General features: G+C 43.3%; 3 pseudogenes across 1 annotated transcript; 2 read left to right on the forward strand and 1 right to left on the reverse strand.

Moving 5' to 3' along the window:
- Positions 1-8,135: 8,135 nt before the first annotated feature.
- Positions 8,136-14,725, reverse strand: LOC147445646 (potassium transporter 5-like; annotated as a pseudogene). Its single transcript, XR_015189793.1, has 9 exons — positions 14,236-14,725; positions 13,925-14,150; positions 13,549-13,797; positions 12,648-12,698; positions 12,282-12,542; positions 11,646-11,698; positions 11,306-11,371; positions 10,901-11,213; positions 8,136-9,233 (listed from the first exon to the last, which is right to left on the reverse strand). The product of XR_015189793.1 is annotated as a potassium transporter 5-like (transcript).
- Positions 14,726-23,344: 8,619 nt separating this feature from the next.
- LOC147445647 (uncharacterized) lies at positions 23,345-25,572 on the forward strand (annotated as a pseudogene).
- An 18,919-nt stretch (positions 25,573-44,491) lies between these two features.
- Positions 44,492-49,225, forward strand: LOC147445648 (calcium-transporting ATPase 8, plasma membrane-type pseudogene; annotated as a pseudogene).
- Positions 49,226-72,089: the final 22,864 nt, after the last annotated feature.

Here is a 72,089-nt window from a genome sequence, read left to right on the forward strand (position 1 = left end):
ACACCTTTTAGAGTCTTTTTTTGTTTTTTCGAGGTTTGGGGGCCGTTGCATATTATATTCAGTTCATTTCAAGATTCTTTTTGATCCTGCGACTTCTTAGCAATCAAGAGATTACTCTTGTATCCTTACAAAAGTGACAGCGCTGGTTCGAACCCACACCATGGGATAACATGCATTGGTTGATTCCCCGTCACCAAGTAGGCACAGACGTTCAGCTACTCCGAAGCGGTGAACGTTGAAATTAAAAAAACTTATAGTAGACCCCTCTGCACATGGCCGCCTCCTCTTCTCCTCACCACCCTCAGTCCTTGCGCGTCGCGCGCTCCTCTCCTGTGCATCTCATGCTTGCCTACCAGTTGCTTTCCCCGCACAACGGACTGCTGTCATGCCCGATACCTGGCATCGGATATCTTTTGATTCCGTGCAATTTCGGATTTTACGTGATTGGGGCCCCTACTTTACTTGGTTCCTTTTTGTAAAATGAGCTTAGAGGCTGGTCCACATAGCTTAACAGCCATCATTAGATGTTAAAAAATAGCGGACGATTAAGATCTCACATACACTCATGCTTTATTTAGCAAACTCAGGCGTCTTAACATGCTTTTCCCCTCCATTGGTTGGTATCCCTCAACCTCCTCAAATTGGTCTCCTGCCTCAGCCTCAGCCTTAGGCGTAGCCACGGCCCAGGCTTGCATCATCTACCCACCTCGAGTCCCACTCAAGGGCTTGCATCATCTACCCACCTCGAGTCCCACTCAAGGTGCTACGTCACCCCACTACCACAACTGGCCCAGGTCCTACCATCTCCACTCACTAGCCTTTAGCTCTACCTACATCTTGATTGACAGTAGCCACAGAGGTTCCCCGCTTGTCTACTTAACCCATGCTAGTCAAGGGTGGAAGCCCTAGACAAACCAGAAGTAGGAATTCATAGAGCTTGCTTCATGGGATTTCTATCCAGAATGTCATCTCTTGGAGTGCATTGATTGTAGGATATTCTCAACAAGGGCAGGGCCAAAAAGCCTTGGGCTGTTTTCAGCAGTTCAGTGAGCTTTGACAAGCGTCAACTCAAAATTTTCATTCGGGCTCATTTCGGCCTTCATTTCTGTGCGCTTTGCCACACGTGTCGAAGGCAGGGAACTTACCAAACACTGTGTGCAAGCCACGAATGGCTGCAAGCACACAACTAGACAGTCCTAGCAAGCTCAAAGGGGCAATGGTGTGTCACTCAACCGCAATGCTTCCGTTGCCGTGAAGAATCCCCTGTCGCGAAGAAGAAAGAACCGTCGTCGCGCTCAACCGCCTCGCCCGCTGCCGATGCCGCCGCAATGCTCTCTCTCTCTCTCTCTCTCTCTCTCTCTCTCTCTCTCTCTCTCTCTCTCTCTCTCTCTCTTTCTCTCTCTCTCTCTCTCTCTCTCTCTCTCTCTCTCTCTCTTGGATTGATGATACTCTACACAAATGATGCCATCTCATGCATGTAAAGTATGCAAGCAATTTGTGAGTGTTATGAGACTGGGCACCCTCATGTTACATGTGGTTAACTGCAATTGGGATAGCTAGCTTCATGGTTCATTATGTGTTGTCTACTTGATTTTACAAACAGTGAGTGCATGATGGTTTGTAGATTGGAATCCTGGGAGTTGACGAGGAGGTGCCGGAAAATAATAATTCTCTCAATCATTTTATCCTAGCACAATATTTTATATCTTTTATCAATAAGCCACTATGGCTGGTTTGTAAATAGGATAGTGAGAACTCACCCTAAGAGGGTCATGCAATAAGTATGTGTACCACTCATAACTAAAGTGGGGCTAAAGTGTGAAAGAGGGACCTCCAAATTTTGGCACCAATATCAAATACCAAACTCCACAAGAGGTGCAATGGAGGTTGGGGCTGCAATTTTTAGGCCTTTCTTGTGTAGATGCCCTAAATTTTTCCCTTTCCCCTCTCTTAAGCTATGTCTTGCGGTATGGAGCTTGAATGTGTCACCTTCCTGTGTAAGAGTTTGTCTCCTATGATTTCGTTGTGTACAATTATGTGTGTAGGCATGTCAACATCTCCACATTTTCCTTTCTCTTTCAACATCTTCCCCCACTATCTCTCTTTTTTTCCTTCTCGTCATGGGAAGGTCAATTGTTGAATTTCATGGCAAGAGGTGGAAGCCCACCCTTGCTCCCAACAGTGGTATCAGAGCTTCTGGTTTGAGGGAAATCGGTACTTGATTTTTAAATTTGAAGAGGAATTCTCAAATTGACAACATCGGGTTTGCAAAGGAAAGCTTAATCGGAAATATTATTCAACAATTTCGTCTATCAACAATCGCAACTCGGATATTCCCATTTGTGGAGACTCTTTGTGTCCCTTCTATGGTTTTGATGTAGGATTTGCTGGACATTAGAACTATTAAGATTTTCTCCATTCTCCGTTATCTTAGCTCATGCTTGAATAGTCACTATGTTTTGGGTCATGGTGTAATACCCAAGCATATTTAAAGATGATATTTAACCTTATAATGACTTTCAATAATTAATTTCTCTTCTCCCAGGCACATTCACAATGCATTCCAAATTAGTGTTTTAAGACCTTTCAGAGGACCCCTACCTTCACATCACATTTATGAGGATCCACCTTCACTTGGACCAAGAAGAACAACTCATCCCTGCACAAATAGTTGGATCATGAGACCACCACCATCACACGCATTTGCATGGTTTATAACCACTATCTTTTGACCTTCAACGGACACCCTCGAGAGGATGCCAAGTGGATGCCTAAAAAAAAAATCCACAACTTCCTAGACCTTCTCCACACTTTCCATCACTCACGGTCCAGTTGATTCTTTAGTGAGAAACTGAGGACAGTTGCTATCCCTTGTGGGGGGATGTTACGAGATTGGGCACCCTCATGTTACATCTGGTTAACTACAATTGGGATAGCTGGCTTAATGGTTAATTATGTGTTATCTACTTGATTTTATCAACAAAGAGTGCATGATGGTTTGTAGATTGGAATCCTGGGAGTTGACAAGGAGGTGCCGGAAAATAATAATTCTCTCAGTCATTTTATCCTAGCACAGTATTTTAGATCTTTTATCAATAAGCCACTATGGTTGGTTTGTAATTAGGACAGTGAGAACTCACCCTAAGAGGGTCATGCAATAAGAATTGTGTACCACTCATAACTAAGGTGGGACTAAAGTGTAAAAGAGGGACCTCCAAATTTTGGCACCAATAATAAATCAAATATAAATACCAAACTCCACAAGAGGTGCAATGGAGGTTGGGGCTGCAATCTTTAGGCCTTTGTTGTGTAGATGCCCTAAATTTTTCGTTTTTCCCTCTCTTAAGCTATGTCTTGCGCTATGGAGCTTGACTATGTCACCTTCCTGTGTCAGAGTGTGTAAGAGTTTGTATCCTATGATTTCCTTGTGTACTATTATGTGTGTAGGCATGTCAACATCTCCATCTTTTCCTTTCTCTTTCAACATCTTCCTCTACTATCTCTCTTTTTTTCCTTCTCCATCATGGCAAGGTCAATTTTTGAATTTCATGGCCGAGGGTGGAAGCTCACCCTTGCTCCCAACAGTGAGAGAAGATTGCTTTCAAGCAGGAGCTTCGTACAACACTTATTGAACCAAACAATGTTCAAGATCTTCACAGCCCAATTACACCTCCACAGAAAGCTGATTGCTGAAGAAGGCAAAGACAAAGTTGGGAAAGAAGAAGCTCATTTACCAAAACCAATTGAATCCACCTACAGTGAGGACAAAACTGAATATTAAGCGATGCAGCGGCGGATAGCTTTCAAGAGGCCATTTGTGTCATATATGCCATGGAAAAACCTGCAATACCGTAGTCATGCCATACCCGCACTTCATTAATGTTTTGGTTGCCTGTTTGATCTTCACCGATGAGAGGTCAATAGCTATATACGCTGCTGACCCATTCACCTAGAGACATTCCATCAAAGTCATCCGAGTGTGTGTAGGCAGTTGACCTGGTTTTAGCATGGAGGTTTCAGACCTTAAATTGCAATTTCCACACACCCAAAAGACTCGTGTTTCAAAGGAGAACAAGAAGCCAGTGGAGCGACGTACTAGCCCTTGGCGATGGGTGAGTCCTGTGTCTAAGCGATCCACAAGCACATGCAATGAAACTTGGGCACAGCGTCTTAGCCCATGGCTCCAAAGAGGATAAAGTGGAGGAGCGTAAGCTGATGAGGATTTTAACAAACTGAGATGCATGGAGGAAATCCGTCAAGAAAATTGAACTTTGGTGGCCTCCTCTCTGCTCTTCATGTTATGTTCCATCAGCTCACCTTGAGCTCTAATATTATGGTGCAAGGATTTTTTCAATCCATTGTGATTCATATTTGCCTATGCATGATGGTGAGCTATGTGGCAGAATTCATGGTTGTATTTTGAATGGTGTCTCTTATCAACAGTCATCATCCATTAGCTTTGCAAAACCAAGGCTCTTGCTCAAAATGCGTAAGCTATAACATCGGTTAGGGTGATGGTAAGTGGAAGATTCCTCGAAAAACAAGACCCTCCCAGCCTTGTCAAGTCCATCCTCTGTCTTAACTCAAAAGAATATTCCTTGTTGTGAGAATTTGCCCACTTTTGCTACTTTACCTACGCTTGTTGCTTGATCCCTTTGCACAGTACAAGCCTTTAGCGCTCCTTTATATCCGTAGAACTCAAGTGAACTCAAGTGTTGTCCTTATTTTCCATAAGGATCCTTGCATATGTGAGTAAAAGTTGTATTGTGTGTGGTATGTACGGCCCCTAGGGCTAGAGGAGGGATGTGGTAAGCCTAATGTGGTTTTTTGAAATACGACCAAAAGATTGAGCCAAGGAGCACTGGACTATCCTCAATAGATACAAAGCGAGGGCATATCTCCAGATACAATCGCCTACGCTTTCGTCTTAAAGGCATGTGGCACTGCCTTGGTTGACATGTATGTCTGGAATGTCGTCTCTTGAAATAAATGCATTGACTGCAGGAAATGCCCAACAAGGACTGGACCACAAAGCTCTGTCTCGTTGGTTTTATGATGCAAATCGAGGGCACTTCTCGCACTACGTAGGACTCCAATACGCCTATGATGTAGAACATAATGTTTTCTCTGCTTTTCCTTGAGTTGATCCTGCATCTTTTGTATTTGTCGTAGCACATGTTTTGTGTTTGACACAGAGGACATATATTCACAATAGTTATTGTTTCAATTTCACAAGCACGACTCTAGCTCGACAACATTGCAAGGTCCATTATCTTCATCCAATTCCCCATGCTTATACGTTTGCTTGGTGTAACACATAAATGCTATGGGGCAGAGCACATCTTTCGTTTCTTATAATTTTTGGAGAGACCGGAGTGCCAACTCTCAATCATACTTTTGTATGGCACTTCTGCATGACACGCACAAACCATTTAACATTTTCACTCCGTGACGTTTCATTGCATGACGAAATGTTTAACTATTCACATTGCATTTATGGATCTTGACTTAAACATTGTCCTCCGACTTGCACAATTGGATGACATTAGTACATGATTATTAGGTCGGTAGTGCAATTTATAGTATGTTGATGCTTTTTGTATTTTTTGAGTTTGTCAATGATTCCTTAAGTTTAATTTAGCTACATGTGTAGCATGAAAACAATTCTTTATTCCAGAGTTTTCCTCCTTAGATATGTTTTTGCATCAAATTCTATGATTGATAGCCAAGGCCTTCCAACTATGACAACATGTGACTCTCACTCTCTCTCTCTCTCTCTCTCTCTCTCTCTCTCTCAGGTTCTACAAGAAATAAGGGAAAATTGACTACGCTTGATTCACAGCAGTAAGATGGTGCCTCAAAGATGGGTACCCTATCTAGAGACTAAATGGCCGGTGATATTACCAGGCTGAATGCAACCCTCTATTGTATAGTGAGCCCTATGGGACACAACTTTCAAGTCCCAATATAAGCCATTCACGTTGCCTACGAATTGGTTCTACTCATCTGCTCATGTTCCACAACAAAAGCCGAGGCAACAACAATCACAACCAACCAAGTAACCAACTACGCACCAAAATCTATCAAAACATGTACGACAAATAGCAGTGCCTTGGTCTCATTGATCAAACAATTGTAGAGAAAGCCATGAAATTGGACCATTTTAGAGACACTTATAGAGGTAATTAATCAACATATATGTTTAATAAATACACATGAAATTATTTTTAAAAAAATCGCAAATGTTGTTAACTTCAGTGTGAGATGCTTCATGTCAATATGTGTATGTCAATGCCCACCAAGCAAGACTAGTTTTGAACCCATTAGGAAAAAAGAACCAAGTAAATAGAGGGCTACCTCTTGTGGGGAATTGCTCCTGCGGGCTGGTATAAACCCTACCTCAGCCTCAGCCTCAGCCTCAGCCTCAGCCTCAACCTCAACCTCAACCTCAACCTCAACCTCAGCCTCAGCCTCAGCCTCAGCCTCAGCCTCAGCCTCAGCCCGGAGGCAAGACCTAAAATTGACAAGCATAGTAGAAATTTCTTTTGACATGCAATTTTTCAAACCCCCTTTCATATGCATGGTGTAATACAATCAACTTACATAATTTGCCATATATAACCTAAATGTAAGGGTATAAATATAAAAAATGACATGCAATTTAGAGATTCTACCATGTCAAATGGCAGGAGGTTCTTTTGAAGCACCTGTTTTGTCAAGGGTGTCAATTTTAGGCCCTTGACAGTAAAAGTCAAATCAGACCCTGTCTATTAGCACATACAGGGACCGGCTATAGGCCTAAATACATAAATTGACAGATCGCTTTGGTTTCGAAGCTTCCGCAATCGAATGGGGTGACAGGCCAACCAGGGTGATCTCTTAAGCTGCGCAAATGCGATTGCTTCACCCCATCTTCTTGCAGCTCCATGCAGGCGTCGGTCGCTATGAGAGATCTTGAGCTCATACTTTCTTGTTAATACATTGGGCAACACATTCAAAAGACAAGGTGGTCAAGCCTTTGAAGAAGATCAGTCTCATTCTCTAGCTGGCTGTCATCTCCAAAGCTGAAAATTGAGTCGCAGAACAATGCCCAACATGTGTAATCACTTTACTTCATTATGGATGTTTGTCTCCTGCGGACGACGACACGAGCTGGACAATGACATTTTTCTCTTGAGGGATGCAAAGTTGGATGCTACACCCAAAGAAGTTTTCCCTCATCTTTACTTTTTATTTTTCCAACCCTCACAGTCATTCATATGCCCTTCTGCAAAGGGATGACTAAACATTCCAATCAGCAGCCGCCATCATGAGGCAAGGGCCATGTACAATTTTCAGTTGATAGTATAGTACATAAAGACCAAGAAGCACGTCTTAACTCCCCATGCACAAGCATTCCCCTCGACCCATTTAGGAATAGCTGACCCAAGGGTGAAAATAATTCACTTGCATGCCTTGAGAAGTCTAAGCCTGTCATATTGACTCGGCAAGTACGCATTTTGAAGCAAGAATGCATATCCTTGTGCTGAAAAAGACGTATGATTGGCCAATTATGTACACAAACTGTTGTTTCATATGTGAAAAACTGGCAGCCCTTCATAAGAGAAGAAAAATAAACAATGGAACGATGAATGCATTGCCAAACTTATCTGTACCTCATAACCATTACTGTGGGTTCAAGTCCTCTTGGAGTCCATTTTTAACACAAACATAGGCTTGCATGCGAAGAGATCTTACTCGGGCTTACAACTAAAACAAGCTACTTTATTGGGTTTACAAAGATGATCATGAACCACTCAAAGGCATAACTATTGAAAGAGAGTTTAGCACAGGTGAAAGTAAATGCAGGGAAGAAGTGAACAAGGACAATAGAATGATGAGATACTATTAGAAGAGAGTTAATTACATGTGAAATCAAATGGTGTGATCTGAAGAAGTAAGGTAGTACAAGACAATGTTTTATCCTTGACTAGACAAATCAGGTGGGATACGTTTCAAGCGATTAAGTGGAACTTTGTAAAGGGCGCTAGGGTGAAAAATCAAGTACAGACGATGAAGGAGCTATTGGAGAAACAATCATTCAGTCTCTCTGAAACAACCACCATTTGAGAATGAAGTACGGTCTACGTTACTCATAATAGGCAAATGGCATCTCCATGTTTAGATGCCTTGAATTGAATACGATTTCAAGCATTCTTTTGTAATGCTGCTGTTCAAGCCGTCAAGCCAAACTCACAGAGTGTATGTAATCCCAACCTCCATTAGTCTCTTATGTGGTATTTGAAGCGCTACTCTGCTCTTTCTAGAGATGCGCTGCAAAAGGTTGTAAACTACATTGACAACAAATCTCTTTCCTATTGAAGAAGATGGAGCAACTTCGATGACACTACTCCCAAGAAGGTATGTGATACCTTCTTCTCTGGCAGTCGATAGAAATTCTAACTCATTTCTTACCTCTTCTTTCCTCTCAGATATATTACTTTGTTGTTCTTGAATGCTTCCACTTGATCTCTTCTTGTCTTCAGTTGAGTGGGACGACCTCCTTACATTGCTGCTATGTTCCTTATTTTCCTCTGCTTTCTCTATATACATCCCTCGATCCAACATCTCTAGTTCATAGGACTCTAGCCTCACAAATCGCTTCAAGCTCTCCATCAAGCATTCCTCGAATTCCCCATGTGGAATTGCGGGGTCCATATATCCATACCTTACCACACTTCGATACATCCGGTAGTCTCTGTTGCCTACTCTTCTCACTAAGAACCTCTCATCCTTTGGCACAGTTGAAACCGGCAAATGTTTCACCGAGACAAAGACTATCACTGAGTGTAAGGCTCTCAAATTCTCTATAAAGAGATCAACGATGGGAGGCACTCCTTGCACTAGTTGGGTGTACATTAATCCGATTCCAGGTACCCTGTTTAGCATCAAGTCACTCTCCAACCTTCTCTCTAATGATGAGATTGAAATCTTGTTGTCGGATTCGAACATGTATTTCTTGCTGGTTACATAATGCCACGCCGCCATCATAATGACCAGTACAGATGAGAATGCAACAGGGAGCCAGCCTCCTTCTGGAAACTTATATAGATTTGCTGAAAAATATATCACCTCGATAGCGCCAAAGATAGTAAAGAAGGCAATTGCAAGGTACAACTTTGTTCTCCAGATCATGACCATGATAAGTGTCACAAGAGTGGTAGTCACAAGCATTACAGCAAGAACAGCCATACCTGCGAGCATAGAAAAACACTTAGGGAATTTTTTTCTCGTATTATATCATCATGTGCCATCCCATCTCTCTCTCTCTCTCTCTCTCTCTCTCTCTCTCTCTCTCTCTCTCTCACACACACACACACACACACGCGCGCGCGCGCGCGCGTGCGCGTGCACATACACACTTACTGTTTTGCATGCACATGGGTGCTCATCCTTGCCTGTTAAAAAACATAAAACCTTCTTATGAAAATTTGGTAGCAGTTACTTTCACCTACAAGCTTGTGTTTACCTCTTGGTTATAATCGCTAATCTTCTCTCTTCTTTTTAATAAAGACAATGAAAGATCTATGTTAGTATTGTGCTAACTTTAATTGTGTCCTTTCCCCATATTTACAAGTTTAAACTTTGTCTCCTCTTTCGCAGATGTTTGTGAGGTTTCCTCCAACTTTGTCTAGTTAGTGAGCAAGTTTTGTTTATTAGTTGTACAATTGCTCTTATAATGCCCTGGCAATTTCAAAAGCAAGTGAAAAAGCGTAAGTAGGGGACTAACTACCCTGGTTATTTGGGCCGTCAATCTTCTTTTGCATCTGCAAGAAAGCAGAAGAAGCGTGTACGATTTGAAGGACTACCTAGTTCTTCTTCTTCTTCCTCTTCTTCTGATAGTTCTTCTAGCTCTTCCGACTCGAGCGAGGAGGACAGAAAAGGCAAAAAGCGAAGCAAAAAGCAAAGCTTCGGAAAGGGTAAGAAAAACGCAAAGAAACTCAGATTTCGCCCAGTTTCTGACAGTTCTACAAAGGAGTCATCCTATGACAATCGGACTCCGATGACCATATGTTTTATGCAAAGAAGAAGCATTTTTACAGAGCCAACCAATATGACTTCCTCGAAGATAAAAGCAAGAAAATAGAAGAATTCAAAGAAGGTGAACAATCGATTAAATTTAAATCCTTTTTCTGGGTTTCGAGATGCTCCGAGGGCTTTGGCCTTCATTCAGTAGTTTGACATAGCCTTCTCTGGAGGGCACTACTCAGAGCACTCCAAGATTAGGAGGGCTACATCTTTCTTCAAATTAAGGAAATGCTCAAACATGGTGGTCCACTCTTCTTTTGGGGAAGGAAGCTCGAACATGGTGGTCCATTCTTCTTTTGAGGAAGGAAGCTCCAGTCAAGTGGTTGAAATTCAAAAGGCTCTTTATTTCTTCTTGGGGCTGACTCGAGATTACGAACGAGATATACGAAGCGCTTGGAATCATCTTCGGATGACCAAGGGAGAATCTTTGGGACGCTTATTGCGAGAGATTTTGGAACTCTTTTCTACCAAAATCTTCATTTAAGGTCTCTTTTCTGGGACAGATTGAGCAGTTTTGTTGCGGACTCCCTACAGAGATCCGAGACTACTGCCTGGAACGTAAGTCAAATTCTATTCGCTACATTCCCTGCGGGCGGACAAAGATTTTGGGCAGATTTGTGTAGGCTTATCATAGCCAGATAGCTTCATTTTCACTTCATGATTAGAGTATCTTTATCCCTCAATGTATCCTATGGTTTGTCTTGGGATTTTCCCCTTGATTTCATTGTATGTCTCTCAGGATTTTCCCAATATCTGTTGTATATGGACCTACAGTGGATTATATGTTATGAGAGAGAGAGAGAGAGAGAGAGAGAGAGAGAGAGAGAGATACCATAGGCATTTCCAATGTATGTTGTTGACCGAAAGATGCCAATGACAGCTACACATAATACCATCAAGATCCAGTTGACCTCAGGAATGTACACCTGCCCGATGAGTTTTGAGGATGTGTGAACGACTTTCACCAAGGGGAAACATCCCAGAGCTAGAGACTGCTCAACAATAGAGAATACTGCTGATATCATGGCTTGGCTTGCAATGATTGCAGCCCCAACAGCTACAACAAACATAGGCCAGAACATAGGTTCTGTAAACAAAGAAAATATATTAGCTTTGGCTAATGTGTTTTAATGGAGAATCAGATACTCTCTTATGCATTGAGCAGAATTCTCAATAAATTCACAAGAAATTTTGAACAAATTCTCACAATATTTCCCACATTCTGACTTACCTCAACATCATGAGCTTCTTGGCCAATGTATGCAGCCAACAAGGAAGGGTATGCAAGAGAGGCAAAAGCAATCTGCAATAATATTAACTCATTTGGGTAAGTTATCTATCATTCACAACATACAGAGATGTTGACAAAATAATCGCACATATGGAGTGTGGCGGATGTGTGAACCCTAGAAAGAATGTAAACTAGCATGCAAAGTAGCAGCACCTCATGTCAAAAGAAAGCTTATGGGACAAGGGTTGTGCTATTTGTGCTCAAATGCTACACTCTACTCACACCAGACAAAACTTGTTTTAAATTCATGAGACTCATTCACATGTCAGAATCAAAGCGACAATACCTGAACAGAAGGCACAGAAAAATGTCCGAGATCGGCAAACATGGCTTCTGTGCCTGCATGTTTCATCATGATCAAGATTATAAGTATTGAAAAGGAGGAACTATTTGCAAGTTGAGACATATTCTTATCCTTTCCTTCTTCTAACCGTTGGTCAACGACTCAAGATTATCTTTCTTGGATGTGTGTGTGCGCGCGCGCACGCGCGTGATGTTTTGAGGGGGCAATTTTTCCTAGTGATTCACTTGCTGTGGCTTAACCTTCTGGTCTTCACCCTATTTGGGTGTGTGCGTGTGTGTGTGTGTGTGTGTGTGTGTGTGTGAAATGTCACATACTTTTAAGTAATTCACAAGAAGTTTTGGACAAATTCTCACAATAATTCCCACATTGTGACTTACCTCAACATCATGAGCTTCTGTGAGGGAGGCACCGCATACCTAGCTAGGTACGATTGGGGGCAGGGGACCGCCGGCCCGGTGGGGGGGCCGGTGGTCCCTTGCCCCCAATCGTACCTAGCTAGGTATGCGGTGCCTCTCTACCAGAAGCTCATGATGTTGTTCATTGTATGAAAAACACTGGAAAAGATTCCGTTTTCCTATATGAGAAAATTTCTAAATCTTCTTGTGTAAGAGAATAAACCTGTAATAGCCAGGACAATGCCTCCCAATGAGATCCACCCTTGCCTTCCATTCCTTTGGAAATAGTTGATGATATAATAGGGGTTGAAAGCTCGGAAAATGGATGCATCATACTTGAAAATGTTGAAGATACCAATACCACCAATGAAAGCAAACCAAATGATAACACAAGGGGCAAATAAGAATGCCACCTTCTCAGTTCCAGAGCGCTGGAGGCTGAAGAGGATTACAAGAACGGCGACAGAAATAAGCACAACATGATCTGCCAGAAACATGCTCATATCAAGACTCTTTGATCTTCAGGACAATCATGTTTTTATGAAATAGCTGTCTAATTCTCAACCTTCTGAAGGTGCAAGGATCTTACCTTCAGTTAAACTGTGCACTTTGGTCTGAATACCATCTACTGCCGACAGCACTGCATAAAATTGGCTGTACTAATTAATGACATGTCTTTTGTTATCGCTCAAAGGAAAACATATCTTTGAATTTCTAACTTTTTTGTGAGATAGTTGGTACTGTATCAACAGATGCTTAGTCAATATTGAATTCTGTACCAATGTCGACTTTGCTGGTTTCCTCTTCTGGTGGTGCATTTTAGTGGCTACCCGGTGGTTCTGAGAGAGGGGCTCCTCTCTCTCGTCTTCTAGCAGTATAGTCTGAGATCTCATCAATGTTTCACCCTAACAATGGAGCAAACAGAACTGGATAAATCCTCTAATGTACGTACGCTACCCAATACTGTCTCATAAAGTGCCATGTGAGCTCCCTAGGCACATTCATGGCATGCAATCAACCCATCAACCCGGCTCTTGGAACTACATCAAAGGCTTTGCGGAAGTCCTCATATGAGCTCCCTAGGCACATCCATGGATGCAATCAATGCATCAACCTGGCTCTTGGAACTATTTCAAAGGCTTTGCAGAAGTCCACAAAGGAGGAATATATCCATCTTTTATGTGCTCTACCGGACTCTATAATCGCTCTTAATTAAGTGTGAGGATATGGTCAAGAGTCGAAAAGCCTCTCTTGAAACCTGCCTGTCCCTGTGCTTTGAGTCCCTGCTGCTCTGCCCAACGGCCTAACCATGTTCCAATATGGAGGCATATAGCTCGGCCAATGTATGATCGATCATGAGATTTGAATAATGGCACAACGGTGTATGGGGATCCTTAGTAAGGCACTGTGTAATCTCGGGCAATGGTATAGAATGATCTATAGCATTTCTCAAAGCACTTCAGCTCTTGTAACCAAACCACCAGACATACCAGATATAGCCGGTGTTAATACGCCATCCCCCATGACTGCACAAGTTCCAAGGAGTGTCAACAGCAGCAACACTTTCTTTGCAAAGGGACTGCCTTCCAATGCCTCCTTGATCTTTGCTCCCATTCTCGGCGCTCTGTCTGAGCGTTGCAATCTGTATCCACAGAGCGATTGATCCTCAACTTGTTCGTTTTGGAATCGGCTTACTTTTGCATGGCGGCAGATAAGGGAGTAGAGTGCAAAGGTTCCACCTACAGGTTTAAACCAAGATATGTTACACACACACACACACACTATCCCTGCGCCATACAGAGAGAGACTTTATTAAGGCTAGAACTATTACACTCAATTTGCTGCACAGTACATGTAAGCACTTACCATTCCCATTGTCGTTTGCTTGAAGCACGAAGACGATATACTTCAGCAGTGGGATGAGAGACAATGTGTAAATGATGAGGCAGAGAGCTCCAAGCACATCATCATTGCTAGGGGGCCCATTGGGGAAAGTACTGCTGTAGACATAGAGGGGCGATGTCCCCAAATCCCCGTAGATCACTCCTATGCTCTCAAAGGCCAACTTCAGAATCAGAGCTTTGGATAGAACCTACATAACAACAAAAAATTTGAATGAATGTGAAGAAATTCAGCACTCAAACATTGGCTTTAGCTTGCTGAGCTCAGTCTGATACCTTAGTAGAGTGTCGCATACCATCCGGTATGTGATTTGCTTCCACATCCAAAGAGTCCAGCCTGCAAAGAGGCCTCCTGTTTTCCATTTCATCATGATCATCAGCAGTCCCTTCCATGCCGAGTATGGCACTCCGAGCCTTTCACCTCTTGCTTAGAGCTTAGGGGATAGATTCAAGCTGATGTTTGCTAGCTTGATGCTGGTTGTGCCATCAAAAGGGAATGTGAGTTGTCTTTGTTCCAAAGGTAAGGCTTACTGAGGAGGTGTCCACTCCCATGCTTTATATGATTTTCCAACTGAACCTCATTAAATAAAAGATTGTATTAGAAACTGGCATTTTGTTTTTATGGTTTTTAGAAAGATTTGCATCTCTGTTGTGCATTTTAATGAAGGTCTGCTTGATATACAACACTATCTCATTATTTACGAATTTCAGTGCAAATAATTATGGCATTAGAGTTTACAAAACTAGCATCATGATCATCACCAATAAATGGAAGTGCTTGCTCTTCAAATAATAATCTATTTGCCCAATGTTGCCTACCTAGTCTTGTCGTCAGAGGAGCCAATAATTCCACAGAGAGAGAGAGAGAGAGAGAGAGAGAGAGAGAAGAGAGGTAGGTACGTGACACTCCCGGTGTGCACTCTTTTTTTTGTAAACCGTGTGCACGTGCCAGGGAGAGGGGAGAGAGGCGAGAGTCACTGATGATGAGAGGCAAACCGTGTGCATGTGAGAGAGAGAGTCGCGAACCGTGCACGCTCGGCGGGGAGAGGGAGACAACCAGACTTCAGTGCTCGAAAAAACCACAGAGCAGTGTTCGGGAAAAATCATTTTTCCAAAACATACTTTCCTTGAGTTTGCCAAGAGGAAATTTTAGAAAATTAGGGGTATTTTTTGGGTTTTTACACTAACTTTCTCTATTTTGGGAAGGAATTTTTCCTTTTCCCTTTGCCCTCAATTGGCATTTTTAAAATTGGAAACGGCATGATATTAAGCTGATACATTTTTCCCGAACACTGCAAACACAGGTAAATTGAAAAAAATTGAAGGTTTTTACACCGAATAACACTAAATTTTTCAAAGTTTTCTTGCCTTCAAATATAAAATTTAGAGGTAAATTTCAAAATTTGTAGGTGAGATTTTACACTAAACCTAAATTTTTTTCGAGCACTGAAGGGGATCGGGGAGCACCACAGACGGAGAGTGAGAGAGAGAGAAGGAGACACACACACGATGTGGGTGGGGAGACTCAAAGAGTGAGCAGCCCCCTATACACTTATGCTATGTATAAGGTATACAACTCAGTGGGCGCCCAGACTCTGGGCGGCCGGGCAAGTTACAGACGCCTATACCCCAACAACCTCCCACTTAAAGGCGACTGTGCCTTTAAACAAGGAACCTAGTCTAAAGACTACAAAAGGTGAGAGAAAACCGCTCTCAACCGATGTCCACTGGCTGGCTGTGATCGTGTGCATCCGGCTGTCCTGCTCCCGTGTAAGTCCATACACCACCAGACGTACCGCACACGTACTGCAAGTATGTACGCAATACCTGCATATCTCCCTCGTGCACTATGCCATCATCAGTCAACAAACGACTGACAACCCCAACTGCAAATGCTCCCACTGCAGCTGCGATATCCGGTCTCAAGATCAACATCTCATACATGAGTCCACCGAATGCCGATGCAATGCTAGCGGGCCTTGCTAGCTCTACGGAGCATGCATCAACATATATATCCCTGGCAATAGGCATCTCTGACTGACAAGGCGTGTCAGCCACATGCATCTCCTGACTGTCCGCAAAAGACGCATCAACCTGTCGTGCAACCTCAGAGCAAACCAGCTACTCTAGGTGTCTGCTGGAAGACATATCCTGCACAACTATATCCCCATGCTCACTGTAGAGCATAGAAAGGAATGACTGCATAATCGCTGACATCTCAGCCTCCTCTGCAATCATCCACTACAAACATGACCACTCAATCTGCTGTGACTCACTAGAGCTCTCATGCTCTAACTCCATATGCATAAACTCTTGCACAACGTCCTCCTGTTGTGACTCACTAGAGCAAGACCGCTCTACCTGTCTATCCTGCATAGAAGTATCTCACACAACTGACTCTCTGCTTTGCTCAGTCACTAGCAAAGCATGCATGTCTGACTCTGTCACCTCTCTGTGTGACTGCTCAAGTCGTGCCCCAACTGTGTGCACAACGAGCTCACTACTCTGCACTCCGTGCAAAGTACCCTGCAACCCATGAGCAAAAGAGACTCGCCTGCTCTCTCGCTCTCTACCTGGCTGCGTGATCACAGAGACAACACCGTCTCTCGCGTGATCCACATGCAATGGGTAACTTGTACCACTCCTGGCACCTCTCGCAATCACTAGCGAACCCAAATGCATCACAAAATCTCGCTCTCGTAGCGAAATCTGACATCCACAATCTCTAAGCTGACTAATCGAGATCAAACTCACTGTCAAATCTGGTACATAGCGCACATGTCGTAACAAGTAAGATGCACCACTCGGTAATGACAGTCTCACATCTCCTGCACCTGCTATCGCATGCACCGATCCATCGGTCAAACGTACACTGCCAAGCATCCCGCTAGAATAGCTACAAAACCATGCACGATGCGGCGTGACATGAAACATAGCATCTGCGTGTAGCAACCACTGCGAAGGGAGTGCACTATCCACATGTATAGCATCTCGTGCATAGCTCGAGGTAAAAGTGACATCCCCGTCACTAGTATACTCCGACACTACATGTGCCTCAACTGTCAAAGCAACTGAGTCCATGGCATCACTACATACATCTCTGAGACTGCCATGTCTCCTACGATGTCGCATACGACGAAAACAACGCCGTCTAACGTGTCCAGAATGACCACAATACCAACATGTCACCTGTCGGCGTGCTCGTGAATGTACTTGTCTCACACGAGTCCGTGATGACTCAGATCTATCATACATATCATGTAATCTGCGCCAAAGTGCTCTCGAAGTAGTCTCATACATAACAAGAGCATATACAGATTCCGCAAGGTGCAAAGAGAGTGTAGATAGTGCCATCTCCTCTAGCTCCTGCCATTGATCGTCAGACAAGCATGAAGGTCTACCTGCATCACCACTCAATGGTCCATGCAACCCTCGTTGTGTCAATGCATCAAGCATACACTCTCTCCATGCTGCAAAGTCTGACCCATCAAACATGCACATTTCGGAGAGATCATAATCTGAGCGATCACCTGTCTCTGCCATGAGCAGAATGTAGCAAACTAGAAAGAAAAACCACCTCACCAACAACACCTGGAAACTGTCTACCAATATGGCCAGAAACACAATGTAAAACCTATGAGACACACTCCAAAATAGAGCTCCCGCAATGTCAATACAAGCTTCACCTGCTCTAGTATCACACTGCAATCTGTGAGCTAATCACCAAACCCACACTGTGCGGTATCGATGCATACATACGCACAAATCTCCCACCTGCAGAGAACACCGCACACAAATGCTGAGTGCAACCCGCAATCTCTACCTAGATCGCATAAATGATACACATAAAACTCCTGGGAAAATTTCGCCAGAGTTTCAACGCACAATGGCTATCAACACAAAATAGCCATTGTCCTGCAAGCTCAATACAATGAGCAATCAATGCACATCAAACTACACTCAACATACATGCATAAGCTCTGCAAAATTATGGCAAACAATGCTCGAGATCACAAGACTCTCCCACCCGAGAGCAAACCACTGTCTCAAGCAAAGAAAGATACACAACTCCTCACTCTTGCGAGAGTGGATACAAAAACACAAAACTGTGTACAAATTGACAAAACCTGTCAAAGTCAGAGTAAACACTCGATCACAAACTATGGCGAGAATCTGGGAAAAATTCGATAGAATTTCCCCTCAAAACTGAGCAAAAAACTCAAGTATAATCTCTACCATAAACCATAACACTACTCAATGCCAATGAGTAGAAATGCCAAAATGGCTCCACATTTTCACATACAATGGCAATCCGCACTCAACGTACATCAATGGAGTGACCGCGCATAAGCAAGCGCCAAAAGATTTGCAATCCGGAAACTTATTCAATGCGAAAACAATGCTCTCAAGAGAGCTCACCGGCACTTGAAAGTGCTCGTCAAAATGCATGTATAATGGGCATCAATCATGCGCCATAACCAGATGCAAACCATCCGCAAAGACCATGAATCCAAGCACAAAATCACTGCGAAAGTATTCTGTGAAAACCAGTGAAAGAAGCTCCACCTGTGTGCTCCAAAAAACTGCGTCTCTCAAGAGACCGCCTCGATGGTGTGTAAACGCCTCCGTACTTCGTTGCCCAAGTCTACCAAAAACCCTCAAACCACAAGCTTAACACAAGCTGCAATTGCATCTTCAGCTCAGAATTTATGCACTCAACTTCAAGCATCTCCCGTGCTTCCAAAAGTGCATCAAACTCGCACACAATGCGACAACAGAAAATCTGGAATTTCTGTATACAGACAGTCTGAGCTGAATATCAGCAAAACGGTGAGGAATTTGCAAAAAGTTTCTTCTGCAAAGTTGTAGACCACGTCGAAACAGATGCGCGCTAGGTACAGAATTCTCAGATCTGCATTCTACAAGGAGAAAAACGAATCTGAAAACTGTGCTGCTGCACACACAGTTTTAGGGCAGCACCTTCACTTACACACAATCTTCCACACTCCTTTCTGAGCTTCCACAAGAGCATACATCACTCTCAACTGAGCTCACAAGCTCCCATTGCATTCTCACAAAGCTTCCAAGCTTTCTTAATCTCTCTACCGTCGAGAGCGAGCGAGCTATCGCCTCGAAGCTCTCAAAGCCGTCGTGCTCTCCGCGGTCACCATAGCTCTGATACCAATTGAAGGGGATCGGGGAGCACCACAGACGAAGAGTGAGAGAGAGAGAAGGAGACACACACACGATGTGGGTGGGGAGACTCAAAGAGTGAGCAACCCCCTATACACTTATGCTATGTATAAGGTATACAACTCAGTGGGCGCCCAGACTCTGGGCGGCCGGGCAAGGCACAGGCGCCTATACCCCAACAAGCACTACAACCAGTGTTTTTGCAAAAAAGTGACCAGGGTTCATGTAGCCAAAATTGCAAAAGCCTTGAAGAAAACACTCAAAATTTAGAAATACAGTTCAAATACTTATTGACCTGAATAACAAAAGATTTTTTTTTTCCAAAACTCACAATTGTGAGTGAATTATATTAATCAACCCAAAAAATTACAATGTCTTGCCATGCTCGTGAGGAGCCATGACATCATCCAGGGACCACAATTACATCGGTAGCGATCCCAACCAACTCGCCCCCTTATCCTTGATCCAAAAGGTCCATTATCATGTTCTTCTGCGATCTTTTAATTACCAATAGCCAAGATTTTCCCCAATCCTAGGCATACCTTCTGCTGACAACAAGGCACAAGTAGTCCTAGACCAATCCTCCGAGTGTTGCTTGCGCCCGAGTGTCCAAATTAGCATTTTGCTTTCTTGAATAATTTCTGCGAAGCTTGCCACCTCAAGACCTCCTTCAAACACATGGCGGTTCCTTGTCTGCCATACATTATGCAAGAAGAAGTACCTGACGATTTGAGTGTTGATGAGGATGGCAAGACCATCTGAACTCTTCCCTCCAAGAAATAGATCAGTCTTGTAAAAACCAATTTTCCATGTTCTTTGGACCCATTTACATATTTTCTCTGCGAGGCCTTTGATAGTTGGGCAATCCATGAAGAGGTGGGCCAGATCTTCACTAGCCAACCTGCACCCCAAGCATCGATCTGACCCAATCCCTCTTTCCTGAATCTTCACTCCCGTCGGTAGAGCACCCCAAATTACCTTCCATAAAAATACCTTTACGTGCTGCGGAACCTTTGGCTTCCAGATGTTCTCCATTACTTGCTCCCACCTTTCCTCCGACCATTGTTTTTTCCATATCTTGTTGAGGGGGCTAGACCAATTCTTCTTTTGCATCATTGTATGCTAAATGTCTTTCGAATGGGATTTCCCTAAGAGACTACTTCCGGGCCATTTCCAGGCGTTCCAGTCAAACTCCAAATCATAGATAGGCATCAGTATATTGTCAAGCTCTTTCCTCACTTTGTGGACCAGCAAGACCTCCAAGCTATTCAGTTGGAATTGGGTAACCAAGAGATCAATGGTTTTCCAACTCTTGTTGTCCCTGTCCCAGAAGTGCCCCAGTCGATTCATACCTTATTATTCAACTTCTTGGCTGTCTCTATCCAATAGGGAATTTGTGGTGGATCTACAAGTTTGGAAAGCCAGGGGGACCAATGCAAAATGGAGTTCTTGAAGTATCTGGTTTTTTCCCCCCCACTTTAAGACTCAGTGCTGCTTTGTTGCATTTTCTTACCAATCTCCTGAGCTGCCCCCCCAGTCTTAGAGTAGTCCACGTCGGGGCTAACAGCTTGTCATGAACCTCCACCCATCTCCACTTTCCACCTTTCGAACCAAGTTGAGGTGCTTCTATCATATCTTTGATCATGATAGCCCAAACTTGATCCTCTTTAGCCAAGGAAACAACAAATTTGGCGCAACAAGCTTCTGCATGGGCCACAGGGTTCACAATTCCCAAGCCTCCTTGATTCACTGGCCGAGCAACTGATTCCGGGGGTGGTTATGGAGCGAGCTTTAGAGCGAGCTTTTTTTTTTCCACCACCTCTACCTCCCATTGCCGCCCATTGCCGCCTCTTACCACCATGACAACCAACACCCTAGTCCACCACCGGTGGTTGGTAGTGTTAGCTCACTACCACCATCTGCCACTCCTCCTCCTACCACCACCGCCCATTGCCGCCGGTTCTCCTCCCACTTTTCCTTCTAGTGGGCTACTCAAGGACCTCCTCTCTCTCTCTCTCTCTCTCTCTCTCTCTCTCTCTCTCTCTCTCACACACACACACACACACACACACACACACTCACACACACACACACACATGTCTCTCTCTCCCCCCTCCCCCAACACACTCTCTTTCTCCCCCCCCCCCCCCCCCCCCCCCCCCCTCTCTCTCTCTCTCTCTCTCTCTCTCTCTCTCTCTCTCTCTCTCTCTCCCCCCCCCCTCCCTCCCTCCCTCTCTCTTTCTCTCTCGCTACTCAAGGACCTCCTCTCTCTCTCTCTCTCTCTCTCTCTCTCTCTCTCTCTCTCTCTCTCTCTCTCTCTCTCTCATCCTGTTTCTCTCTTTATTTTGCTGATTTTGTCTCTCTTTCTCTCTCACTTGTCTATCTCTCTCCTCTCTCTCTCTCTCTCTCTCTCTCTCTCTCTCTCTCTCTCTCTCTCTCTCATCTCCTGTTTCTCTCTTTATTTTGCTGATTTGTCTCTCTTTCTCTTCTCACTTGTCTATCTCTACCTCTACCTCTCTCTCTCTCTCTCTCTCTCTCTCTCTCTCTCTCTCTCTCTCTCTCTCTCATCACACATTTACTAATTGCATATCAAAAGACAACAATGATAGAATTCTCTCTCTCTCTCTCTCTCTCTCTCTCTCTCTCTCTCTCTCTCTCTCTCTCTCTCTCTCTCTCTCTCTCTCTCTCTCTCTCTCTCTCATCACACATTCGGGTGAAAGCATGAAATGGTGGTCAGTTTTAAGGGCTTTTCTAGGTGGTTTTTGAAGTACTTCTCAAGTTTTATTTGTTCCCTTCAAATAATTTATCGGGGTCGTGGAAAATTGCAAGAAATGGAAAATGCCGCCACTTCAAGAATGCCATCATTTTTTGAACATTGTTTACGGGTAGAAGGTGATTGTGACTTCTCTTGCATGCCATTCTACACAGCAGGAAGCTACCCACGCGCTATTGCATCTTCATGCACCCTGCGTGAACAGAGTGAGGAAGAAGTGTAGACGCCTACCCTCTCTGTGCGACCTCAATCTTCACCGGGTACTGTAATCCAATCCATCCCCCCCCCCCCCCCCCCCCCCCCCCCCCCCCCCCCCCCCCTCTCTCTCTCGTTGTAGTTGAGCAATGTGTTTGTTTGAGGACATTGTGAATCATGGATTGTGTTTTTTGTTTGTACAGTAATATGAAGACTCCACCACGAAAGTGCACCATGGCAGCAGCTGATGGTGGTTCAGCTAGCATGCTTTCATCTAGTAGCAAGCCTAGGAGATCCACAACATTGGGCATGAAGTCTGAAACTATCGGCGAAAAAAGCATTGGTACATATCAACTCTGTCTCTTCAATTGTAGCAATGTTCTTTTCAATGTTTGTTTACTATGTCAAATGTGGTTTGTAGCAAGATCTTCCTGGAGGATTCAATACCCTAAGCAAACTCGATTTTGCTACACACGAGAGGAGTTGCATGAGGAGTATGGCTTAAGCTTGGAGGGCAAGCTCTACCAGCACCTCAGTGAGGTTGATGTCACAGATCAGGATTGGTTGTCGGTCTTCATGAAGAAAAGGGAGAAGGGCTCTAAAATCTTTCTGCATATGATGCGACCTAAGTTTGTAGACGAATGCAGGTTACTGTTTCACAAAGTCTACCAAAGCATGCCAGCCAACAAAGAGATCACACACAAGTTTGCAACGTTGTTTGTGTACGAGCGATGCCCAGCTGCTCGGCAAGATCCTACAGGTCGAAAGGTTGCATGGGCTGCTTTTGGTGAATAGGTTTTGGACCATTGCAAGAAGCTTCCGGGTGGCATCGACAAGAAAGTAAAGATTTGGCTGGAGAATAATGAGGGGACATCACTTCAGCCCCTTCGTCTTGACAATGTCGGGGCAAGTCATAAAAGTGGGCAAAATGCTCTCTTATCTGGCAGCACTTCTCTAGTTAGTGCCTCCTTTATAAGCCAGCAAGTAAATGCACAGGTGGAGCAGATTCTGGATGCAAAAAGGGATGCATTAAAGGTTTTGAACACAACATTGGATAATGTGAGAGTAGAGCTACAAGACAGGAACCAAAGTATGTGGAAGATACAAGGGACATCTTCAGCCGCGGCAATGCTTCACGGGCAATTACAAGAGCTCCAGATATTGCGGTCCAGCATGAAGGGAGTTGTCGATACTGACCCTGATTTTTTGGTGATTGAAGGCAAGATGGCTGCTCTAACTAGTTCACTCACAGCTCTTGGGGCCGATGCAAGCAGCTCGAACATAAGAGATGAGGTGGATCGTCTCCATGTATGTGTTGACCAAGTCAAGGCAGGATTTTTGTTTATGTGGTAATGCCCTAGGTACTTGACATGGTACTCTCTTCTATTTAGGTGGTTTTGTTTGCCATGCCAGTTATTTCTATTTATGTGGTAATGCTGTAGGTACTTGACATGGTACTCTTTTCTATTTAGATGGTTGTTTTTGTCATGCCAGTTAATTCTGTTATGGTGCTAAGTGCCCAACATACCTGACATGGTAGTTTTTTTCTATTGTGGGATTCTATCATGGTAATAGTGCCCAAGGTACTTGGCATGGTAGTTTCTTTTTACATTCTTTTTGTTACAGTGACATTGACCAAGTACTTTTCCATGGTGGTTTTTTTTGCTATGAGTATTTTTTTTTCCATGGAAGTTTGTCTATTATTGTGGTACTTGTCATGGTAGTTTTTTCTACCATGACAGGTGCAGGGGTCATGGCTATTTTTCCAAGTATCATGTAATGGCCAAAATGCATGTCATGGTACTTCGTTTGATCATGGTGGTGTTTTTTTCATGGCAGTATTTCCTGCTATGGTACTTTTCTTTTGCTATTGTTGTAGTGCTCAAGGTACTTTTCTACTATCCATGGTATATGTCATTACCTTAGAGGTTTTTTGGAAAGCCATCTTTGTTATGGTGGCAGTGCCCAAGGTACTTTTTCATGGTTTTTTTTGCTATGGTTGATTGTTTCTTTAAGGAAGTTTGTTGCTATTGTGGTTGTGCCCAAGGTACTTGTAAAGGTAATTTTTCCTATTAAGGTGGTTGTACGGTCATTGCTTATTAGTGTGTAGTGTCCAAGAAACTTGTCATTGTAATTTGTTTTTGGTCATGGTGGCTTTTTTATCATGATAGTCTTTCCTGTTATGGTAGTAGCTTTTGCCTTGATGTTTTTAATGGAATGGCAGTTTTCTGTTATGGTGGTAGTGTCCAAGGTACTTTTCTACTTGCCATGGTATTTTTAATTGCCTTGGCGGTTTTTTGGAGTGTCCAAAGTACTTTTGTATAGTATTTTTTTCTGTCAAAGGTACTTGTCATGGTACTTTGTGTTGTAATGGTGGTTCTCATATCTAATCCCTGTGGGCCTTTTGTTCTTCATTTGTCATGCAGAAAGAATTGACTGACTTGGAAGCATCAGCGAGTACGTGTGTGCAACAGATCAACTTTTATGAGAGCATGTTGGAGCAAGTGAAGGCTGGTGACACAATGTTACTGCTTCCAATAGCTAGCCAGCACTTGAGCCACTTGCAGGCTACATTCTCTGTTCCAGGACTATGTGTTGCATGTGGTCTTGCATTCATGGCTTCCCATGTGGTTTGTGTATACACGCTAGCATGTGGTCATGCATACCATGCTCTGTGTTTTGCTGTCTAGCTTGGATTAGAGACGGTATGTGCGGACGCCTCTTGCAAGAGTAGTATTCCAGATTCACATAAATCCAAGAACAGTTCAGGTTGCCTTGAAGTATCTGCTGATTGCACAAGCCTGAACATCACTAATGTGCTTGCAGGTTCTGGCCATATTCCTTGTGTGGCGCCGAAACAGGATGACGTGCCAAAGGTTGTGCTACAAGCTACTTCTGAAGCCCATAGTGTGTACTCCAGTGAGGGCACTCCAGTTGTGAAGGTAGAACCCCCTGCAAGCACAGCAGCAGTTGAGCCACACTGTGCTTGCAGTTGAGCCACAACCAAGCGAAAGCAGTCCAAAGGAAGATGCAACGGTTGACGATGCGGAGGCAATAGCGCAAGAGGGAGTGGATGCAGTGCAGCGCATGGTAGCTGGTGATGAGAATCCAGATTCTCCCATCTTTCTAAGTGACATGGTGAAGGTGTCAAAGAAGCGCAAGAAAAACAGTGATGGTAAGTGGTAATGGTATTGGACTTGTCAACTTCTATGCAATGTCTGCATGGGGCTGATGTGTTGTTTTATGACATAGGTGGATCTTCCAAAAAGAATAGACCTTCGGAGTCCACACGTTCAAAGCACCATGCTCATCATGCAGATGGAGATATGGGAGAGAGGGAAGCACCCAGATCACCTCCTGCCGTGAAGAAGACTCCCAGAAAGAGTACTCCCCTCCGCAATCCTTCTAGTGTTTCCCACCCCCCCAAGCCTCGAGTTTGCAAGAAATTGTGACTCTTCAATTGTAATACAAGAATCTGTGATTCTTGATTTTGAATGTAAAAGAAACTTTTTTGTCGGCCTCTATGTTTTTGTCGCTTTTATGTTTCATAAGCACAATGTCTATGTTTTTGTCGGCCTCTATGTTTTTGTCGCTTTTATGTCAAATATTGCCTCGTGTTTATTTTTCAATGTTGAATGTTGTCTTTTACAGAGTGTCCAAAGGAAAAGGGGACCCTCAAGCTGTCCGTAGAGGAAATCATCATCATCAGAGATCCCCCAAAGTACATTCCCCCAATTATCTCCTCCTTGCCATATGATGATCCAACCCGATCAGCCCTCATATTAGATCTTAATGGTGTACTTTGTCTTACATGTACACCTAATAAGCATGACCCTTCGTCTGTCCCCGATATTGAAGCTACATCATGTTAGGAAATAAGACGTAGCTAAATAGATAATTGAGTAGATTACTTAATGGAGAGAGACAGATTTATATACACGAGATTATAGAGTAGAGAGAGAGAGAGTACACACGATATACGTGGTTCACCCAATGTGGGCTACGTCAAAGGGAAAGCAGCCACTCAATGGCTTTAGTACTTCAAAACAAGAAGTAGTTTACAAAGGGATTATACCCTTAATGGAGCTCCCGCCTTGCTTCACTCTCACCACCTCACACTCACCTTGTTGCATCAACTTCACACTATGAAATGTGTGTAGAAATGGCCTCCTTTTATAGGCCAAAAGGGCTGCCCTCTCTTATGAGAGACAGCCATGTGTAGCCGCCCTTGTGCGAATAAGTCCAAATCGGACCCTCCAATCCGCCCATGTGTGGCCGCCCTTGAGAAGACAAGTCCGCTTTTGAATTCGGCCACCGGCCACCGGCCATTGACTTCCGACCACCGGCCACCGGCCATTGACTTCCGACCACCGGCCATCGGCCATTGACTACCGGCCACCGGCCAACCGACCGGTTGTTTTCCGACCACTTTCCGGCTGCCGTCCGGCCATAATATTCCGGCGAAAAAAAAAGTCTCGGGGGCCTCCGCCCCCGAGGCCTTTAAAGTTGCCCCTGATTCTTGTCCGTGAAAATTTTGGTTTCCGGTGAGTGATTTTCCTTCACACACGATGGCATCTCCTCATAATGGGGGCCTTCCAAATGTGCGCTTTTACCACAGAAAATTACAAGGGTAAATCAGGCTCCATACTTAACAATCTCCCACTTGGAGACTGATCTCCAAACCAAACCTATGACTGCTTTCCATTCTGGCTTCTTATCCTTGAATGCCGATTGAAGATGAGCAGAAGCTCAACTTCTCCTTGTTGACCACCTTTGTAAACATGTCTGCAGGATTTTCACTTGTATGCACCTTTCCTAGCTTTAGTTGTCCCTCTTCCAAAAGAGTGCGTATGAAGTGATATCTCACCTCAATGTGCTTTGTCCTTGAATGAAAGGCTGAGTTCTTCGCAAGATGGATAGCGCTTTGGCTATCACTGTACAAGACACAATTGTCTTGTTTGAATCCAAGGTCTTCTAAGAATCTGTGAAGCCACAGAATTTCTTTGCTTGCCTCCGTCATTGCTACATACTCTGCTTCCGTGGTAGAAAGTGAAACCACTTTCTGCAGCTTTGAAGCCCAACTTACTGCTGTGCCTCCAACTGTGAACACATAGCCAGTAGTGCTCCTTCGAGTATCTTTGTCACCTGCCATATCTGCATCAGCATACCCTTCTAGAAAAATATCAGTTCCTCCAAAATACAAAGCATTTGTTGTTGTCCCTTTTAGATACCTAAGTATCCACTTCACAGCTTGCCAATGCTCTTTACCTGGGTTGTCCATGAACCTACTCACAACTCCCACTGCATGTGCAATGTCTGGCCTTGTCCAGACCATAGCATACATTAGAGAACCTACCGCTGCAGCATATGGAACTTTAGACATATAGGCTATCTCCTCTTGTGTCTTTGGACACATATCCTTCGTTAGTTTAAAATGACCAGCCAAAGGTGTAGAAACTGGTTTTGCATTTTGCATTGCAAACCTTTCTAGTACCTTCTTGATGTAATCTTCTTGAGATAGCTTTATTGTCTTCTTCGTCGACTTCATCTATTAAATCTAGTTTCTGTAAAATAGAAAGCTCGGATGTACATATAAGAGGTGCAAATGGTATATTTTTTATCACCAAGCAAAAGCACATGTTTACCATTGGCCATAAAGGATAAGGAGTGGTGTTCATAACTAGTGTGCAATGTGTTTCCTAAACCATGCAGCCACTCCCGTCCTAAAACTATATCAGCACGGTCCATGTTCATAACTTGGAAGTCAAGGGTCATCGTATAATCTTGAACAATAAGCTCAACCCCTTGAACTACCGTGTCCCATACTTCTTTATCATTCCCAAACATCTGCTCCACCACATACTTGTGAGAGCAGGGAGTGTAAGCTTCAATTGCTTGACTAGCTTATAGTTCAAGAAGTTATGAGTTGCACCATCATCCACTAAAATACGAACACGTTGTCCGCTAATAGTGTCATGCATGCGAATCAAATCATGGGACCCAAAGTTGGGCTGCCACATTCAAGCAGGCACACAACACTTGTGCTTTTCTTCCATATGAAGAACCTCTACAACACAATATTTAGGAGATGAATCTAATGTGAGGCGTCGCTCCGTGTGCATGGTCTTTTCTTTGCCTTGCAAAAGAGGACAATCTTTCTTGTTATGTTGGTCCGAAAAACATCTAAAACACAAATTGTGTTTCTTTGCACGCTCAAAATCAGCAGTACTGAGAGACCCACGTGGAGTATCTTGTGATTTCTTAAGCTTCTTAGCCTCTTGTGGGAGTGGAGAGGTAGATTGGCTCTTATTCCTCTTGGAATGTGTGGGAGATCTACCTCGCCATTGGCTCTTAACCACATTGCTCTTAGAAAAAGTATTCTTAGAGTAGGTAACATTTCCTTTTCTCTCTTGGTCATCATCTTATCTTTGGGCATGGTTGATGGCTTCTTCCAAAGTTTTTGGATGTTGGGTCTTGATATGAAGATGATAGTCTTTGTTAAGATCCCTATTAAAACCCTGTATCTTTTGGAATTCATCTAGACCTTGTAGTTTTAATATGATTTCCTGATACTTCGAAAGGTACTGTGTGAGAGAGAGGCCAGACATGCGGCATGCATCCCATGCTAACCAATTCTTATCTTCTTCATTGGAGTCCAAAAACTCTTTGGAGAAAGAAGCTTGAAACGCAGTCCAAGATGGAGGACGAGCATCTATTGGAAATGTCATCCACCACTTATAGGCCTTGCCTTTAAGAGTTAGACTTGTTTCCACAGCCGTCTTTATATCCGGGGTGTGTCTCAATCTATGAATATCACTCCATTTGTGTAAGAACGTATTGACCGCATCCTTGTTGCGATCACGCTCTTCCCCGTGAAACTCAGGAATGGTGATATTCTTAAATAATGCATTGCTACCTTCTGCATCTTCTGTAGTATTTGTCTCTTGGACTCCTTGAGTCGTGCGAGCTTGGTTCCCTTAAACCGTGCCACTTGTGGCTCCTTGAGTCGTATGTGAATTCATAAATTTCACAAGTAACTCCGTAAGATTGGTAACATTTGCATTGAGTACAGAGAGGTTGCTTTTAAGTACGCTTTGGCGATGTTCCAAAGTCTTGAAAGAAGCCATATCTACAAGCCCATGATCTCCTAGATCATCATCATCATCATGCATATTAATGTCAGCAGCACCCAAGGTGCCCTGATTTTGATCTACGTGCTCAAATTCAAACATGTGTGTAGATGGGATATCCTCACTGGCCATGATAAACACACACTAATGCAAAGAGAGAGAAAAAATGACAACTTGTACCTTGAGAAATTGAAATCTTTGTATTTTGTATGCTCCGCACCTCGCCTTGCGGGAATTTGAGCGCTTCACTTCATACAAGGGTTAAGCGGGCCTTCATATGTGCCTAGCCAACGGAGCTTCGGTGCCGTCGAGTTTGCCTTGGTCGCCCATCGTGGAGGGCGTAGATGGGGTGTTCGCGATCGGTTGTTGTTGTCTGTCCATGCGTTGCACACAAGAAAGTGTGCCTATCTTCTTTTGTTGCACAGTGGAGTAGTCGTTGTCTGCGGAACGTGGGAGCGAAGCAGAGCGTGGCACGCACATGCAACCCGCTTTTCATCTCCTCCCAAAAATAGCTAGGATACCAGTGAAAGGACGGTGGTAATGCGTGTGCTAGTCTCCACCCAACCGTGCTATCTTATAGCCTCCCCCTAGCATACACGGTCCGGTCGTGTCAGTGGCCTTGCCCATAGGACCCATGTCCTTACACTTGCCAATGAAGGGTGAACCTGAAGACCAAAAAACCTAGGAACTGCTATGCATTTGTTGGCCACATGTATGCAAAGTGAGAGATATGAAAGATGAGGGCCACCCTTCAAAAATGAGCAAAAGTCTCGGATTTGAGAACCTGAGGACCAAGAAACTTGCAAAATGTGAGAGTCCCGACTCCTGACCCCCCACAGTACCTAACGTTGTTGGTCATGGGTATCATGAATGTTGAATTGTGTACAGATTTCTTGTAATTGGACTCCAAATGCTCCTACGCGCTTTACTCTCCGAATGCACCGTCTACATGCAAGTTGGAAGAAGTGTTGTGCCAAATAGGATGCCAGATTTGAATCTCTCTCATGAGTAGGAGACGCATAAAGAGCTCTCTCTTGCTCCGCTGCTGCAGTGTCCGAGAGCTCCAACGTGGAAGACGGGCAAGGGTCGTAATGGGGGAGAGAGAGAGAGAGAGAGAGAGAGAGAGAGAGAGAGAGAGAGAGAGAGAGAGAGAGAGAGAAACACATGCACTGAGAATCCGACCAGCATAGAAGAAGAGAATGTGAAGTTGACTAAGTTCCAACACATCTGGGTGCACAGGTGATAGGACTTAGGAGAGAGAGAGAGAGAGAGAGAGAGAGAGAGAGAGAGAGAGAGACCGCTCAGCTGCACAATGGGCGCTTAGGGACTTGTACGCTGGCATAGATAGAGGCTGCTTCGGCATAGCAGTGGGCTCAACAGGTGTAGAGAACACCATCATATGGAGTCACGTTCGTGGGGGGAAGCATGCCAACATAATTATTTCATAGCTGATTGGTCTCTAGCAACGGACACAATTGGTGCAAAGAACATCGTCATATGGAGTCACGTACGTGGGGGCAATCATGTCAACACAATTAGTTCATAACTGACCAATCTCTCTGTCTCTCTCCCCATGTGCAATCGTTTGATCGCAAGGGAGCTTGTCAGAATAAGGAGCATGCGATACGTGGCCAGAAAGGGAGCCGGAATCCTTCCCCCATTATATATAGTATAGATAAAGATTCGTTAGCTTTGTATAGATATAGATTCGTTAGCTTTGTCTAGGTTGATAAGCTAATGCACTTTGTAACGATTCGTAACTCAGCTATATATCTATTTTCATGTGTTGTTTTGTTGCACGATAAGCTCATTAAAAAAGTTAAATCTTCATAAAAATAAGTTGTGCTTCAAAATTTGCTCTAGAGAGAGTATGCATATTTGTCTTCTATACTATATATGAAGCAGCTTAAAATTTTCAACAAAGGAGACACCCTCCATGTGTCACATTCTTTCTGCTTCATTTCAAAGACAACTTTTAAAAAACATCTAATTGAAAATGCAAAAGTGAAGGGTGAGTATTAGGATGGTAGAAAACGAAAAGACTTATGAGTCTTGGCAGTGGAAAGTCAAAAAGACCTTAGTACTTTATCTAAATTTATAATACTTAAGCCTATAGTTTTTTGGAGGCCTTTTCACTCCAGCCCTCACTAACTACTTTATTTTTCAAAAACATTTGAAGAGTGGCTTTCCTTTACATTTTGAAGGCCATAAAGAGCTTTTCTCCATGTGTTGTCCAATGAACCTCTCTTCGAAGTTCCCATGGACCTTCTATGTCGTAAATGATCTTTGATCTCGATGCTCGAAGTTCAAAAGCTGGATTCATGTGTGTCATAATAATCAATATCTAATTCTCCTAAATGATTTTCTCATATTAAACTGATCATTTAATGTGGGGAAGTGCCAAGGGAGAAAAAGCTAGAATATTGGCAGACCGGCCACAGTAGGGATCCAAAGGAGGGAAAATAGGGATCCAAAGGGGGGGCCATCTGCAAAAGAGCCATGTGAAACAACGGGCTAAAAAGACCCTAAGGTTCAGCCCATTAAGACTTCCAAAATGCTAAGGTTCCAAAATTCAAAGGTTGTGTCCAAAGGTCAACCTTAGGGAAAATTGGATGCTTAGTGTGTGCCCAAAAAGTCTTTCTACATCCCTACATGGGAGGGGGCGAGCCCCAAAGCTAGGGGATGAGAGAGAAAGCCACACACACACACACACAGGCTCCCTTTACACAAAGGGAATGAGGGACACATGTCAGCTCCCTAGGCCAGATGCCCACAAGGTATGCCCAATTCCTATTGGAAGACCCTTGAAGTGGACCAATGAGAATTAGGCTAGAGTAAATCTAGTTTAATTAATTTAAAAACATTTAATAAAAGAAACCAATAAGAATTAAGTGTCCTAGAAGACTATTGGGCAGTCTCCCAAGGGGTCCAATGAGCATTCAGGAGCCCCATGGCTTGCCTGATTCCTATTGGCCAGGAGGCAAAGGGGTCCAATGAGAGTTTAGTTTAATTATTTAATTATCTAAAGCTCTCACAAAAGGGGAAAGGGGGACACATGTCAGAAGGCTATCACTTATGCTGCTTAATCCCTATTGGCTTGACCTGGGGAGGTCCAATGAGGCAAAAGCCAGACTAACTTAGCAGCTAGGGCTCGCCCAAGAGAGAGAGGGGGCTGATTTTTGCTTGGCATTGACACACACACTCTCACACTTGACCATGTGTGAAGGGAAAATACTCTATCTCCTCCCAAGCTTTAATGGAGAGCTCATCACCTACTCCAAGCTTGTGAGATAGAAGCCTACATCAACACTCTCTTGGCATGTGGATGCAAATCCAACCAAGAGCCAAGCTTCAATGCATGCTCATCTTCTCTACCAAGCTAATTACTAAGCTAAGCTATGCTAATATGAGTGATTATGTGAGGAGATGTACTTCTTTCTCGTAAGATACTTCTTTTTCCTCTCAATCTACTCTCATACCCTGCTAGCTCTCACCATCTTCGAAGGTGTGTGAGGTCTTGGGTCTGAGAACGGGGATAATTCAAGTTGTGTTTGATTAAGTGTTTTGCTTGGTGTATGAAGCTTCCATCTTCATTGCACTAGCTAGTCTTGAAGGAACACAAAGAATTGTATTGTACAATGTCTCTCTTGATGGGAGAAACCATAATACAAAGCCTTTTGGAGGGGGGACCGGCTCCATGCAAATCCGGTCCTCAACTGTTGTCAATAGCTTAATTGCTCTCTCTTTTGAAAGTATTGTCGATGCTATCTAACTAGGTGTTATGCTTTTTGTTGCTCTCTCCACCCAAGCACTCTTGTAATTCTCATTAGGAATCAACTCTAATGAAATGCCCACTATGTTCATGCTAATTTCCGCTACACATAAGATTTTAGGCCATTAAATGTTACATTGGTATCAGAGCTCAAGGTTTCTCTTTTCTTGCTCAAGAAGGGAGGTCCTCAAGCTAGCTACAAATGGTTGGTATTATTAATTGCCTGTGAGTAAGTAGAATAGGGATTTTTCAGCCTTGCAGTGCGCCTGCCTTTGTGCAGTTAACGGGGCATCACCGTCGAGAGCTATGGTCTTAATAGTGGAGTCCTACGGGGCTTGCCTACGGCTTAACCACTATTGAGCTATTAGAAGCTTGACAGGAGCCGGTGCTGTTTTGGTGTCGAAAGACCCTCTCTTCTATTCCTTGCAATTAATGGTATTCGAGCCGCGGGTACAGTAGCTTGAGTGCTTTTTCTAAAGGGGTAAAGAGGAGTAGCAACTAGGGCTTGAAGTGCCAAAGTACACCTAAAAAGTTTACACCTAAAAGTTGTTAGAATGGCTGACAATATTAAAGAGAGTGAAATTAATGTTGATAACTTTGATTTTGCTCATGAGCAAGCTACTAATGATGCTTCAATGCTTGTTAATTATCTTGTTTCTAGGCTTCAACAAGCCATGGGCAATCCATCTCTCCAAAGTGAAGTGCAACGGCAGCTCCGTGCTCACGGGATTCTCCAAGCTCATCACCATGACGAGAGAACACCTAGGAAGCCTCCTTGTGAGACTACCAAAAGAGGTCTCTCTCCGATTCGGGAAGAAGAAGAGAATCCATATGAAGGGCTCAAGAACTTACTTCTTGATGATGCATCTCCTTCCCAAAGGAGAACTCAAGAGCCTCCACCGAAGGAACGAGAAAGAAGCGAGTCTCCCGCCACCTCGGCGGAGATGGCTCCACGAAGACGGCGGGCTAAACGCTCTCCATCACCACCAAAGCGGAGAAGACCATCACACTCTTCTCCACGCCATAATTCAAAGAGGGATGATAAAAAGCAAGAGAAGAAAAAGGCGAGAAAGAGGACACCCTCTTCTCCATCTTCTTTATCCTCTTCCTCTTATGAAAGCTATGGTGAAGACGACAAAGATCAAGACAAGAAAAAGGCGAGAAAGAGGTCACCCTCTTCTCCACCTTCTTCAAATTCTTCATCTTCTGAAGAAAGTGATGGTGCAACTTTTGAACCATCAAAAAGAAGAGGCCATAGGAAATCCTATGCCGCATGGAAGAGGTCGTCCAAGCTGAAGAAATTCAAAGAGGGAGGGAAGAGCATCTCTTTCCTTACCTATGATGGCACCTTCGGTGCTACAGACAAAGTTTTGGCCTTTATCCAGCAATTCGATGCGGCGTTTGGAGATGAGGGCTTCACGGAGTCCTCTAAGCTACGCCATGTAGCTATGCACTTTCAAAAGTCCGCCAGACAATGGTGGTCTAGCCTACGAGCCAACGGTGAAGCTCCACGAACATGGAAGGCTTTAAGAGCTTCCATTATGAAGCAGTTTTTGGCCACCGATGCCAAAGACAAAGTACTCACCGAATGGCGAAGCTTAAAGCTCTCTCCCAATGAATCCATCCACAAATATGTAGACAAGTTTTGGGACCTACAACTCAAAGCCACTGTCTTCAAAAAGTTGGATTTTGGAGAGCAAAAGCAACAATTTTGTGCGGGCTTAACCGAAGAAATGGCGGAGTATGTCAACTCCCAAAGGCCACGTACCATATCGGCGGTAATACACCATACTATGGTGGCCTCGCGAATCAATTTCCAAACGGGGGGTAAAAGAAATAATAAGCCCCCGGAAAACAAAGGTTCCAATGAGCCTAAGGGGAAGGACAATGTCCAAAAGTCTCCTAAGGGCAATTCCAACAAAGCTAAAGAGAAGGGAGTTTACAAAGGAAAGAATAAACTCTCTCCTGAAGAGCTTGAGCGTTATCGTAAAGATAACCGGTGTTTCAAGTGCGGCGAACAAGGGCATGCGTACCGCGCTTGTCCCCAAAAGAACAACCGCCAAGATCCTCCTAGAGCTTCTTTGGTTGAAATCCAAGAGGAGGAGATTCACCAAACTCACCACAAAGGATCTCCTCTATGCCATGCTTGGGGAAAGGTAAGAGAACATGATGCTTTTATTCTCTTTGACCCTGGTTCTACTCACAATTTCATATCTATGGAGTTAGCCACCAAGCTAGGCATACAATCCTACGAGATGGGAGATATCCTACCCGCAGACAGTGCCTTCAAGGGGCAAGAAGCTTCAGTCACTCCCTTAATCGGGAAATTGAGGCTTCATGTCCAAGGCTATGTGGACAAAGAGGATTTCTTTATCTCTCCTCTCAAGCATGAGGATGTAATCCTAGGGGCACCATGGTTTGACCGTCTGGCTGCCCATGTTAAATTTCCTGAAAGGAGAATCTCCTTTAAGTTCAGGGAAAAGGACATGTATATAGATGCTAGGGAGATGGGTAACACCATCCCCATTGTACATACACCAGCTTTCAACAAGTCAATAAAGAGCTCTATTTCCGTGTACATGATTTTTGTTAAAGATTCTCAAAATGAACCTAATGCTTTAGCAAAAGAAAATAAAAGCAACCAAAAGGAATTAGAGTTATCCAATTTTCTCAAGGGGTTTCAAGATGTCTTTATTGACGACATCCCTTGTGAGCTACCTCCTAAACGAGGTAATGACGACCATGCAATTGAACTTCTTCCAGGAAGTTCACCGCCTAACAAACCTCCTTATAGAGTTTCTCAAGCTCAACAAGAGGAGATTATGCGGCAAGTGCATGAGTTAATTGAGAAGGGCATGGTTAGGCCTAGCTCATCTCCATTTTGCTCACCTGTGCTATTAGTGCAAAAGAAAGACGGCACATATCGTATGTGTGTCGACTATAGAGCACTAAATAGGATCACTATCAAGAATAGGTTTCCCGTTCCACGGGTAGAAGACCTATTTGATAAGCTACAAGGATCGACCTACTTCAGTAGGATTGACCTAAAAAGTGGCTATCATCAAATAAGGATAGTTGATCAAGACATTGTAAAGACCGCATTTCGTACTACATTTGGTCTTTACGAATACATTGTCATGCCTTTTGGCTTGACTAATGCACCAGCCACATTTAACCGCTTGATGGAGAAGCTGTTCAGACCTCATCGAACCTTCACTGGAGTGTTCTTTGATGATATTATCATCTACTCTAATTCATTAGAGGAACATAAGCAACACCTCCAGGTAATATTTCAAGTTTTAAGAGAGAATAAACTTTATGTTAATCGAAAGAAAAGTGAATTTTTCTTGCAAGAGATTCAATATTTAGGTCACATTATCTCTCAAGATGGAATCCAAATGGATCCATCCAAGTTAGAGGTAATAAAAGGATGGCCTAAACCAAGGAATCTTCATGAACTAAGAAGCTTTATAGGTATGTGTGCATACTATAGACGCTTCATAGAAAAGTTCTCACAAATTGCGGGACCATTACATGACCTAACAAAGAAAAATGTTAGGTATACGTGGTCTGCTAAGGAGAACAATGCTTTCGAAAAACTTAAAGAAAAGCTTATCTCTCAACCTGTGCTTACACTACCGGATCTCTCAAAACCATTTGAGGTCCAATGTGATGCTTGTGGTGATTGCCTTGGGGCTGTTTTGCTCCAAGAAGGGCACGCCATAGGCTATGAGAGTCGAAGGCTCGACCCTGTTGAGCAAGCTCTAGGCATATACGAAAAAGAACTCCTTGCAGTTCTACATGCCTTAGACTCATGGAAGCACTATTTATTGGGGACTCCTTTCATTCTGCGAACGGATCACCAAAGTCTTAAGTACTTCATGACGCAGACCAAGCTCTCCGACAAACAAATGAGGTGGGCAAATTTCCTTTCGCAATTTCATTTTCATATTGCTCACATTGCTGGCAAGCATAATCAAGTAGCCGATGCACTCTCAAGACGACCGAGAGTGAATGCGGTTTCCATAGCAACTCACAATGATCTATCTTTAATGATAGATGAGTATGCTATTGATCCCGATTTTAGAGATGTGATTTCAGCCCTTGCCTTAGGGAAGAAAGAAGAACCATTTACTTTACAAGATGGTTATCTTCTCTATGGCAATAGACTATGCGTTACTAACTCACTACGTGAGAAAGTAATGTATGAATCTCATGCTCCCCCATATGCGGGGCATAGAGGGATTCAGTCTACCCTAAAGGGAATTGAAACATATTTCTATTGGCCTACCATGAAAGTGAACATACATGAGTATGTTTCCAAATGTGTGGTATGTCAAAAGACAAAATTTGATAGAGGGAAGCAACTTGGATTGCTTCAACCCTTGCCAATCCCTAATTCACCATGGGAGAGCATATCCATGGATTTTATCTTTGGATTGCCTAAGTCTATCCATGGGAATACGGGAATATGGACGATAGTAGACAGGTTCAGTAAACAAGCTCATTTTATACCTGTCAAAAAGACTATCAAAGCCCATCAAATGGCAACCCTCTTCATTTCACAAATTTTCAAGTACCATGGCTTGCCAATGTCCATAGTGTCGGATAGAGATCCTAGAATGACCAGTAATTTCTGGAAGGGTCTCTTTGAGAATTTAGGAACAAGGCTAAACTTCTCTTCGGCCTATCATCCACAAACTGATGGCCAAAGTGAAATAGCTAACCTAACTATTCTCGATCTACTAAAAGCCTATGTAACGGAAGTAGATCAAAGATCCCAATGGGAGAAGTACTTACCCTTAGTAGAGTATGCTTACAATAACACTGTACATACTTCTACAGGAAAAGCACCTTTCGAGGTAATTGAGGGAAGATCAAAAAGTCCCTTGCTACTTAAGGTACATGGGAAGATCTTCGCTGCAGATGAGTATAGCCGAGACCTACAAGAATCTTTCCAAAAATTAAGGATGCTATCTCTATCTCACAGCAAAGGCAAAAGGCTGCTGCTGACAAGCACAGAAGAGCCCAAGCCTTTAAAGAAAACGATTGGGTCTTGTTAAAGTTTCCCAAGGCTCGATTAAGGCACACGACGGGCAAGAATCCTACGGGCCACCAAAAGTACTATGCTAAACTAGCAAAAAGGTACTATGGTCCCTTCCAGATTCTTAGGCCAATCAATGAGATGGCCTATCAACTTAAGTTGCCCAATCATTGGCTCATACACAATGCTTTTCATGTGAGCCTCTTAAAGCCTTACAAAGGAGAGCCACCTCAAGAACCAACTATTGAAGACCCACCGGAGATCGAGGACCACGAGGAGGTGCTGCAGCCCGAGTCCATTCTCCGACATGAAGACAAGGTATTAAGAGGCGGTAAGACTATCCGACGATATCTTATTAAGTTTAAGAATTATCCTTTTGAAGATGCTAGATGGATGCAAGGCATACAATTAAAGGATAACCTAAACCTTGTCAATGCTTACAATGCTTCCCAAGAGTAAGCAAATGTACAAAATGTTAAAAATGAACAAAAATTTTTGTCTTATAAGACTCTCTTTTTCTTTATTTGTGCACAAAAATGAAGTAGTATGCATGCTTAGATCAAGTTTGCGGAGACGACGTCTCCCGAACACCAAGTAGAGCTTGTCACTCTACTATGGAAGACTGATAGGACTAATGTGCAGACATGCTTGCGGCAGCCTCAGGCTCTCAAGCGCCAAATGGACTAGTCATCCATTATGGAATGATGTCGTAGGGTAACATAGGGATCCTCTACCCGCTAAGAAAAGGACTCATGCATATGCTTTATCTTCTCTACACCATAGTCGAGGACGACTATGATTTCAAGAGAGAGGTAATGTCATAATAATCAATATCTAATTCTCCTAAATGATTTTCTCATATTAAACTGATCATTTAATGTGGGGAAGTGCCAAGGGAGAAAAAGCTAGAATATTGGCAGACCGGCCACAGTAGGGATCCAAAGGAGGGAAAATAGGGATCCAAAGGGGGGGCCATCTGCAAAAGAGCCATGTGAAACAACGGGCTAAAAAGACCCTAAGGTTCAGCCCATTAAGACTTCCAAAATGCTAAGGTTCCAAAATTCAAAGGTTGTGTCCAAAGGTCAACCTTAGGGAAAATTGGATGCTTAGTGTGTGCCCAAAAAGTCTTTCTACATCCCTACATGGGAGGGGGCGAGCCCCAAAGCTAGGGGATGAGAGAGAAAGCCACACACACACACACACAGGCTCCCTTTACACAAAGGGAATGAGGGACACATGTCAGCTCCCTAGGCCAGATGCCCACAAGGTATGCCCAATTCCTATTGGAAGACCCTTGAAGTGGACCAATGAGAATTAGGCTAGAGTAAATCTAGTTTAATTAATTTAAAAACATTTAATAAAAGAAACCAATAAGAATTAAGTGTCCTAGAAGACTATTGGGCAGTCTCCCAAGGGGTCCAATGAGCATTCAGGAGCCCCATGGCTTGCCTGATTCCTATTGGCCAGGAGGCAAAGGGGTCCAATGAGAGTTTAGTTTAATTATTTAATTATCTAAAGCTCTCACAAAAGGGGAAAGGGGGACACATGTCAGAAGGCTATCACTTATGCTGCTTAATCCCTATTGGCTTGACCTGGGGAGGTCCAATGAGGCAAAAGCCAGACTAACTTAGCAGCTAGGGCTCGCCCAAGAGAGAGAGGGGGCTGATTTTTGCTTGGCATTGACACACACACTCTCACACTTGACCATGTGTGAAGAGAAAATACTCTATCTCCTCCCAAGCTTTAATGGAGAGCTCATCACCTACTCCAAGCTTGTGAGATAGAAGCCTACATCAACACTCTCTTGGCATGTGGATGCAAATCCAACCAAGAGCCAAGCTTCAATGCATGCTCATCTTCTCTACCAAGCTAATTACTAAGCTAAGCTATGCTAATATGAGTGATTATGTGAGGAGATGTACTTCTTTCTCGTAAGATACTTCTTTTTCCTCTCAATCTACTCTCATACCCTGCTAGCTCTCACCATCTTCGAAGGTGTGTGAGGTCTTGGGTCTGAGAACGGGGATAATTCAAGTTGTGTTTGATTAAGTGTTTTGCTTGGTGTATGAAGCTTCCATCTTCATTGCACTAGCTCGTCTTGAAGGAACACAAAGAATTGTATTGTACAATGTCTCTCTTGATGGGAGAAACCATAATACAAAGCCTTTTGGAGGGGGGACCGGCTCCATGCAAATCCGGTCCTCAACTGTTGTCAATAGCTTAATTGCTCTCTCTTTTGAAAGTATTGTCGATGCTATCTAACTAGGTGTTATGCTTTTTGTTGCTCTCTCCACCCAAGCACTCTTGTAATTCTCATTAGGAATCAACTCTAATGAAATGCTCACTATGTTCATGCTAATTTCCGCTACACATAAGATTTTAGGCCATTAAATGTTACAATGTGTGTATGTGTGTGTGTGTGTGAGAGAGAGAGAGAGAGAGGAGAGACCCATTCTCTCGATGTGTGTGAATATAAGAGACAAAGTTGATGTGCCATTCTCCAAAGTGTTGGCTCATTACATAAAGTCTTTCCACGTCTGCACTGCATTAATGAAGTACATTGAGCTTGAGAATTCATCGATATGAATCCAACAATTGGTTATAGATGTCCTACACACATTGTGTGTGTGTGTGTGTGTGTGTGTGTGTGAGAGAGAGAGATATCACAATTCACTACAGTCTGTGTGAGTGTGTGTGTGTGTGTCACTAGAGAGAGAGGGTGAGAGGGCTCTCACACAGGCACTAGAGAGAGAGAGAGAGAGAGAGAGAGAGAGAGAGAGAGAGAGAGGGGAGGGAGAATAAGCATTGGCCTTACAATCAACAATTGACAAAGCGGCAATCGGCAAAATCCACAGTTGAGAATCAAAAATAAAAAATCGACATCGACATCTATAAAATTGAAGATTGACAAAATTGAGAGTTACGCAATTTGGAAAGTTCAATCCAAAAAATCTAAGGCAGAAGATGTGCAAGCCCAAGGTAGGTAGACCTCAATAAATGACAAAGGTGGATAATGGGAGTTTTTTAATACTAGATTTCTTTGAGCTTTATAAGTGTTCTCGCCTTCGGGTTGACTTGGAATTCAAAGGTGAATTTCAAAATTTGTAAGTGGGATTGCACTAAACTAGGTTTTCTACAAAGTTTAAAGGAAAATCTCAAATTTTGTAAGGGGACTTACACTAAATCGAGTTGAGGCATAGTGCTTCTCCTAAAAACTTAGAAAACATGCATACGAGAAATTTTGGGGCAACTTGATTATATTTGAAGGCTTTTACACTCAATTTCTCTATACTTTGTTGGTTTCCTTACCTTCAAATCTATAATTTAGAGATAAACTTCAAATTTTTCAGGTGGGATTACACTAAATTGATTATTTTTCAAACATTTGGCTATACTATACCTTTTTTCAAACATTTTAGAGGCAAATTTACTATATTTGAAGGTTTTTGCACTAAACTTCTCTGCACTTTGTAGATCCTCTAAACCTTAATTTATGTTCTCTAACTTTTGTTTTTTTTTTTAACTGCTCTTCAGAGCTTGATTTGAATTAACTCAAAAAGAATACATGCAGACCTTGGCATATCCTTTGCACATGGATCTCCAACCAATACAACATTTTCACAATGTGACCCAAAACATATCCGAACATTTTTGCAAGTACACTATATTTTTATCAAGTTCTTCTTCTCGGCAAGCCGCTTCATCTTAGCTTGCTTGATAAAAGCCATTCACAATGAGAGATAAATCTCAATTTTTTTAGATGGGATTACACTAAACCTAAGTTTTTTCGTCCAATGGTTGTGGGTGTTCTAACATTCAAATTAAATCTTACGGGTGTGTGGCCCTTCCGCGAGAGAGAGAGAGAGAGAGAGAGAGAGAGAGAGAGAGAGAGACCCTTTTCCTAGCACCCAATCCACTCTCTTTCTTTATTTGCTTGGTTCCCCCCCTCCCCAAGCCCTTTCCTTATGTCACATAGCAAGGGCCTCCAAGGTGCATTAGATATAGTTGGGAAAATTTGTACGTGGGATTATACTAAACCTATGTTTTTCTTGAGCACTCGGGTAGGCAATAGATTTTTTCTATTATTCTATAGTCCATTATCTATACTCATTATAATGGAGTTTGAAAAATTAGAGACCTCCACGCGTTGTTTTTTGGTTGATTTGCATGGCGTGCTGGATCAATGCCGAAATTGAGTTGTTGAGTCCCTATCGAGTGGCCCTTCTTACCACAGACACATTAAAGAGCCTTTGACAATTGAATGAAGTAGTTCAGATTCTATGCGATTCCATCCTTTTTCAATGACCTGCAATAGTCAAAATTGTACGCCTAACAATCAGTTGTCAGCCTGTGTGTGTGTGTGTGTGTGTGTGTGTGTGAGAGAGAGAGAGAGAGAGAGAGAGAGAGAGAGAGAGAGAGAGAGAGAGAGAGAGGGAGATCACATAGACTGTGCAAATTACCTTTTTGCGACAAAGTGCAAATTGTAGTAGTCAAAAGTATGTGTGTGTGTGTGTGTGTGTGTGTGTGTGAGAGAGAGAGAGAGAGAGAGAGAGAGAGAGAGAGAGAGAGAGAGAGAGTGCTCTGCTACTAGCATATAGATAGAGAAAGAGAAAGAGTGAGGTGGGTCATCGAGACCAAGAACAAAACCTTGATCAAGATAGCTACTAATGATCATGTAGAGGCGAACACGGGACAAGCACTATCCATTTGTGGGGAATGCTTGGTAGTAGAAGATGGATGCTCAAGGCAATAGGTGTGCATAGGTTTGCTTGAGCCACTAAGATTTTGGTTTGGTAGCAAGAGAGTAAAGAGTTAATGGCTTAGGTGGGAGCAGTTGTAGCCAGAACTCGGACAGATTGTGTGTGTGTGTGTGTGTGAGAGAGAGAGAGAGAGAGAGAGATGTAGGAGCACATTCCATTGTCCAAAATTAGGGGACACATTCTTCTCCATGCTCTCTCTCACCCCCCCCCCCCGTTAGCAGCGATGGCACTTCCCTGTATATTAGAGCACTCTGAGGGCTAACATATTGAGAGATATTTATGTGCAAGCTATGATGGTGATGTAGTAGTTGAAGCAAAAAGTTGAAAATGGATCCTTTTCTTGAAATGGTGAATAACAAAAGACCTTAATTGGGGATGCAATAATGTAGAGCATCTTAGCATTGTGTGCATTTGGGATTTTCCTATAGCTATCAATGGTGTTTTAGCTTCTAGGAGGCATCACCGTTAGCTTCACATATTTGGAGAAGTTGTAGATGTTTTACATCTATCGTAAGGCATGTGTGTGTGTGAGGGGGGGCGGGGGGGGGGGAGGGAGTGTGTGTGTGTGTGTCTGTGCGCACGTGTGTGAGAGAGAGAGAGAGCATAGTTTTCAACAAAATAGGAACAATTCAAAAAAGGACTTTGTGTGTGTGTGTGTGTGTGAGAGAGAGAGAGAGAGAGACATTGTTATCTTCCTAGAGTGAATCCAAGGACTACAGTTTTGTTCTCCTCACACATGGTACGGAGATACACACACACACACCTACCTATATATGATTTCGTGTGTGTGTATCTCCGTACCATGTGTGAGGAGAACAAAACTGTAGTCCTTGGAATCACTCTAGGAAGATAACAATGTCTCTCTCTCTCTCTCTCTCTCTCACACACACGAAATCATATATAGGTAGGTGTGTGTGTGTGTGTGTGAGAGAGAGAGAGAGAGAGAGAGAGAGAGAGAGAGAGAGATCGATCCAATAACCTCTGTGTGTGTGTGTGTGTGTGAGAGAGAGAGAGAGAGAGAGAGAGAGAGAGAGAGAGAGATCGATCCAATAACCATGCTTTCCTTGGCCGCAACAACGCACGGGTTACATACTAGTGGCAATGAAGGGTGAACCTGAGGACCAAAAAAACCTGCTCTGTGCAAAGTGAGAGATAAGGGCCACCCTTCTCAGATTTGAGAACCTGAGAAGTCAAGACCAAGAAACCTGCAAAATGTGAGAATCCAGACTCCCGAGTCCTGACCCCAGCGGGCCGGGGCCGGGGCGGCCTCGTTTATAAGTGACACGGGGTCACGTTCAAGGGATCTACGACAGGGGCGCGCTTTCGGCATCGCGTGGATTTGAGACCGTCAGATATCCGCAACAGGGGGGGGCATGCTTTATGTACGCGCGGACTCGCCATACCTACACGGATGCGTGTTAGGCGAGTTGGATAGAGCGAGGGAGTCTGAGGGTGAGGTCTGGGGCTCGAGCAGCGAGCGCTGCGAAGGGGCGCTAAATCTTTTAGGTCACGCCCTTTTGGATCAACGGTGGATCCAACTGGCACCGTTGATCCCTCGACGCGACCCCGTGTTCATTATCAACGAGGCCGGGGCGGGGTACCTAACGTGTGTTGGTCAGGGGTATCATGAATGTTGAATTGTGTGCAGCTTTCTTGTAACAGACACCAGTCATGCCTTCCCGAGGCCGCAAAGGAAGGACCGCAGAGTTTGCAGCTGGTTTCCCGTGAGGCAGAAGCCATACCGTATCTTTTAACACGAGAGAGAGAACTAGAGAACGACCCAGAGCAGAAAGCGAGGAAAGTACGCAGAAGGAGAGAGAGAGAGAGAGAGCTCTAGTTAGCTAGCTCTTTTGCGTGTTGGGTTCCTTCGGAGCGCCTTCTCAGATACACTGAAAGAAATCGCTTGCCTTATTCCTTCTCAGACCTTTCCCGGCAGCTTCCTCTCTGCGTGGCTCTAAAACGCTTCAAGCTCACAGAAATTTAACCACAGAGGAATTTTTTAAAGCCATGGGAGCTCCAATCGCCCATCAGATTTAACCATGCTTGGCTATTACAGCAGATTCTTTCCCTTCACCGCGGAATTGAAGTTCTCCCAGCATGTCCAATTCTAGAAATAAGCAGCAGCTTCACCATATCCCACCCACATCCTTATCCAAAGATGACAACCTGCATTCCTCTTGCACCAGCTTTCTTGACCACACAAATGCTCGAAGCTTCCTCTCAGATGATCATTGCCCTCCACCTCCCTCGAGGCGAGGTGATAATACCCACAATGAGGATAGTTCTGATCAGGATGCTGATGATGTGTTTTCTATTCCGCAGAAACACCCACCGAGCCCTAGTTATCAAAGATGGAAAAAAGCCACCCTGGCACTCAATGCAAGTCGCAGATTTCGCTACACGGCAGATTTTGAGCAACATGAAAGGCGGATCCGCCGCCTTCGCGCAACCACACATGCAGTGCGTGCAGCTCATCGCTTTCAGCAATTGATTATTCATGATGACTGTAGAAGTACAGATGCTCCATTTCAAGGTCATTCCTTAGACAAGACAATAGCCTCTTCTCAACAATATGGGGATTCTCTCAAGATGGAATTGACCTCAATGAGTCGAGAATCTTACCCCTCTGTCCACTCTACTGCCACAGCATTGAATGGTCATGTTTCATCAATGAGACAAGAGACTTTACAAGATAAACTGGCTGCAAGTTTACAAGACCGCAATGAGCATTTACTGGAAGAACTAGGTGGCGTTGGAGGGGTAGCAGCTGCCCTAGAAACCAGCTTGGAAAATGGTCTACCAAGTGATCCTCAATATATTCAGAAACGGAGGGATGATTTTGGGTCTAATACCTACCCTCAACAGCCCCCTAAGCCATTTTATTGCTTTGTTTTGGATGCCTGCAAGGATCCGACGCTCATTATCTTGATGTTTTGTGCAATGCTTTCACTGGGTTTTGGAATCAAGAGCCATGGTATCAAGGAAGGATGGTATGATGGGGCGAGCATCGCCTTTGCCGTAATACTTGTGGTACTAGTGACATCTGTTAGTGATTATAGGCAATCTTTGCAATTTCTCAACTTAAGCAAGGAGAAAAGGAACATTGTGGTACATGTGATACGGGGTGGGAGAAAAATGCAAGTGTCAATCTTTGACCTGGTACTGGGAGATTTGGTCACTCTAAGCATCGGAGATCAAGTGCCTGCAGATGGGTTGTTTGTGGGTGGGCACTCCCTAGTTCTAAATGAATCAAGTATGACAGGAGAGAGTGAACCTGTACATGTGGATAGCAAGATGCCATTTTTATTATCAGGTTGTAAGGTTGCTGATGGTTATGGTACAATGCTAGTGACAGGCGTCGGTATGAGCACCGAGTGGGGCCGCCTCATGGCGGAGCTTGGAGATGATATAGGTGAAGAAACACCATTGCAAGTGCGTTTGAATGGGGTTGCAACTTTCGTGGGTCAGGTTGGACTCTCTGTTGCACTCCTTGTGCTGCTCATACTGTTGATCTTCTACTTCACGGGGCACAAAGAAGGGGCTAATAATTCTGGAAAGTATAGGGCCCATCACACTTCAAGCAGCACAATCATTAATAGTATTGTGGACATCTTGGCAATTGCTATTACAATTGTGGTAGTTGCTGTGCCTGAGGGTCTGCCTCTGGCAGTCACATTGTCTTTAGCGTATGCAATGAAAAAGATGATGGCTGATAGAGCTCTTGTTCGGAGATTGGCTGCTTGTGAGACTATGGGTAGTGCGACGGCTATTTGCACCGACAAAACAGGAACGCTTACTTTGAATGTCATGACTGTAGTCAAGGTCTGGTTGGCAGATGAATATAGGGATGCAGATCGTTTGCCCAGTATATCTAAGGGTTTTGAAAGTTTTCTGCTCGAGGCCATTGCTCAAAACAGCAGTGCTAGCGTCTTTGTCCCTCCGGAGGGAGGTGAACCAGAAGTGATGGGCTCTCCTACAGAGAAAGCTGTGCTTATGTGGGGATTGCAGATGGGCATGAACTTCAATCATGCAAGGACCCTCTCAAAGATTCTACAAGTGGAGACATTTAACTCCATAAAGAAGAGGGCTGGAGTAGCTGTGAGGGATTTGCAAAGTGGGACTGTCCGTGTTCATTGGAAAGGTGCCGCTGAGATTGTGCTTGAGAACTGTGACTCAATGCTAGCTGCGGATGAATCCGCGCAACCTTTGATGGCATCAAAGAGAAGGGAATTGATAAATACCATTGAGGGAATGGCCGCCCAAAGCCTAAGGTGCATTGCCTTTGGCTTCAAGGAGGTGCCTGTTGAGGAAGTGCCGAGTGGAGAGCAATTGGATGTGTGGAAAATCCCTGATGGGCCGCTTACTCTGCTTGCCATGGTAGGTATCAAAGATCCTTGCAGGCCTGGTGTCCAGGAAGCTGTGCAGAAATGTCAAGCAGCTGGTATTAAGGTGCGCATGCTAACTGGGGACAATATTGTAACAGCTAAAGCTATTGCGGTGGAGTGTGGTATTCTTGTACAAGGAGGGATTGCCATTGAAGGGTCCACTTTTAGAAACTATTCTGATGCCATGAGAAGAGCAGAGCTGCCGAACATTAGCGTTATGGCACGCTCATCCCCGACTGATAAGCTTTTGATGATACGGACGCTGAAGCAGATGAAAGAAGTGGTTGCGGTCACAGGTGATGGCACTAATGATGCTCCTGCATTGCATGAGGCTGATATTGGCTTGGCCATGGGGATACAAGGCACTGAAGTGGCGAAGGAGAGCTCAGACATTATCATTTTGGATGACAATTTTGAGACTGTAGTGAAGGTGGTACGGTGGGGCCGTTCAATATATGTGAATATCCAGAAGTTTATTCAGTTTCAACTGACAGTGAATGCCGCTGCCTTAACCATTAACTTCGTAGCGGCGGTTTCATCGGGAGATGTGCCCTTGACTGCAGTTCAGTTGCTTTGGGTGAATCTTATTATGGATACTCTTGGTGCTTTAGCTCTTGCCACGGAGCCACCAACCGACGAGCTCCTCGAGAGGCTGCCTGTGGGACGAAAAGAGCCTCTGATAACAAACATCATGGTAAGAAACCTTCTTTTGCAGGCTGCCTACCAGATACTTGTGCTTCTCACTCTTCAATTCAGAGGCAAGCGCCTCTTGGGATTGGAGGGCCGTCCGAATGCAACTGATATCAACAATACCGTCATCTTCAATGCCTTCGTTCTCTGCCAATTGTTTAATGAAGTTAATGCTAGAAAACCGGAGACACTGAACATATTCCAAGGTCTTTTTCAGCATAGGCTTTTTCTGGGCATTGTTTGTAGCACTCTAGTACTCCAGGTGATTATAGTGGAGTTCCTAAACAGGTTTGCTTCAACTGTCAAACTTAGCTGGAAGTATTGGGCATTATGCATAGTGATAGGGTTCTTGAGTTGGCCAATTGCGTTTGTCGGCAAGTTCATATCGGTGCCGAAAGAGCCATATCTGCGCCTGGAGCTTAGGCCATGGAGAAGTAACAAGAGTGTGCAAGACGAGAGAGGTGAAGGGCTTGAGTAGCTATTTTTCTTAGCCACAGAAGCTTATTACCTACCTTATAGAAGGCTGGGCCCTTTGCAGGGAGCAAAGTCTTTGGTTCTTTTATGGGTATAGTGTACATCAATCAGCAGCAAGCAGGGGTCCTTTATGCATGCCTACTAAAGGAGAAGCACTGAAAGTCTTTTGAAGTGTCAAGTGATGGATGCTTTTACAGGAAGTCTCGAGGTCCGATCGTGTGTGAGCTCGGCTAGAGCAAGGAGTTGGGTTGGCCAACAAGCTCTTAGCTTTTTTCTCTCAACGCAGACATTCTTGGAGCCATGGTGGATGCCTCTGCAAGTTGTATGCAGTTAAAATGGACATTCTAGGGGATGGTTTTAAAAGGAAGGAAGGAGAGAGAGAGAGAGAGAGAGTATGATAGTTCTTTGTTTGGAGTATAATAGTTTATAGGACAGAGTTTCAACAATTATTTTGTTTCTGCTTGATGGAATCAAACACTGAAAGCAAACTAATATAAACAAAGTGCAAATGTTTTTGTGTCTTTCCATATCAATCATTTGTTAAAGGTACTAATTAGGACTTAAATAGTACGATTGGAAGACCTAGTAGCACTCTTTAGGCCTTCATAATCGAGCAAGCCCTAGAGAGTGTGGAGCATTGGATCTCCTGTGATCTAGCTATCCCAGCTAGTTGTTTAGCTGCTTAGTTCACACCTAGCAATTTAGGATTCCATAGTATTTTGTTTTGCCTTTCTGTCATTTTGTCATCTTGTTACTCTGACTTTGTATCAGATCCACCACATTGTAACTTTGTGTCTCATAGGTCACTTTGGCCTTTTGAAGACGTTAATATAACAATTCATTTCATTTCTCTCTCTCTCTCTCTCTCTCTCTCTCTCTCTCTCCCCCCCCCCCCCCATCATGATCTAACAAGACTTGTGTGCATTCCAAGTAGATGGCTTATAATGTCATTCTTAACACTTAGCTTCATCATGTGGACTACAAACATGGCTTTCACTTATAATGTCATTTTTAACACTTAGCTTCATCATGTGGACTACAAACATGGCTTTCGTGTCCCATTTGGCCATGTCCTCCTCAACGACTTGATGAGGATTTAATCTCTTTAAGAACCATCTCCCAACAATTTTTCAAGAAGTAAAGACTCCATCTTCATCTTCCAAGTAGCATAGCTTGTACCATTGAGCTTCTCAACTCCCTTCAAGAAGACAATGTAATCGATGGGGATTCTAGTTCACTTAATTTCTCTCTAGCTAAGTTCTCAAATGCACTCTATCTAATACTATGTGAATGTGAGCCGCTAAGATAGACAATGAGGATAATGAAGAAATGTGAGACCAACAAAAGATACAATAGAACCACAAGATGTATGTAGAAAAACACTTTTAATTTCTTGAAAAGTGGTTATAGAGTACTTGAAGAAACTGGTTCTATAGGCTACGGGAAAGTGTTTTAATGGACAAATGAAAATTGGTTCTAATGTAAGCATTGTGGGCAAAACTCATAGCAGTGAGTGAATATATTAACCAAATCAAAAAATTACAAGGAGAGCCCTGCTCACAAATCGAGCCAGGGCATCTAGATAGACCATATGCAATCCCACAACATCAGATATCGTCCATAACCCAAAGTTCAAGACCGTCCTTAAGAAAACCATATATTTCATATACATCGGCTGATCCGGGTGCCACCCTTGGAGGTGAAAGAAGTACCATCAAAGAAGGGGCGAGGTCCAAAGTCCCCATCACCCGAGCCGAGATTCGAGATGCCACCACATCGAAGCAGCTGCCACCCCACCACCAAAGTGTCTCAGAGGGCTTAGCAAAAGAAAGGAGCAGCATAGATGAAGCATCTACCATCGAAAAGCTTTTCAAAGAGATTATATGTTTATTCAAGGAGGTGTGACTCTAGGGATTGAGATTATGAGTGAGAGACTTCTAGATGATGTCTTATGAATGGGATACTTGAGAGTGGAGTCGTCCCTTTTGCATCAAAATTATATATAATAAGTGTGTAAATCAAATATGGTTTTCTTATATAGGAAATAGAAAATGCGATCATTTCTTATATTGAAGTGGATATTATGTAGATAACCTACCTGATTTCCTATATAGAATCAATATATTATGTAAACATTTTCTTTTATTAGTTATATATAGGAAATGCATCTTGGTTTGACAAGAAAAAACAGGTACATCATACAAGACACAAGTGTTTTTCTTATATAGGAATTTGATTTGTAGTTCCTTGTGAATTGTTCGAGGGTAGCCAAAGTGCTTGGAGGAATCTGCTAACTATTGGTGGAGAGATGCCTGTTGAAGAGCTGAGCAAGGTCTAAGGATTGGCAAAGAGAATGCAATCATGTCATGGTATTAAGGAATGCTCTAGTCTACAAGATTTGTGTATAAAGTGTATCCACTACAGGACTATCTCTGCTAACACTTTGTCAAAACATCCTATCCCTGCTGCTCAAGTCTCTGCATTCATCATTGCCAGCATATCCATTGTATCTATCCTTGTGATCATCATGCTCTTTGTGAATCCTTCAATCACCATCCTAGGATCCTATGGCTTTGGTGCTTTTAGGGGAAGAAGAACATGAATCTTGCATGTGGTCACGATCTTTAACATTGTTCTTGGCAAGGTCAATCATAATGCTACGTAGGTATGTGATTGTGAAATCAATGCAAGCGATTTGCCTTTTTATGGTCGTTGTTTATATCTATACAATTATACAAGGGGGAGGGTCCCCCCCCCCCCCCCCCCCCCCCCCCCTCCTTACACGTGGCGGAAGCACCTTGATCCGACAGTGTTCCCTGCACCTCTGAGCACACAACGAACAGCGAATAGAGAGAGAGAGAGGCGGGCAAAGCCCACCGGCCATACTAGTGCATGATAATATGCGAGGGCATGATAATATGCGAGGCTCTTGGCCGTGCGATTTGGATGGAGGGAAATGGACAAAGTCATGCCTCAAGAAACTCGACAACGAAATGACGCTTATCAACTAAATAAAGGGTTATAAAATAAAGCAGCTAACAGGCTGTCCTATGTTGTAGAGTGCAACCATAGTAAATATGGCAAAACAACAAATCGTACCTTGTTTTTCCTTTAATTGTCGTGCGTGAATTTAATACCTTAACTGGGGCCCCATGTCACATGAGATTGGCAACCATAGCCTATGCTGTGGAGCACGGCTAGAAAAATACATTTTTCCTAACCGAGGAAAATAAGGGCAAACTTGAAATTCTACCTGTTTTTAGGTCAAAATTTGAAGCTTTTGCCGGTATTTACACTAAAACTTGTGTAATTTGTCGGTTTTCTTAAGGGCAAGCTCAAAATCTAACTGAGATTTTATGATTTTAGCCGGTTAAAATACACTGTACCCCGGTTTTCTTCTAACACTGCAGTGTGGAGTGACTCGGGATCCTTTCCAAGAAAAGATTTTGTGTTCTTTATGGCAGCCACACTCCAAGGTGGCCATATTTCCACAAAAAATCTTACGTCAAGCCTACTTGCATTCATGCAGATTGGTTGTTGTGCGGGATGGGCGAGGGTGGGCAGCATGGACCCCTCATACACCAAACATGACTTATCAAGTGAAAAGATGGTCCATGAGTATGTGCGACAAATAATGAAGAAGACACAAGATGGGATTCATGGAACTAAGTTGCATATATGGACGCCCATATGCATATGATAGAGGCCTTAAACTCTAAGGGCAACAACGAGTACAACAAGTGAAACAAGTGAGGAATAGAAAGACACCTTGTTCTAGCTACGAAGGATGAGCAAGATGGGCTATGGAGGAGGATGGAATGGGAAAAACTCAAGTCTACATTGACGTGGATGGCTACAAACAATGTTTGAGGAGAAGAGCTTATAACTAGTTTTAGGAGTGTGGGTGGCGTGTGTAATTTTCTAGAAGCTATACACAAGAAGTTTTGGACAAATTCTCACAATCTTTCCCACATTGTGACTTACCTCAACATCATGAGCTTCTGCGAGGGAGGCGCCGCATACCTAGCTAGGTACGATTGGAGGTAGGGGACCGCCGGCCCCCCCATCGGACCGGCGGTCCTCTGCCCCCAATCGTACCTAGCTAGGTATGCGGTGCCTCTCGAGCAGAAGCTCATGATGTTATGCATTGCATGAAAAACACTGAGAAAGACTCCATTTTCTTACATGAGAAAATTTCTAAATCTTCTTCTGATAGTGCAAGAAGGACTACCGGGCCGGCGGTCCCCTACCCCCAATCGTACCTAGCTAGGTATGCGGTGCCTCTCGAGCAGAAGCTCATGATGTTATGCATTGCATGAAAAACACTGAGAAAGACTCCATTTTCTTACATGAGAAAATTTCTAAATCTTCTTCTGATAGTGCAAGAAGGAGTACTTTGATGTTGTGGTCCACAGTGATGTGTCTCAAATAAGTTTTGTCACTACGTGCAGTCATGTACATCACCCACACCTCACCTATCTCAAACAATGGAGTGGTTGAAGTTTTTGGCAAGATGAGTACACTATCAAGGTCACCTCGTGAAGCTCCGAGCCCTTGCAAGCGATCTTGTTACAACTATCTTTCCTTTATCCTATCGTCCAACCCGAAGCTTGCCCCCTTAGCCTCACGCTCACGATGTATATATGATTGCTTGCCATGCCGATAGGCAACCCGCTCATCGGTAATCAGGAATGGTTTAAGAGCTAGTTCACGTGGAGCTCCGGTTTGCAACTAGTTGCCAGCCAATTGCGAACCAGTTTGGTTCCAATGAGGGCTTGCGAAGGAAAAGTTTGCAGCTGGTTGCAAATTGGTTACGATGCTGCTCCTAGGGGGGAGGTGGAGTAGGCTGGAAACCACCAAAACTCTCTTCACCTTTTTAGCTTCGAAAAGGAAAAAAACGCCATTTTTCAATGTATTTGCAAAATTTTTGCTTTCCACGTAAACTAAATACTTGTTGGCAACCGATTGCTAAATTTTTGCTTTCCACGTGAACTGAATCCTTGCTGCCCATATCATGTGACATGGGGGCCTAGGTTAATGTATTGAATTTAGCCATGACAATTAAGGGGAGAATAGGGTACGAGTTGTTGTATTGACATGATTACTATTGTGTCCAATTTGTTTGGAGCTTGGTCATCAACACATATTATTTAAGTTTTTTGTTTCTCCTCACCGTCATGACCGCGAATCGCTAACAATGTATATGGGTTCATGGGTAATGGCTCGCCTCTCGGGCTTGGTAGCTTCTCAATGTATCACCTAATCCCTCAAGGATCGACATGAGCTTGAGGTTACTTTGTACATATCTTTTTGGAGAATATAACACATCCACTCACAATCGTGAGTTTGGCCCAAAAAAACAATTTTTTGTTTTTCCTTTTGGAAAAACAAAATCTCCAAAACAAAGAAATAATTACAGCTCTCCTTCTTCTTAAAAATGGTCCATGAAAGCCTTACCATAGTTTTAGGGAAAAGATAACAATTTTACAAGATCCTTTGTTGGAAAAGTTTTGAACCCATGAAGCAGAGCTAGGGTTGCCGAGGGGTCTGCGAGTGTTGATTGCTTTTGTGCAACAACCTAGCTGGTGGTGGCTCGCGGAGTTGGCGTTGCGAATGGAGGGTCAAAGGCTAGCCCAGGAGGGGGCACCAGGCTACCCCTCCCTCAAGCCCCCCCCCCCCCCCCCCCCGGCCGCCCCGGCCCCCACGCCTCCAAAATCGTTTTGGAAATGGTGGAGGCCACCCCTCCAAGCCCGTTTTGGTTCCCTTTAGCTCACTCCCCAAACAATATCTCAATGTGATTCCCCTTAATGAGACATTTTGGCCCACTTACTACTTGCACTTTGGATTTGGATGCTCCTTTATCCTGTCGCAACAAAAAAAATGGACTTATGTTACATGACTTATGCATGAGGAATGCTCATCAAAAACATGAACCAACAATGCATCTTCCTCATCATGGATCTTGACAACTTGTTTTCTCTACCCGAATGTTTATTTGCTCAAGAAAAGCGAGCTCGGGCTATGTTAAGAATGTCAAATATGGGTGTGAGTGCATGTTCACCCACATGTGTGTATGTGATGAATGCTATGGTGCACAAGAAGATTTATAAATTTTCTCGTGTAGGAAAATGGAGTCTTTCTCAGTGTTTTTCATACAATGCATAACATCATGAGCTTCTGCTCGAGAGGCACCGCATACCTAGCTAGGTACGATTGGGGGCAGGGGACCACCGGCCCCCCACCGAGCCGGCGATCCCCTGCCCCCAATCGTACCTAGATAGGTATGCGGCGCCTCCCTCACAGAAGCTCATGATGTTGAGGAAAGTCACAATGCGGGAAATATTGTGAGAATTTGTCCAAAACTTCTTGTGGTGGGCCCCGCATTTGGTAAGGATTCAAAACAAGAGAGAGATGACTCATCAATTGTATAAACGAAAATTGTGCTTTTAGCCCCAAGTTGCAACTTGTGCATCTAGTCTGGACCTTTTGGCATATTTTTCTCTCTGTCTTTTATTTTTTTCTCTTTTTCCTCTTTAAGAGGAGTAAGTGAAGGAGAGGGAATGTCGAGAAATGAGGGATTGTGTGGGTGTGAGAGTTTAGGAGTATGTGTATTAGTGTAGGTGATGACAACCAATGACGGCGATACACGGCGATACGTGTGAACGTGACAACAGATGCTCATGTGTGTGTAAGTGCATACGCATCATCGATTCAAGGTTGTATATCAACTAAGTGCAAATACATGCAGGTGGGAGTGTGAGCGAGCATTTAAGCTCTAAAATGCTCAAAAACCAAAAAAAAAAAAGCTTGAGAATGCATGAAATCACAAAAAATAGCCAATACACTTTGAAAATTCTTTAAAAAGTACAAAAAATTTGCGATTACTAAGAAATCTACTCAACTTCCACACGCAAGTGCATGCATACCAAAAATAGAAGATTTTCCAAAATGCTCAAATTCAACAAAAACCGATGAATGAACTTTGAAAAATGATGGGGAAACCTACAAAACTCGACAATACACATGCACATGCACTCCCAAGCATTCCAAAAATACTCGATCAAATTAGTTCAATAATAAGACACACAACTAAATTTTCATGGACTCAATTGGTAATTAGTATTAAAAGTACCTAACGTTTACATACATTTAGTGTTAAATAGGACACACCACTGAATTACCAAACATATACATAACAAAAAATTATTGAACGAGTTCTCAAAATTCTACATGATCAAGCGCAATGTGCAGCCATAATCATACCTCAAATCAGGCATTACAAGTATCAAAATTGGGTTCAAAATTAGTGTAGCACATAGAAACATTGAGTTTCAGCACAAAACGTCACTAAATACTCCAATTTTTGTAGTTATGCAACCAATCAATCGTGCACACGCGCGCGCACACACACACATACGCGTGCACATACAACCAAGCATCAAGGCACTAAAAAATAGATGCACACACATTCACAATTTGTGTATTAAAACATTATCTTAGCAATCCCAATGCTTCAATGCTTAAAACACACATGCCAATTTTCAATGTATACACATAAAGCTACGCATAACGGATGGCATAGTGGCATGAATTGACAAATCGAAAGACCAACCTCACAAGACTACGCATAAAACCAAGGTCCAAGGTTTCATAGTCAAGCTCCACAAGCAAATGACACTCCACACGCAAGTAGATTAGTGTGTGAGTTGATCTACGAAGCTACGAAAATTCTTGCAAATGCATTCCAAATCTAACAAGCTTGGGAATTGATTAGCACAAGGAAGTGAAAATTAAGCCTCTAGCTCAACACTTATCTATGTGTAGCACAAAATTAGAGAATCAGTGATGCAAAATTAGTGAAATGATGTTCTAAATCCATCACTCTAATCTCACACACACATGGACAATGGTCTGATTACCCTAATCCCTAACATTCACACTCTAATGAAGCGCATATGCAAAGAATAATTGGAGAGAAGAGAGAGTGATTAATTGCCAATTAGAGAATAATGTAGGAGACAAACAATGCATTATTGACACAAATGAATATGGGAGAGTACAAAGAGAATCACTTACATTGCATTTCATTGATTCCTTCGGTTACAAGAGGAAATGTGTCTAAAGTTGAAGATCACAAACAACGATGCATTAGGAGAAAGTTGGACTCACTTTTGGGCCCTGTAAGAAGTGCCACGTCGGCTTAGAGAGAGAAAATGAAAATTTTAACTTGTGCATTTTATGTGATACTTTTCTGCGCAACAAAAAGCCAAAATGACATTCTTTGGTAGGTAGCCGCCGTCTTTATCATTCTTATCCTTCGTTCTCTTGTCAGGAATCCAACTAACCGTATGACTAATGATTTGAAATGCCAACTTACAAGCATTCCCTCCAGAAACATAAGCCACACGAACTCTGTCAACTCTAAACTTGAGAATATGGCTTTCCCTCCCAAAACCTGAGATATTTCTCCGTCTTCTTCTCTATCAACTTTAGAAATGGAGAACACATCTTTTCCTGATGAAAACACTAATTTGAACTTACAATCCTCGGCCCCTTCATCTTTAACACCTACCCAAAGAAAGAACACACATCATCTTCATGTTGATGTATTGCAAGAGTACGCACCGTTGCAGAAACGTAGGAGGGAGTCTTTCTTATCTCAACGGGAGAAAGAACTTAGAAGGACAAACAAGGAACATCATTTGGATTTGTGGACCGATGTGTCTATTTATCCAAAGGATCCTACGACAAATGCGCCACCTCCGTTTGCTAATATCACTAACCTCTTACATTTCACAGGTGATGGCAAGGATGGGCTATTGGGATACACCGAACATTTGGAAATGAGAGGATTGAATGCGGAAAGGCAAAGAAACTTCCTGGCAATGGAGAACATGCAGTTGAAGAAACTTAATGAAGCATGCTCTCAAAAGATTTCATCAAACAAAGAGACAATCCAAGGCCTTGAGAAGAACATCACAAGTTTGCGAGAGAAAGACACCGTGCTTGGTAGTCGGAAAAGAAAACGAGATCTGTGCAACCTTGAGAACATGAAGGTTGGTAGTGGTGGCCTCAAAAAACGAATACGAGCTTTAAGGTCACTCGAAGTTTGTTTCTTCAATGTGCTTCATTAAGAAGTGGATACACTTACTTTCCTATACATGATCATAACGCATTGTGCTTTTTTGGCAGGTCTTTACTGCATCCAAACTCGAACAGTGCAGGCTTCAATGCCGGAGTGCATTACAGCTGTCTAGTTCCAAAAGAAGTAGTTAAAGAGATGATAACTCAGAAAAAATTTCGTAAGTTGAAAGGGAGGCTACTTGCCTCCTTCATGAACGAGAATCAACTGGAACCAATGGAAGTGCAAGCAATACTTGATAAGAGTGGCATCTCGCAGATGGGATATAGGGCACTCTTCAAAGCATTAGTAAAAAATCTCAAAATAAACTACAGAGAGGATCATTGCTGCCAAAGCCATCACATGTAAACGCTACTCGCGGGCACGTAAACGATGAGGTGTTTGAGAAACTTGGGTCACCATTCCATATTGAAGCAACGTTCTTAGGCAAGGGTGGCAGAGAGGTACAGTTTAACGAGCACAACAACCTCTTCATTGATCTTGAAGCATTGCAAAGGTATGCAGTTCACTTCTTTGACATTAGTCGAGACGAGTGCGGTGGGGTTCTCAAGTTTGTTTTGAAGCTCGACGAGTGCGAGGTCCTGAAGAACAAGAAGTTGGAGAGAGTCACCATTACCCTCATGAACAGAGCTCTGGATCCATCAATAACGAAAGAGGATCCACGATACTTCAGCGTGCAATTAGAAAACAACATTCTATCTCTAGGATCATTTCAGGTATACTTCGTTCAATCTCTGATAACAAAAATATTGATTATTTGGTTGTTGATTTTGTGTTTTCATTTTTCACTGCAGGTTGATAAGGAAAATTTTGAAATCCTCGATTGGGTTTTTAGTCAAACCCAAATTCCTTCTATCATCAGTGAACAAAGAAACAGAGTCGTTCTTTCAGTGGAAGGATTTGGCGACTACACAGTGGAATGGCACATGGCAGGTGACTTAAAGACTCTTAAGTGTATGTACAACATAACACACGGAGCAGCTGTGGCAAATCCATTCTTATATTGCATGGCTGATGCACAATCACTTGAGAGTGTGCAATGGATTAGAGCTCCCAACAGACATCTTCAAGATAAAACTTTTAAACCAGTGCTTGATATTCCTCTGAGTAGAGTTCACGTTTGTACACTTCATGCACTCTGTCGAATAATTAAAAAGGTGATTCATTTGTACATATGTTTTGCATGGACATTAAAGCCAGAGAGTGAGTCGAAAAGAGTGATCAAAGAATTAGAGGGAGTGCTCTAAGACATTGGTTTGCATGGAGGCAATGTCAAAATCGACCCTAAGATGTCTCAAAGTCGGTACAAGGTACCGAGGAAAGCATCGATAGGTGGAGTGAAGGCAATAAGGTTTCTTGGGTTTAGCCTCAAAGATTCAGATAGAGAAGAAAGGAGAATCCTGTTCAACAAATGGAAACAGTTACATAAAGTGGTTAAAGACAATGCTGGTGGTGGGGCAATCCAGAATCACAAAGCGAACGTGTGGAAATCACTAGATAAAATTTTCCACTACCTTGAGCAACATTCTTGGGACCAAAGTAAGCTCACATCATTTCAAGCAGCCTTGCTGGATTGGAAAAAGGCTTACCTTACAGGGTGGGGTGGGCAACATATCACACATTACATGGTAGGTTGGCATTCTACGTATACAAAACAAAATTTTAAAATGTACTCAACTGACCATTTTGTTTTATTTCAATGCAGCACATACTGTTCAACCATGGTCCATATTTTGCCAAGACATACAGCTCACTATCAATATGGTCCACACAAGGCATGGAAAAAACCCACTACATGGCAAGAACAGGTTATTTTAAAGCACACTCGGCATGGGGGAGGAAAAGAAAAGACCAATAGCCTATTAGAGTTACACCAATGGACTTATAGACGACTAATTCATAGAGCAAGGCAGAAGGAACTTCTTAAGAGTTCAAAACTTACACGGTCTTTACAACACATCCGCAAAGAGAAGAAACAGATGGCTTGGGGAGCTTCAAATGCGGCGGAGCGCCATGCGAGGTGGCGCCGGTCACGAGTCAGGAGCGGGAGAAGATGGACCTGAGCCCGTCGTTTTTATCCTCTTCGATGCACCTCCTTCCTCCTCACTTTGTACCTCTTCGATGTGCAAGCTCTGTAGACGAGCTCGTTCCTTTGTTGATGGCAACATCCCTACGGGCATCATGCGTCTTCTTTCCCTCAGAAACAGCCGCTTATTGTATGGATCTAAGCTTTCCGGATCTTCAACCCCTGCAGCCAGAGCCTGAGCTGTGTAGGACATGAAATATGGGGCTCTGAGTGCCTGGCAACCATACCCAATGCCAAATACACGTAGAGCAAACTGTTTTTCAATCAGAATTACTCTTTCTGCGTTTAGTGGGAGGGGGTGCCCACCACACAATCTTGTAATATCTTTCATTGCAAACAGAGGGAACTTTGCATTGTCATCGGAATATTCCTTGTGGTATATTATGATCTACATAATAATTGCAATCAATTTATTAGCCGTAAGTGAGATGAGTAGAATTGTCAATTACTTGAATTGTTTCTACAAACCTTTTTGTGGTTGAAACGCCCGATGTAGTGAGACAACGCTGCATCCTTGCCTTGGACTCCAGTGAGACAAGCCCTTGGCGTGAGCCTCCCGCTCTTCTAAGGAAACTATCGTCATACACTAGCACCTGGCAGCAAAAAAAAAAAAAATCATGATATTTTATCACTCGGCCATCTCTAATACTATCTGAATGCTCGACAAAAGTTACCATCTGATTCTCGTCCATTTCCAGCATCGACCTCCCCCATAAGTGAATAGACTGACTATTCATTATATGATCTTCGGGTGCCACGTGTCTACCCATGTTTTTCAAGCCGAGTTGTTTTGTTGTCAATTCAAGCTGCTCATCTATTGGCAAATCGGTCTCTCCGGACTTCGCCACATTGAACATATCTTTAATCAGTTGCGACCCTGAAGTGAACTGTGAGTTGCGGACAGCTGTGTCAGCAATAAGATATTGGTCCAGTGCATCATCGTCCACAAACCCCATGTCTGCCTCACAAAAATTTGCAATTACCACTAGGCAGTAGTCCTCCCATATATTGAGCTCATGCATGATATCTGTGAGTAGAATATAGTGGGTGTCGCCCGCCATAGCAAAGTTGGGAGCACAATTGAGAGGCAAAGTCACTTCCATACTTGGGCTTTCTTGCCTGCACCCTATTGCTGCATCCGCAAGAGAAACAAGAGTTAAGCCCGCATCAAAGGTTTCCTTCAGTACCTCTTCGCGCTCTTCTTCTGGATTGAATTGCACCTCCACATCCTCTACCTCTTCCTCCGGCGCCAATGGACAACTACCGAAAGTTGTTGACTGCAAAGTCTCTGACCTGCCATCCGTCTGCAAGTATAAGTAACAGACAAACCCATGGTAGAATTCCAATATGCGACATTTTTTTAAGTGCTTCATACACCTGTCTTGTACAAGCAGTGCATTGGAGGGACACTTTTCAAGACAGCGATTCAGTCTCCTTGAAGCACTCTTGTCAGGGTCAAGGTCGGCAGGGTGCACATATCGCATGCCATTAACTGTCATGGAATTGTCACAAGTGACTGCCTCATACTGTTGCAAATGGTTTTGTAGGTACTCAAAGGAGCAATCTATAATCCTATGTATAGAAAACTCTGCATTGAACATTCCTGATAGTTTTGGTGCACGGTGATGAGCTCGGGCGTTATATAAGAATGTGAATAGTTTTCTTCACATGTATCCTTGCTCACGTCTGTCTCCAGGACTATGATCCCCATGACTGAAAGAAAAAGCAAGCCAAATCTATTTGGTGTCATAACAAAGCGAATGTTGGGCCTCGAGTACCCCTCAATGTCCTATTTTACTTGGTTCGGCCCCATGCACTCATGTCATAAGAGGTGACATTAGTTGAGTCAGAACCAAGCGAGTAGGGTCCCCAAGAATATCCGAAGGACCCTCTTCGCTTAGTTCTGTCCCGTGTGCTAAAGTCATAAGAGTTGACGTAAGTTGAGTCAGAACCAAGCGAGTAGGGCTCCCAAGAATTTCCGAAGAACTCTATTTGCTTGGTTATGTCCCGTGCGCTAATGTCATATCGACGGGTTATGTCCCGTGCGTTAATGTCATAAGTGGTGAGGTTAGTTGAGTCAGTACCAAGCGAGTAGGGCCCCCAAGAATCTCCGAAGGGTCCTATTTGCTTGGTTCTGTCTTGTGGCATTCGGAACAGGTGGATAAGAACAGAGCATATTATGTATCAGTGATAGATTTATAGGTCACATAAGGAGTAATTATTCCAACCATGAATGCGATACGGTCACATAATGAGTAATTATTCCAACCATGCATGCGTTTTTACCCTAACGCAGTGGCTTCGGTGCGCACACAGTTAACAACACACAGGAAAGGGAGAGGCAGGGAGAAAGAACCTGTCTCTGCAATATCCAATGGCGCCGAGTTGGATGGTGATGTCGTAGGCCACCGACAGCAAGAACCAGTAGGGGGGCGATGGAGATGGCGACGCGGCAGCAAAGGACTCGACCCAGTGGAGATCACTCAACGCAGGATCACGAGAGCTGGGCAAGGGGAAGAGCGCAAAAAATGTAAAGGCGATGGCGAATGCAATGGCGATCGGCGTCTGACTCTAAACGCAGGATCACGAGAGCTGGCCAAGGGGAAAGGCGCAAAAAAGGCAAAGGCGATGGCGAATGCAAGGGCGATCAACGTCTGACTCTAAACGCAGGATCACGAGAGCTGGCCAAGGGGAAGGGCGCAGAAAAGGCAAAGGCATGAGAGCTGGCCAGGCAGAAGGTGCGAGATGGAGATGGAGATGGAGATGGCGACTGCAAGGGCGATTGGCGTCTGTTTGACCCTTAACGGTCACTCAAAAAGACACGTGGGCTGCGCTCTCAAGGACAACCAATATTAAATGGTCTCAGATTCCCATGCAATACGATTTACCAACCGCAATCTCGCGCATAAGTGAAGTTGTCACCCTCCCCGAGGTAAGCATTCTAAGTTGAGGCATTATCCCCGCCAAACATCTCAAGTTTCAACTATTCTACCTCTTTTCGTTCTCTATTGCACATCATTCTAATTAACTCTACCCCCATCGACGCTACGCGGTAAGGAAACTCCATCACCTCTTACTCTCGCACATCCTCCTTCTCTTACTCTTGTTCTGCAGTGCTTCGCGACACGGAACTCTACACACAGTGAAGAGGTATGCTACTTACTACCCTTCTGCGCACTTGTATTTTGTGTACTTGGTCAGTACCAAGCGAATAAGGTAAGGTCACTTAGTCCGAAGTGCCCTATTCGCTTGGTACTGACCAAAACAAAAGTTAAGTGATGTCTGCTAGTACATAGGTCAATACTAAGCAAATAAGGGAAAGGTAACCCCTGCTTGTTGCGGATTTAGGGTTTTCCTTTGCCAAATACGCCTTTTGATTTTGGTCCCGTGCGCTTTAATTTGCTTTAGTTGGTCAGTACCAAGTGAATAAGGTAAGGTCACCTAGTCCGAAGGGTCCTATTCACTTGGTACTGACCAAAACAAAAGTTAAGTGATGTCTGCTAGTACAGAGGTCAATACTAAGCAAATAAGGGGAAGGTAACCCCTGCTTGTTGCGGATTTAGGGCTTTCTTTTGCAAAATACGCCTTTTGATTTTATAAGAAAGAAACAAAATTACAACTGAACACCGGGTTTGAGTTAGAAAACACTTCAGACTTTACAAAGAGTGGCCTATTAATTTCCGGGGGGTTTAGGGTTCACAGCCAGCTTATCTCTTCGCAAAGCATGTTTGCAAAGTTAATGGCTTCCTCATATTTACTGGCTAGCTCAAGCACTTCATCCTTCATTTCCTGAAGCCAATTAATGATTGCCTCCATAGAGCCATTATCGGCGAGAAATCGCTGCATGTCTTCAGGCCTTCTTGCTTCCAGAGAGTTTTTAAGGATTGAGACCCTCTGCCTGACGATCAGCATTTGCTGCAGCTTCAGGCTAGCATCCTGCACAGAGCATTTAGCAAGTAAGCTCTTCAAACTAGGAGCTTGGAAATTGGGAGCAGAAAGCAAAGAATTACCAGCAACTTACCTCGAGAATTGACTCCTGTGTTGACAGCAGCCACTCCCGAGCTGTGTCGGTCGAGAACATTAAAGGTAACATTGGGGGAGGGCCAAGGGGGGACCTCATGAGGAGGGCCCGGATGCGGTGTTTCTGGCGCTGCGAGAGTATACCTTGGAAAGGAATCGCCACTATCCTAAGCTTCTTTTAGTTGTTCTGCGAAACCCTGAGGGAGGTTCTGAAACAACTGCTTCTTAAATAGACTTTCAGACAAGCCTAAAAAGCAGAGCCTGGGCATGAGGTTTCATGAGAGGGTGGTACTGCCATGAGGTTTCATGAGAGGTGGACGTGGGAGAGAGAATCAATGGTATCATCCCCCCGATATTAGGGGAGGTGATCGGAGGGAACGACATGACAGTTAGAACCGCATCCATTTAATATCTCCTTCACATTGCTATTTTGTATCAGCGGATGCAAACCTGTTCGCTTGCTTGTACACTTTTCTGAGGTCACCACCCAGCGAATAAGGTATTTTTTTGCAGGGGCTGCAAACCTGTTCACCTGGTAGTGATCTCAGAAAATGTAAGTGATATCTGCTATTACTATTTTTGAAGTCACTACCGAGCGAATAAGGCAAGGCAAACTCTTTCCTATGCACCTATTCGCTCGGTAGTGACCTCAGAACATATAAGTCATGTCTACCATTACTATTTTCTGAGGTCACTACCGAGCGAATAAGGCAAGGCAACTCTTTCCTATCCATCTTTTCGCTTGGTACTGACCTTTCCTTAAATCTGAAGTCCCTTGTGCTGACAAATGAATTGTCTTTTGGTGTTATTGTATTTGTAGAGATGCCTCATGTTAAGGCCTGCGCTAGGAGGGCAACAAGTGAATCTTTGAATGCTCAAGCAAGAAGACGCCGATATGAGGCGCACAGAGGTGTACTGCAAGAGCTGCGCAGGATAGACTGACACGTTCAACCTGCTATTCCACATCTCCCTTTCCAGCGAATAGTGCGGGAGATTTGTGAGCAGTGGAGAGTCGGCATGCGATGGGCGAGAAGTGCACTCCTCTGCCTTCAAGAAATTGCTGAGGACTACCTCGTGGAATTCTTCAGCGATGGATATATCCTGGCTGCCCATGCACACCGGTTCACTATCATGCCGCGGGATTTCGATACTCTTCGTAGGCTTCGTTTCCTCTACGATGGGCTGACAGAGCCGTCTAGGGCTGAAACAAACAGCAAAAGGACCCGATCACGGGTCGAGAGAAACGACACAGATGGGCAGGATGAGATAGCCGCAGAGGGCCAAGAGCAAGCCAGAGTAGACCCCGAGGCAGTCATGGAAGAAATAGAGACAGTTATTGAGGATCCAGCTAGACACCAAAATGAGCAAGTCATGGAGGATCCGCAGCCCATCGTGGATGATGAGGGACAAGAGCAGGTCAGGGTGCAGCCTGAGGCATCTATAGAGCAACCAATATTGAAGGAAAATGATCCAGAGCCTGAGGCTGTTAGGGAGGCTGTTAGGGAGGAGCCTGAGGCAGCCAGGGAGCTAGCTCAAGAAAGGGAAGGGCAAGGCTCTGCATCAGAAGGGCCATCCAACGTATCGGATGAGTCAATTATTTTAGAGCAAATCAACGAGGAGAATGAAGAGGAGTTGAGAATTTTGTTGAGCTCAGCGCCTCTGCATGTGCACATACAGCCGCCTGCAAGGTCAGAGGAGGCCTGCATTACCAACCTCGATAATGTAGACTTCATGTGCATGCGCAATTTCACCGACTCGCTCACAACAAATGAGGTCGTCAATGTTGCTTTGTGGTAATTCTCATGCTCTTTAATTCTTATGCTCATTAAATGGGTCTCTACAGAGACATGGGTCAATACCAAGCGAGACAGTGAGTAATGAAATTGAATTTTGGTACTACTCGCTCGGTATTGACCCATGTCTCTGTGGCAGTTGCCAAGTTTTTCTTTATAATGGTTCACTACCTTAAAGACATGGGTGAATACCAAGCGTGTCAGTTGTTTATGGAATTGGATCCGCCGCTGACTCGCTCGGTATTGACCCATGTCTTTAAGGTAGTCATCAAGTTCTTCATTTCAGCCAAGACAATGGTCAATACCAAGCGAATTAGTGGCGTATGGAATTCGATAGCTGCCCCACTCGCTCGGTATTGACTCACTTGGTGTTCAAGTCTAATCTTTGCCATTTGTTCATGTTAGCCACACTGTCTCGCTTCTGCCCCCTGAGGTTCAAGAGAAAGTATACGTAATAGATCCGCTGATATCGCCTTATCTGCAGAACAACTCAGTTTCCTTTTGAGTCTGATGAACTGGTTTAGCAGAGTCAACTTTGATCTAGCGCGCTTTCTGCTCACTGCGTACAATCAATCGTGAGTATATTCTTGCCTTGTAAAAAACATCTTGCATTGCGAATCTCTCCCCATCTTTGATGGTGTCTTTGTAGTGATCATTGGAGTCTGATGTTATTTGACATGGAAGCTAAGATTGTTTACTACGCAAACTCCGGCAAAGTAGGGCGTTTCACGGTCGTGTAAAAACGTAAGGTCTATTTGGGTACATTTGGAAAGTAGTGTAGTGTCTCTTTGGAATGTGTTGCTGACTCAAGTGGTTATGTATGTAGTGCCGCGAAAAAACTTGTATGTTGTGTAGAGCATCTTTTGTTAGAACATGATCTAGGAAATGTAGTCAAGCACGAACGGGTAACCGTGCCCACGTAGACTGATGACTATAGCTGTGGCTGGCGAACCTGTTTAAATGCCGTGTTGCTCATCAGTCAAATTATGGATATACCGAACGTAATTAATTTGTTGTTTTATTGTTTGCTGCAACGTATGTATGAAGCAACAGATGTCTGTATCACGCTTCTACAGGAACTTCGCTTACATAACTACACCAACAACGATGTGCGACATTTTTCTGTAATGGCCATCCAGCATATTATAATCTCGGTAAACAGACGCACAAGAGAGGAAGCGGCGAGAGCTGACGAGTTCGAAGAGGCTCGCATTAACGAAATGACCCAACGCCACAATCAGACTCAAGAAGAAGTTCGAAATATGCAAGAAGCAATACACCAATATTATGCGGACGCCGCAGAAGTAGAGGAATGGGATGCACGTCGACGGCAAGAGCAAGAACAGCGGGAAGCTTCACAGGTGCAAGAAGCATGGGAAGCCATGGAAGAGGCCCATGATTTCGAGCGACGCGAAAGGATGCCCGAGACCAGCGTCCCCAGAGGCAGAGGTAGCAGCAACTGGAGCAGAGGGCAGGGGAGCAACCGGAGCAGAGGGCAAGGGACGAGTGGCACAAACCGGGGGAGAGGACAATAGCTGGGAAAGGGAGCAAATTACTCTTGACAGAAACAACACAATATGTAAAGTTTTGAAACATTGAAAATGTACATTTTTGAAACATTGTTTGACCGCCAAAAAATATCTCTGCATTAGTCATTTTGAAGAGTACATCATGGTTTGCATGGCATCAAAGCTCTTTGCGTGCACAAGGTATGTGACCTAGCTTTGGTGGAAGCAATTAAGTGAAGTGTATTTGTTATGGACTCCTTGCACAATATTGTTTTCTCCTTGCGCCTTGGAATATGAAAAGAAAAAAAAGTTAGATTCAGTCATAGTGTATTAAAGACAATCAAAATTTATCGATTTAGTAAGCACCTTTCTCTTGTTGAGACTGAATGCATACAATTCCGGCAAAAGTGGAAGTTCTTCACATGTAAGATCTATCCTGAGCTGTGCTAGAGTTGTGCTTGACATTGTCTCCATCACAGTAAGTAGGCTGTCTCGAAAGTAGAGCTCCATTGATAAAGGTTTGTTCTCGAGGTTGTTCTCTGTATCTTGGTCGAGTGGAATAAGCTGCCCACTAAGAAGATGATATCTAATATAGTAAAACGATACTAAGAAATTTTGAGAGCTTATAATGAACTTGCAAATTATGAACTTCTTTTGCAAAATACAGATTTTGTTCTGTGATTGTTTCCTATCCCAGTTATCATCTAAAAAGTCCAAACAGCTCTCAGACTTGCAAATGAACATTGTTGCGGTAGTTCTTATTTGCTCATCGAAGAAAAAATCTGCAAACACTTCAAGAGGCATAAATACTGCGAGTCGAACTATTTTTGTGGCAATTGAATACTTGAGGGACTTTTGTATATCCTGAAACAACTTATTCCTGAAGCTTTCACTAGTTTGCGAAGTAGGCAGGGACCAATCCTTGCTATCAAAGGATGGAAGTGACAAAGGAGCTACACGACCCCAACCAATGGAAGTTCTCGGTTCCACATATGACATATCATAAAAGAAAATTCCATTATCTGCAAGTTCCTTGTGTTGTCTTCCTCGGTACATTTGCTCACCAATAAATGCATGGAAAGCATCAAAAATCCCAACTATACTCTCAACTGGTTGCCAATCTTTCCTATTCGATGGATAAATATCTGAAACATACCAAAGATGATATCCACCATTTAATATTCAAATATAATCATGCACTAAGCGAGATGCTGAAATAACTTACAGTTGGGTCGATGTCTTGGAAAACTTGGAGGAGATGTTTTCAACCTTAAGTCTGCATGCTGGAAAGCATGTTGTATGAGGACCTCTTTCACCCGCTTGCTTTGTGCACGCACTTTAAACTCTTTAACTTGACCCTTGAAAGCCTCCACGAAATCATTGCGTTGCCTCCTCTTCCTCCTCCTAGTTTGCAGTAGAACCTAACTTCCGATAGTTATACGAGATGGAATCCATGCTTGATCGTCTGTAGTATAACTGTTAAAAATGCTAACAGAGTCAATGGTAGTGCTAGGCCTTCAAGAAGTAGACGTGGTGTGCAGTAGAATGAATACATAGAAAGGTTAGCGCAAATATAAAAAAGGGAAGAAGTTTTGAGAGGGAAGTAGAGCTACTCAAAGTCATATTTGGGCGGGAACAAAGTACTAGATAGAGTCTTCAATGAAAGTTCTGAAATTCCTCGATACATAGTTAGTACGACTTACGGCATTTATGCCTTGAAACCGTGAAATTGTGCAATTTGATGAACCAAAATAAAATTTCCTCCCTTTTTTTAAAAAGAGCTTGACTCCAAAATGTCAGTTTTCAACGTAACGTTAGCCTCTTCCTCATTGGTCGAGCGCCACTCTCTCTCTAGAACTGAAAGGCCCAAAAGTGAGTCCAACTTTCTCCTAATGGGAAGCCAAAGTACAAGGCTCTCTTGCACCCTCTTGTGTCTAAAGTTGAAGATCACAAACAACGATGGGAAGCCAAAGTAGAAGGCTCGATTGGTTGCCCAAGGTTTCAAACAAGAAAAGGGTATTCGTTAAGATCTTTTGTCCAATTGTCAAAATGACCACACCGATTCATTCTTGCATTGGTTGTCCAAGAGGATGTGGAGCTTGTCCAAATGGATGCTAAGACTAAGTTTTTACATGGTGAGATTTTGAAGAAGAGTATAAGCTTGAGAAGAATCTTTATGGATTGAATCCATCCACAAAGGGAATGGTATCATAAGTTTGATGCATTCAAAAAGTCTCAAGCTTATAGAAGGAGCAATGAGGACCACATTCTCTATATTAAAAAGCCTCCAAATAGAAGTATTTTAATTTTGATCCTATAAGTGGATAATTTGCTTATAGCTGGGAAGAATTTCCTTGATGTAAATGTATTGAAGTCAAAGTTTCATAATAGCTTTGATATGAATGATTTGGGAGAAGCTAGTCATATTCTTGGCATGGGTATTATGCAAGACAAGAGTAAGAAGCTAATGGTATCTACCATTATATTAATAGAGTACTCAAGTGTGGGCAATTAGTGCTTTGTTGCGATAAGGAAGAATAGAGTTAGTAGATGGGTTAGTGGCTATCCGATCGGCCATTTGGTCATTACCCTAACAACCTCCCACTTAATAGCCAATGTGGCCTACGTGGAAAAAAAAATTTGTACAAAACCTGTATTATTGTGAAGCATGAAAAAATGGATTCACCTCACACCCATCAACTATATGCAATGTACAGACTACTTTGCAACTATATGGACCTTTACAAGCTCAATCCGCTTATCTACCAACACATCCCGTATGAAGTGATACCTCACTAAACGTGGAATGAAACATGGGTTTCTTTGCCAAAGCAATGGAGCTCTGACTATCACCAATGCAACACTAGAATTTGTTGAACCTTGCCAGCATCTCCCACTAAACATGTCAACCATAAAGCCTCCTTGCTAGCCTCTAATGTTGCAACATACTCAGTCTCTGTAGTGTAAGAGGATGTGCAATCTTGAAGACGTGATCTCCCAATAGCTCCTCCTGAAAATATGAAAACATAGCCAAATGTGCACCTCCTATTGTGTACATTCTCTGTAAAATCCGCATCTATGTAGCCAATGATGGATGCATCACTATTTTTGATGCATAAGTACTTGCATGTTGTACGTTTTAAGTACATGAGGATGTACTTCACCCCATCCTAATGTTTCTTGCCACGGTTAGCCACGTAATGACTCACCACCCACTACAAAGGAAATGTCTAGCCGCATAGGTACCATTGTGTACAGGAGATTGCCCATAGCTAAGAATATGGAATCTTAGCCATCTTAGCATTCTCAATATTCAATACAAAAAAATCAGCCTTGCTAAATTTCACATATGTTGGCATTGGGGGTATTTGATGCCTTCCCCCCTGCATATTGAAATGTTGCAAGATCTTATGAATGTATGATGCCTAAGACAATTCAAGAATCCCCTTGCATCTGTCCAGTTGATACACATACCAAGAAAGTGACTAGCTTCTCCCAAATCCATCAGAGCAAAAGTTTGACCCAACATTTTCATTAAATTAAAAATCTCGTGAGAGTTCTACCCCGCCATAAGCATGTCGTTGACATATAACCCAAGAAGAGTGATTGGACCATCATTGAGCTTTTTTATGTAGAAACAATGATCCTTTTATATGCTTGAGATTTCTATTGCCTGGATCCTTGCTTCAAGCTATAAAGTGTTTTTTGAGTCTACGTGACATTATCAAAGCATAGCCAAGTATCTCACCCATGCTAGCGGAGGCTCTCTTTTAGACGGAATAGAGACTAGACCATATAGAGACTAAGAGCTATTGCACAATAAGTATTCATGGAGATCTCAAGGCTTTAAGGTAGCTTGTTGAGGTAGATGAGAGGAGATTGTGGTGTGTATAGATGACATAGTGGTGCTCTGGACATCGAGTGGCTCCCACCATTTTAGTACAACCCAAACTCACCATTTATATGTCTCACAATCAGGTCCTATGACATGCTCTTTGGTAGTTATACATCCAAGAGACATGGATTACACTCGAGGATGGATTTACCTAGTGGCTAGGGCACATGTCGCATAGTGCTAGAGACAATTAGTCAACTCAGGGTTCCATCTCATAGAAAGTAGATTGAGGTTGAACGGGCATCTCATTGAGGTTGAACGGGCATCTCAAATTCACAAAGACTTGAGCACCTGTAAGTTTGTAGATGTGGGATGGAGAACGAGAAGCAGTGTGTGCAAGTGTCAAGCATATAAGATCATCGACGTTGATATACGACCCTTTTCACAAGATAGCCCACACTTTGAGTACTTTTTGAGTCACTCATCCCTGTTTGGCTTAACAAACATTTCAGCTTGATGCATGTACACATCCTTTTGGAAATCATTGTTAAAAAATGTCATCTTCACGTCCATTTGGACTAACACCAAGTCCTTAATAGATACTAATCCAAGCACCATACACAAAGTAAACATCTTGACTATAGGTGAAAAGATTACATCAAAACCTAGCTTTTTGCTACTTGAAACCTTTAGCTAATGAGTGTAGCCTCATAATCCGGCTTAGGATCTCTCGATGTAAACTTCTTCTCGTAAACCCATTTGCAAGGTAAAGTTTTCTTTCCCTCAGGAAGTTTGACCGATTCGCAAGTCTCATTTTTGACAATCGAATCATCTTTTGATTGCTTAGCTTGCTCCCACTACAACTTATCATCCATGTTCATGGCTTCTTGGAAGCAACACAATTCTCCATGGTTACTCATCATGACATAATCCACACCTAGCTGAAACCACTCAAGGAAATTTGAGGATATACTAGAGTGTCTCAATCTATACTATTGCTTTCTACCCTCTCTAGAGTGTTGCTAGTGAAGGCTCCTCACTAGACTTTTGAGTTCTTACCAAATTTGAGGCAACATCCTCGAATGTGACTTTTTTGTACTTGACCTCCTTGACAGGCTTCTTATGCATATTCCATTCCTTAAAGAACACGAACACTATATTAGTGAATTTGGGAATTTTCCAATTCTCATTTTCAACAAGAGCTTAAGATCTGACCACTTAGCCAAAGTTTTGAGAGCATGGCTTGAAAGATCTTTTCAAGTACTACCTTGTAGAAGGATTTGGTCTTAAAAAACAGTTTGAGATTTGTCCAAATGGCTAAATCTTTAAG

Source organism: Adiantum capillus-veneris, chromosome 12 (genome assembly GCF_014529385.1).
Source record: "Adiantum capillus-veneris isolate H3 chromosome 12, ASM1452938v2, whole genome shotgun sequence".
Lineage (NCBI taxonomy): Eukaryota > Viridiplantae > Streptophyta > Polypodiopsida > Polypodiales > Pteridaceae > Adiantum > Adiantum capillus-veneris.